We start from the raw sequence: 72,089 nt of genomic DNA, 5'->3' as shown, positions 1-72,089 counted from the left end.
TGCAACAATATTCCGCAAGAACGATTCTTGATAAAGATTCGAAGGTAGTCCGGGCAACATGATCCAAACTGGAACCAATGATGGTTCCTCATCTTCAGTAAAATCTGTAGACCATTGAAAGGGTCTATAAGCAACCCCTTCAATATCATAGCTTTCACGGGACAATGATTTCAAGAAATCATCTTCATCTGAAAATCTCACAAAGACATTTCGAGACTTCCGCATTGCTGAAACGACTGGCTGTTTCTTTAGTCCCCATCTGTTGTGAATAAACCCTCTGATGCGATCCAAAGATGGTCTTTGCCTTAAGAATTTTAAAACCATAGAGAACCGAAAAGGAACTGCAGAACGATCCAACTCCTCCTTAGTAAATTGCACAAAGAACTCACCTTCAACACATTTTGGTGGCCTGAATGGTATCGAGACCTCAGGGAGGGCCTGAGGAACCTGGGAAACCAATTCTGCAAATGTGCGTGTCTTTGCATGCAACGTGAGGGGGGGCTGGCAGCCCCGGTACCATCCATGCATGTAAGAAACTAACTAGTTCTAGGACGAAACTCCAAAAAACATAACTCCGCGTATCTCACACGTGTCGCACCCAAGTACCAGGATCTCTCGATTAACGTGACTGCTGTAAAGCTTATCCCTAGGAATGACGTGCAAATTAATGACTACAAAATACACATACGTGGTGAAGAAGCCGGAGGGGCGCCATTAAATGCGGAAACGTGGCTAATGTTGCGCTTTTATATGAACAAAATACAAACGGTCACTCAGCATGCGGCCAGGTGGGTCGGGAACTTAATCGAGTCTAAAATAAAGGAGATGAAAGCAATTCCTCCCGGACCTATCCCGGATGAATTGACAGGAAAACTGTAAGGGAAATTGCCCAATGAGATTTTTATCCAAGCAATAAGTTAACTGTCAAGTAGGGAGAGGCGTCGTCTGTGGGATAAGATAGCTCGACTTGACATAATGGCGGCCTCCCTTGAGAACATAATATGCACAGGATACATGGGAAACCTAGAGGACCCTCGATTCATCAGCATCAGAGCATCAACGACTCACATAAATAGAATTGAGGCTTAAGGAGCCACCCCACATTAATGACGCTGCAAATCAAGTCACACCCCACAATTATGAAGCCGAGACAGAGCTACGCCACATTTGAAGACTCTGATAAAATGAACAGTAGGACGAACCCGGACTTCATGAGAGCAGACATGATCATCTCTTCAAACCTATAGTATAAATAGCTGATCCCAGGTACGAGAAAACTCTCTCTCTGATCCCTAGACTTCCTTACTTATTTGCTACACTCCGAATGCATTTACTAACTTTGGCATCGGAGGTTCCTCAGCCCCAAGACTGGCTCTCAAAGCCGCATTACATTATTCTCTGTGTAGGGCCCACAATGGAAGACCTGAGTTGTTGGAACTTGGCCCAAGGGTGTGCGAAACACGACATTAATAGGAAGTATAAAGAAGGTGCTGATTTGCTGGTTTGGACTCCAAATTTGAATGGTGAATTCTCTTCAAAAAGTGCTTAGGAGAGTGTGAGAGTTAAAGCTTCAAAAATGAATTGGTAAGATCAGATATGGAACGCTGCTCTCCCAAAAAAATACTCAATGACAATGTGGAAGGCGATGAATGCTTGTCTTAGTGTTGATGATAGAGTAAGTAAGTTGGGTATTTCGATGGTATCAAAATGTGAATGTTGTGCAGGGTGGAATTTGGAAGATCAGGATCAAGTATTAGCTACTAGCAGTGTAGCTAAGGAGCTTTGGTGTAGAATTTATATGCGAGTGGGCATGCCTTATGTCCCGAACAGGCTTTGGAAGGATACAGTGGAGTCTTGGTTTCGACGTGCTGCTCGTTCATCCTAAAAAGGTTGCCTAATTGCCTTATTCTGCCTATTTTAACTTGGTCTCTATGGTTGTGGCGCTGCAAAGTACGAATGGAAGGAAAATCGGTTTCTGTGGAAGCTTTATGGCACTCGATTAAGGTTGTTATTGCTTGGGTTGGGCTGAGGCTAAAAGCTGGGAATACAATGTAGGTGGGCGATGAGAAGGTGTTGGTTGCTTTGTCCATACCACTAAAAGACACCAAGTAAAAAATTGTGCGTATTGTTAAATGGCAAAAGTTGGCCAGTGGATGGTTCAAATTGAATGTCGATAGAAGTTGTCGTGGAAATCCTAACAGCATGGGAGCGGGAGGTGTTATTAGAGATGATGAAGGGAAGTTGAAGTTGGCTTTTTCCACAGGTTTAGGTCATGGTACGAACAATATTGCATAACTTATGGCACTTCTTCATGGCTTGAGACATAGTAGAGAGCTTGGCATAATGAAGGTGGAAGTGGAGTTGGACTCCATGTTAGTTGTACACTGGCTGGAGGAAAAACGTTGTGGGATCTAGTATCTTGAGGAATACTGGGAAGAAATTCAAGAAATTTTTTCTTCTAGGCAGTTTGTGGTATGTCATATTTTTAGGGAATGCAATGCTGGCACTGATTTCCTTGCTCGCATGGCTTCTAGCTTGCCCATATAAGGAATATGCTGATATTCCTTATTTGCTTAAGGGTATTTTGAAGTTAGACAAGTTAGGCATTCCGTTTTTGAGATGCTAGTTCTTCTTTGCTGTTGGTTTTTTGGTAAGTCTAGGTTGTTCATTTGCGTCCTTGTACGTGGATTTCCTATCCGTTATTGAGGACCTTTAATAATACTATTAAGCCCTGGCCTTTAGAAGAGAGAGAGAGAGAGAGAAAAAAAAAAGAACAGGAAAAAGAAAAGCATAGGAAAGAGAAAGGTACTACGTCGGAAAGTGAGGTTGAGTGGGAGCTCCGGTCTCGCTTTACTCCCAGTGGCCGTATTTTTTGGTGGAGGACAGCGGTGTGCTACAATAGAGAGAAAGTGGGTTGACATAGTGCGACACTTTCATGTATTATAAGTTGTTCAAACCAACTATTTTACGAAGTATCATTTCTAAAATATTTTTTGGGTTCATTGTTTTGTCTGTCACCGGTGACGGATCGGAGGTGGGATTGGGTCCAATGGGTTGCTAGGAGGTGGAGGATGATGTGGTGAAGAAATGACGGCTAATGGTAGTGCGACGGCGGCGCGCGAACACAAGAGGTGTTGCGGCTTCAATGGTGCGTGGGGGCCAACGGCTGCACGGTTGGGGCTGAAATCGGAGGGGTGGTGTCGTCGGCGGTTGGGGAGGTTGGGGAGCCAGGCGGTGCGACATGGTGGGGCTGGGTGGACAATGAAACGAACGGAGAGAGAGAGGGAAGGGGCTGGGTCGCGCGGGAGAGAGGCCAAAGAAAGAAAAAGAAAAGAAAGGGAGAAAAGAAAAAAGAAGGAAAAAGAAAAGAGGAAAGAGAAAATGTAGGGAAAGAAATGAGGTCCAATCCTCACATCTTGGATCACAAAAATGATCTAACAGAAACGATTCTAAAACAACAAGTGAAATAAAATAATTCAAATGCAGTGATTAAAATGAAAATAAATAATTAAACCCAACAATAAGTTAATTTAATTCGAGAAGAAATTTAAACACATAACAATAATTAATTTAAGGAAAGCACTTGAAAAATAATTTTCGTAAACTAAAAATCATAAAAATATTCCAATTAAAAATCCAATAATTATAAAACAAGAGAATAAATTCTGAATCAATAAAAATAATTCATTCATTAAAAATACACTAAAATACGGGGTGTTACAGTATTCATTTGCCATAAGTGAGAGAAATTAATAAAATTGGGACACCGTCCTCTTCTAAAAAAAAAGAAAAATCATAAACCTACTAAATAACGCTCTTCAATAAATACTTGTATCAAATGACACTTATTCCTCTATGATCATCAAACTTTGCTAAAAGTTTATACTCTTGACTTCTAACCGAGGTATCAAAATTATCTAAACAATATTGTCAAGATAAGGGGTGAGCTAATTTGTCAATAACTCAGTAAGTAGAGAATCTATACTAGTATGTAAATATGAGCATTTTTAGAATTCAGAATGTAGAACAAAATATTTACTTTTAGAATGCAAAATCAGAAACATTTGCTTTCAAAATACAAAATCAAAACATGTTACTAAAAAATACTAGAGCGAAACTTTCAGAAAACATTCTTTTTCAAAAAAACCTTTGGCATATCAAAATCTGAGATTTCATTTTCATCATATTAGAACATCACATCAGGATAATTACTATGTTTAACTCCGTGGTAAGGTTATAAACCACAATTATAACCTGTGGAAGGGTTGTATGCCACTATTATCCCAAAAAGATTGCCTAATTGGCCTTATTCCATCTATTTTAACTTGGTCTCAATGGTTGTGGCACTGCAAAGCACGAATGGAAGGAAAATCCATTTCTTTGGAAGTTTTATGGCACTCGGTTAAGGCTGCTATTGCTTGGGTTGGGTTGAGGCTAAAAGCTGCAGTAGAGAGAAAGTGGGTTGACATGGTGCGACACTTTCATGTATTATAAGTCGTTCAAACCAACTATTTTATGAAGTATCATTTCTAAAATATTTTTTGGGTTCATTATTTTGTCTGTCATAAGTATGAAAACAAAGCCAAGACTTATTCGAGAGAAATGAAGAGCGAGAATGATGAAAATCTTTATTTCTATTTAGACTCATGACAATTTAATGGTTTAATTTAAAGAACTTTCTTCAATTATAGAATAATATTTATTTCATTTCATATTGTTTTTATCTTATCTAAGTTAAAATTAGGGTACGTTCAAATGGTTCGAGACACAATTATTTATTATAAGATAGTTCATGATTTGGGTTTCTATAACTTCTGATCACATTCATCTAAAATATGGTCATTGTAAAGGATTGTGTCTATCATTTTTCAAAAACTAATATACTGCAATCTAAAATGAAAGAATTGATGGTTAGTGTAACTTCATGGCATGATATGTTTTGCATGCACGTGCTCATGAATAAATCACGTGTACATCATTTAAAAAAAGACAAAAGACCAATAATGCATGCAAATAATTCATCATCTTTTAAAGGATTATTCATCATCAGTACGTCGTTCCAAAGAAACTGTGGGCCTTCTGATGGTATTTTACATATAGAATATTGATCAGAGTGGCATGCTTTATTGATTCGCAGCAGATCATCTCTTACGGTGATTAAGGAAATGTCAAAATGCTTGGGTCCCAAGACTGATTTCGAGAGTCTCTATCGATAGTTTTTTAATTAATTTTTACTTAATGATTAAGTAAATAGTTTTTAATGATTTTTTTAAAAATTTTTAAGGATATAAAAAGAAAATTATGAAAAAAAAATAAAGGGGAGAATTTTTCTTATATTTTTTTTTATATTCTTAAGCAATTTTAAAAATGATTAATTCACAATATTATTAAAAAATGTTTTCTTAATTATTAAAAAATATTATATTAATTTATCACAAACCCATCGAGAGAATCAGCATTATTCATAATGGGTCCTATCACATGATTTATATTTTGGTGACAAATCAAAAGAACATCAAAGATAAGAGTGAAATGACAACATGACATTATATAAGTAGTAGTGGATCGACAATGTCCACTCATGTTTCCAACAAATAAGCTTTTAGGCTACAGTTTTGACTGGATGGTGAAATGATTTGGAACAGTAATGAAAATGTGATAAATAAGTAATAATAAAATATTAAATAATAATAAAAAGTAGAAATTTTTTTTGTAAAAATTAATAATAAAATATTAAAATTTATCACTACCCAAACACAGTATTAATTAATGTGCATGTCTGATGGAACACGTTTAGTTAATTGCCTAATTAGCAATACAATATTAATATTCTAGCTTTATCATATATCTAGATTAACAGCTGGAAACATTAATATATATATATATATATATATATATAGAATATTCAGCAAATGGTGTATATATAAAGCCATGAATGTGAAGTATATGCTCCCAAGTAATTATTGATGATTCAGTCCCATCCAAAACCATATATACTGTGAAGTACAACTTCAACTAATTCTCAATGGCTCTTCACACTCTTAGTTCGCTCCCTGTTAGCATTTTCGCTAGACAATATTTCCCGTCTAAAACTCCCATGATCTCTCACATAACAACCAAAAATGCATCCACAAGTATCACCGTTAATCCGTGTCCTCTCCGGTGCATGGCCAGTAGTCCCGTTACTACTCGCCGAGATGCTAATTATCAACCTGCCTTGTGGAAGGACGACTACATCTTGTCATTGACTAGCGAATATGTGGTAGTACTACATCTGATTATTAATGGTTTATATATATATATATATATATATATATATGTCATTAGTTTCAATAAGGTTATTGTTTTCTTTTTTTTTTTATGAATAGTGGTACTACATATACAATTATTTTTACAACTATATTTTAAAATATAGAAGCTAGGTTTATCTGAAGAATTTGAATTCTATGAAGGCATTAATGTCACATTTTCTGGTCGTAGAACATTTTGTAAAATGGTTGTATTAATCATATCATGCATTATTCTTGTTTAATTAATTAAATTCTCAGTAATGAAAATTTTGAATTTCAAGGGGGAGTCATACACTAGACGAGCTGATCAGCTGAAGGCAGAAGTTAGGAGAATGTTTGAGAAAGTGGTAGATCCATTAGAGAAACTTGAGCTGATCGATGTATTACAAAAACTTGGATTATCTTATCACTTTGAGGATGAAGTAAAGAGGACATTGGAAGCTATATACAACCCAATTCATCGAGCTGGTGATATCTGCAAGAAGGAGAATTTATACGCCACTTCTCTTGAATTTAGACTACTAAGACAGCATCGATATAGTGTCCCTCAAGGTAAACAACCAAATTCTACTCATGCTTTGATAGAAATAAATAATAATAATAGGAAGCTTAGGTTTCATCTATTTTTGCATATGAGATGAGTTGAGATTAAAGTTAAAAATTTGAATAAACTATTGTTAGAATATATTTTTCTAATATTATTTTTATTTTCGGATTAATTTAAAAAGTTGAATTGTTTATTTTTTTTTATGTGAAAATTTGATAAAGTTGTCATGATGAGATGAGATAAGTTGAGATGAACTGTGAAAACAAATGAGGCCTTAATAATTAGTTAACCCATCATTTATAGATTATTATTAATAATAAGTGAGTCTTGTCTATTGCAGAAATTTTCAATATTTTCATGAATGAAAAGGGAAAATTCAAGGCAAGCCTATGTGATGATCCTAAGGGATTGCTGTACTTATTTGAAGCCTCATTCCTTTCTATAGAAGGCGAAACTATCTTGGATGAAGCAAGAGCGTTTGCGAGAAAACAACTCGAGGAGTACGTGGAGCAAAACAAAAGTCAAAATCTTTCTACTTTTGTGGGCCATGCCCTAGAGCTTCCATTGCATTGGAGGATGCTAAGGTTGGAAGCAAGGTGGTTTATTGATACATATAGGAGGGAAGTAGGCATGAACCCTGTCTTGTTAGAACTTGCAGAATTGGATTTCAACATGGTACAAGCAGTCCATCAACAAGATGTAAAACGAGAGGCGAGGTAAAAGTAGCCATGTTTATTTGAAAGGTAATAAAAACACATTGCTACTATTTTTCTAGAACTGATACTCTTCTTTTGTTTATATATATTAAGGTGGTGGAAGAGCACTGGCCTTGGAGAAAAGTTGGGCTTTGCAAGGGATAGGTTGATGGTGAATTTCTTATGGACTGTTGGCAAATCATTTCAGCCTCACTACGGATATGGTAGGAGAATGATAACAAGGCTCAATTGCCTGATAACAACAATAGATGATATCTATGATGTTTATGGATCTTTGGATGAACTTGAGCTCTTCACCGATATCATTGAGAGGTTGGTTATAAATATTAAGAAAAATTCTATTTTATAACAATTTACATTGTCATTCTCTCTAATGTGTTGTCAAATGATTGGTACACAAGTGAAATATAATAAACAGTATTCAATCATTTATTATTACATAATGAGATAGTGGAAAGACGACGACAAAAGAGATGAACAGTATTACTCATATATATTAATGGGCTTTAAATGTCTAGACTTAATGTTCCGTAGAGGACTATTTTTATGGGTACTAAAGTATACTTCTTGTGATTATAGATGGGATGTCAATGCAATCGATCAGCTCCCATATTATATGCAGATCTCTTTCCTTACACTCAATAATTTCGTTCACGAAATGGCTTTTGACATCCTCAAGGAACAAGAATTCAATGTCGTTCAGTACCTTCGAAAAGCGGTATGACCTCAAATTCTTTTTTATATAAAAGTACATATTATAAATATTGAGAAAGGTACAAAATGAGGGGATGATCAAAACTCTAATAAACACCTAGAGATAGTCAACATAGTAAAGAGTAATGTTATATGCAGTCGTGAAGTACGTAAGCGTCGTGCAGTTGCTTACAAAGTTATTATTATTTTTTTATATGGCTCTTATATTTATTCATTTTTTCAAAATGATTGTGTCATACTTGTGCACTCACGATTACAACTATAATTTCTTCATAGTAAATGAAAGCAAAAAAATAAGAAGGCCGGAACAACGTTCAAAATCTGCAAGCTCCAAATATAAAGAGTATGGATTCAGATTTGACGAGCGTGGGTCGTTGAATCTTTCTTGAGGTCTATTGAGTTAGGTAAGTATCAAATTATCTGGACATTGATATGGGTGGTGTTGGTATCAGTACTATAAGTACTAGGCAGCTACAGTGAGGGTATTACAGGAGATCAGAGGTGGTGGGGACAAATAGGATCGGAGAAGCAAAAAAGCAAGAGAGAAAGGATTGTCGGTAAGGTAGATGGAGAGAAAGAAAAAAGAACTTCTCCAAGCTATCCTATGGAGACGTTGAAATGAATATTTGTGATAAATTATTTGTGACAAGAATGATTATTTGAGATGAAAATAAATTCATTTTAGTAAGAAATAGTCATTTTTTACAGGAAATAGCTTATCATAAATAAATAGTTTTCTAATCGAGTGGAAAAGATAAGAGTAAGAGGAAATGGAAGGGGAGAAACCTCTATTAAGACGCTTTCTTCTAGAACTTCTTGAGTGAGGGAGGATGGATCATGGAGTATTGGTATGGGCTTAAAGAGGACGGAGAAGTTACAGAGAAGAGTATCTCTTTTAAGAATTAAAGAGAGATGTAGGCCAGACATCAACTTCAAAATTCATGATAATTATTATATATCCCTTATTTTGTTTGTTTGTTAAGTATGTGAATGTATACTTTTCTAGTTCATTAATATTTTACTCTAAATGTTTCAGTGGATAGATCAATGTAGATCTTACATGGTGGAGGCCAGGTGGTACTACATGGGATATACACCTTCACTTCAAGAATACTCTCAGAATGCATGGATCTCAATATCGGGACCGGTTATTCTTGCACATGCGTATTGTTTTACCACATTTCCAATGACAAAGGAATCATTGGCATCTATGGAAGATAACATGACTAATATAATCTATTGGTCCTCAATGATTTTACGACTTGCAAATGATCTTGGAACATCCTCGGTACGTAAATTGCACATTCCTTAGGGTTTCATAAGAAATTATTTCAATTACATCACTCTAATTTGTTTAGAAAATAATATTCTCGTACACATGATGCTTTGAAACTCAGCTTGAATTAAAGAGAGGTGATATTCCTAAATCAATCCAATGTTATATGAACGAAACTGGTGCCAGTGAAAAAGACGCTCGGGAGCACATAAGATATTTGATTAGCGAAGCATGGAAGAAGATGAACAAAGAACGAGCTACTAGTTCTTCATTCTCACAAGCGTTTATGGAATATGCAATGAATGTGGCAAGGACGGCCCAATGCATATACCAGTACGGGGATGGGCATGGTACACAAGACCGCGAGACTATGGATAACGTATTATCATTACTTATTAATCCCATTCCTTTACATACATGAATTTAGTATGTTTGTATCAGCTAGCTGATGTAATACTATCTAAGCTCCACAAAAATAAATCATGGTAGCTAATAGCTGAGTTTGTGAGGAGCAATGTATGCATCGCTAGCTGATATATAGTACTTGCACTTCAGTCATTGGGAAATGTTTTTTTCCATGCATTTAATAAAGCATTTGAATTAAAATAATTGTAATCTGTCTTTTTAGTCAGTACTTGATCTGTGATACTCCACTGGTGTCATGTATGAGATTTCACATTGTTTGGAATTAAATTAGAAGTTTTGACTCTTTATAAGGTTTCAAATATACTCTAACTGTATCATTGACTAATCATTTTGAAATATAAGTCATGTTGTTTGGCCTTTCCATTAATGGAGTGTTACAACTTCCATTCGTAAGCTGATCATCAGAATTATGGCTAGATAGTATGCCATGTATAGATGCATATATAGCTTGGAAATAGTCTTAACTTTGAGAACAGATTATTTATATATATGTTGCTAGACCATTAATCCTAGAATATTATATGCACTTTAATGAATTTTTCAAGATTTATACATAATTTTTCAAACCGTATGCATGCATTCTTTCGAATGGAAGTCACTAAAAGGAAAAATTACAACTATTTTAATTCAAATGCTTGATTATCGTATGTAGTCTTAAAAGCTGAGGCATTGCTCCTCACAAACTGTGGCATCATCATCATCGAAAAGGCCTTTTTTCTTTTTAAAGCTGCATATGAAGGAAATCCCCATGTATTATATAAATTGCTCTAACGTACTACTTTAACCTGAAAGAAAGATTGATACACCACCACCGTCACTTTCTAAAATGAAACTACAAATCTAAAACATATATTGTAAAAAGAAAATAATAATTTAAATATGGTTAGTACTGCAGCTTCATAGCATTTACTTTGGCACGCGCGTGCTCAATAATTCACATATAGATAATTTGGAGAATATTAAAAGGAAAAAAAAGTGAAGACTAAGGCCGGTAGGTTTGGATAATGAGTTGAAATGAGATAAATTGAGATGAAATTTAAAAGTTGAATAAAATATTATTATAATATATATTTTTAATATTAATTTTACTTTGAAATTTGAAAAAAAAAAATAAAGCGGAATATTTCATTATATCTCTTGACGTGATATAAAATATTTAAAAAAAATGGAGTTATTTGATACTCAAATAATGATAATAAATTAAGGATTATAAAGATCTAAGAAAGGTAGCAATAATAACAGTACTAGTATTAAAGGACTAAGAGTGAAAAAGTGACTTTACAAAGAGGGATATTTATTTTCATAAACATATTTTTGAATTGGATTAAAGGTGCATGCAGGTGCATGGTGCATGCAGGCAGGTGAACCAACCCTATTTTCCTAATCGCCTCCAACATTCCCTATTTGGACATTAGATCGATCTTCCCCTCAGCCTATATATATCCTGATTAATTGGAGGAAGCTTCTTTGGAAGTACTGAAAATATCCTCATTAGAGATATTGGAAAGACGCCTTAAAGATATAAATTTAATTGTTTGAATTATATTATAATAATTTTTATTCTTAATAAGTGTGTTCAAAATTTAATTAAATTAGAGATGAAGTGTATATAATATAGAATTTAAACTCAGAATTTGGCTCTAATATTATATAAAATAATTATAAGTGACTCGCTTTTTATATATGTATATATTTTGATACAATTAATATATACCCGGATTCCTAAAATAAAGTAGATGGAATTTGTACCATAGTGGACGGAAAAATCAATTTGATAACATAGAATATGTGCAATGATCATTAAAGATCAGGAAACTTGAGACTCGGGTTACTTCTATTTAATTTAAAAGGAAAATGGCGGCATAAACTATTGTCTAATTAATGGAATAAATTACGTACTTTCCTACTACTAAAGCCATGGCCAATAAATGAGACTCAGGACGTCACTGCTAGCTATAAAATAGAAATGCTTTTGACCATAAAAGAATTTCACAAAATAAACTCATATATCATGTGGTGGCTTGTGGTGATCTATATACATATTATATTTATAAATATATATATGTATGTCATATTAGTTTGTAAATTTACTTTTGTAAAAAATTTTTATAACTATATCATTTCTCTGAATAAATTAAGTTTATTCAATCCATCGATGTGACTAATTATAAATAGCTCTCTAACATATGCGAGTCTTATATTTACTCACAAAAGAAAAAATATATATATATATATTATATATATAGCTCTCTAACATATATGTACAGTATTAAAAAAAATTGAAACAAGTGATGGTAGCAGAATTTGAAATGATTAGTATGGGTTTGGAGCATCTCTTTCTTCGTCTGTCGGTTCTTTGTTATATATAAATAACTAAAATATAATTATAAGATTAATGCTTAAAAAATTAACATTCCAAATGAGATTGGAATTAGTTTTAGAAGGGAATATTCCACAGCCCTTCCAAAATAAGGTTGGGATGGGAATGCTCAAATTTCTATAGACATCTATGATATATCTAGATTCTCACCAATATATTTAAGCCTATCCAAACGATCGATCGAATTAATCTTTAATAATTCCTTATCTTTAAGGTTTAAAATTTCTTTACTGAGATTATATATTTCAAATATTGGGCATTGTGACTTAGAAAATTCTGACAGTCTGTGTCATGAATTAGTTTCCTTTTTTATAAATTCTGCTTTCGGTCATGATCGATCATATGACCGAAAGCGTAACAGCACTGCATGCATGCATGCACCAGATGATGAATCCAATCCCTTTTGACAACTAGCTAGCTAGCTAGGACCATGCAACTTTTACCAATATTATAGATACATGCAATTTCCCGTCGCAATAGCCTGCATTCCCATCCATTTAGCCATATTCCCTTTCTCTTACCTGTTACTTAGGATATATATAAGAATTTGAACAACTCTCTTGATTTGAAATATTCAAATTGCCAAAAATTGGGATTGTATATATGCTGGCGTTGCTTGTCACAAGTATTGCACCCGCACTTATATATAAGGCTTCAGGCCTAGATCATGGTACTATAATATCCTCTCGAGTAATGTTAGATACAAGTTTTAAATAGACAAGTCTCATATAAACTTTTTGTAAAACAATTTTTTTAACACTTTTTTAAGGTAAGATCCACTTTTTTATAAGAGTTTATATGAGAGTTGTCTATTTGGAGCTTGTACAAATAATTTCTCTATCCCCTTTCTTAACCTCCAAGAAATATTGACCAATATTAGGTAAATCTGTAGTGGACGCAGTTCTTTCATCAGTTCGATCGGGCCAAAATGTTGATGATCATGATTTGTTGATGCTTTTGTCTATTTTTAGGGGATGACATCGTGATATTGAAACTGCCTTTACCTAAAATTGGAACAATATCGTAAATATCTTTCCATGTTATTGTACTTTATTAGGTGGAAATAATCTGTGATGCTGTAATTTTTTAGAACTTGTAAATGAGAAATATATATAGTTTTCAAGCTATACGAAAAAGTACTGCATGATCTACGAAATATATATAGCTCTACAGTAGGGTGGGGGGGAAGAAGGAAAGAAAAAGATGACGCGGAAGGAAGGATACAGAAGGAACAGAATGAGAAGAAATGTGGATCAGAGAGAACATAATTAACGAAAGTGCAGATATATATTTAGAGAAAGTAAGAGAGAAAAAGAATAACTTTACTTTTTCAAAACATATAATATATATATATATATATATATATATATATATATATAATACTAACAAAAGATCATGTGAGACACTGATGTTTGGGGTAGTTGTGTGTTTGCGTGTGAATGATACCAACTCCTTTTAATTTGATATAAAACCCAGAATAGCTGAGGTTTCTCACAATTTCATTGTCCAGTTGTTTGCTGATCTCTTTGTGCTTCAGAGTAAAAGGTTTTAGTCTTTGTGTGTGTTAAGCACTAAGCAGTGATGAACGACCCTAAGTACCCATATGCTTACCCTGCCCAAGGTATGAGGACTTCCTTTTCTTCTTTCTTTCTTTCTTCTTCTTTTTTTTTTTTTTTTTTTTTTTCTCCTAATTTCTGATCATCTTTCCTGTTTTCAACGAGTTTCCTACCTACTACTTCGTTCGTCTCTCTCTTTATTTTCTGCTAGTATTTTCGGATTAAAGCCTTTAATTTTTCTTGTCGAATCACGGGTTGAACTACTAACTAAAAACTAGAATTTAAAAAAGGATTAAACTTTCCTTTGTTTGAGTGGGAAAGGTCTAAAATATAAATTTCTGCGATTAGCATGATCAGGAATAGTACTCTTTAATGTCTTTTTGAAGATATATTCCTTTCGGCACATCATGCTGCTACATCCTTTTCTGCATGAGTCGATATATATGCTTGTCACTTCACTTAATTAGTCTCACATATTTGGTTTCAGTTTTGAAGAATTCTGCATTAATATTGGTAGTCTTAAATATTTTCCTGGCCTCTTAGAATATGATGAAATCAATGATTTTTTCTAAATTAATTTGTTTACATTTTTTGTCAACTTGGTCGGGCGTTAATCTTTACAGGTTATTATCAAGGACCCCCAGTGATGGCACCTCCGCAATATGCTGCTGCACCACCCAGGAGAGCAGAACCAGGTTTCCTTGAGGGATGGTAAATTAATGTCTCACCATCACCATGCTTGTGTCTGCAATATTAGACTTCCATATCTCTCTCTTACAAAATTTAAAAAAAAAAAAAAAAAAAAAAAAAGAACATAGAAGAAACATAGAATCATCTCAATAGTTCCTGAAGGTGCTTTATTTTGTCTTAAATCTTAAAAAAAAATGATTTTGTTTTGGGTGTTTTTTTGCAGTTTAGCGGCTCTCTGTTGCTGTTTCCTAATTGACGAGTGTTGCTGCGACCCATCCATAATCTTTATGTGCTGATCATCATCCTGCATGTAATTTCATGCACGTACGAATATTTCCCGCTTATAAATAGTATCATGCTCGAAGAAGTTGTTATTGCTGATCAGTTAAATTCACGCGTGCGTACATGTATGTAGACTTTGTTTTAAATTCGCAGTTTCTATGTCTATCGATCTTCGTATGGTGTAGTTTCTCAGAGACTATATATAATATTCATCAATTTCTCTTTATAATTTGGTATGCTGGTTTGCATTATTCCTTTTATATATATATATATATATATATATATATATATTAATATCGAGAAGTAGTAATATTGTTGTGAAAGAACAAGTGAAATCAAATACAAGCAAATTAATTACACGGCACAAACTTAACGCGGTCTATCAATGTGCCTATGTCCACAAAGCTGCAGAGGGTTTTATCACAAAATATACTTTGGGACGAAATTTTACTATTCAGAACACTTAGGGCATACTAAACTGTTCATTAAATACATATTATGGTGTCACATGGCGAAAACTCTAATTTTCACTTTTCTGTATTATTTGCTCGACCAAAGTGTCGAGCATGCCTCGACTGAGATCTCTGACTAATGCTCGCTTGAGCTACCTGTCTAACAAGACTTGAGCGAACTCTCTACCTGAGCTTCGCTCGAGCCACCTATCGCGCGAACATCGTGCAAATTTTCTGTATGACACTTTTCCTCACAACAAATAGTGTCAAGAATTTTCCCTATGGACGTTGCCCCTGGACCCACAATTGACTCAACGTGAGGCCCCCAACCTCCACTTGGGATGGAACAGAGACTTAGAGCGTTGAGACATGCAACACAAGATTACATATCCACGTTCATGACAGTTAATATGCAATGCATCATACAAATGCATCTAACAATATGAAATAACCACAGTGGAATAAGGTGAATAAAAACTTATGCCATAATAAACTAAAATATCTCAATATCATTCATAACCTCATAAGTTCATATCATAAGGTAGCATAATCTTAGTATAAATAATTAAGATAAGAAGTCTCTATAGCTAAATCAATTGCTTCATGTGTTCTAATGCACGAAGGGTTAAAGTTTTAAACAACAAAATGAGATCTAATCTTTTGTCGAGGTCCAGCTCCACCTCAATCAATTGGATCCACATGTCTATCTAGTCCATCCTCGCCGAGTCCTAACACAATTTCTATCATTCCAAGTAAATTGATAGTGGATCCAAAATGGGTAAAATTTACTTGAAATCTTAGTAAGTTAAACAACCAACTTGCATAGAGATAAGATGTACATGATTAATGATAAACATGAGATGCATGCAATCATATGTAGAAAAAATAAATCCATAACTGTCTCCCATCTATATTCCTCAACATTTTTAGAAAAAATTTTATCCACATTTTCTTACAGAGAAAATTTCACTTCAAACGTCAAAAATATATATTTCATCAGAAAGTTTCATCATAAATGGCATGTAATTATAACATTAACATCATAACGTATAGTATCGTTACAGTACTCCATGTGCACTATGAGTACCTGTTGGTGATCGTAGTACCACTTACGTTGAGATTACATTGTCCAAACACTCGTTCCCAATGTATTGGTAACATAACATAACTTCATCGTAACATCATAACATATACACTCACCAGTCTTAGGTGTCATAACATTTGACTTCGCTCCGACGTTCTTTAAAAGTAACTCATTCAAAATCGTTGAATGTTCTTCGTTAATCCAGAAGTTATCATTCTATTTTTATTCACTCCAGAGTGAACAAAAGAGTTCCACTAGAATAATTCTCCATCCTAACATTTGGGGTCATGACAAAAATTATTTTCATGCTATACTTGAAAAAATATAGTTCATAACATGTGCATATGTAGCAAGCTTTCATGTGAAAATTACATCTATATGCAATATGTTAAAATGGAGAAAATGTGACATGTCATGTAGGCAAGTAGTCATGTACTCAATATATATCATATAACATGATATTTCATGCTCAAAATGATAATTATAACATAAATGTGGCCATAAATTATATAAGTTAGAAGCCAACTTACAAATTGCCTAAGTTTGGGAAAATCGTAGCGGCTGTAATAAAATTCGTACTATGTTAGAATCTATACTATTAAGATAGATGTATGTTCATAATCAAAAGGTTTCAAAGATGGGTATTTATAAAAATACTTCTAGACTTTTGAAAATTGCCAATAAGACCCTAATTTTTTTATTATATGCATACGAATTTCAAATTTAATCACACTTCATAAACCTAATATTTTCCATATTCCAAAATCATATATACCCTTAGAATTTCAAAAGTCAAAGTGGAACTAGCCCAAACATACTCAATCCGTGGAATGCACTCTAATTGATGTCTAAGTGTAAATTATGCATTTATCTCCTTATCCAAAAATAATGCTCATATTTGAAGCCTAGGTAAAATAAATCAAACTTCACAAGTTAAGCATGATTTAACCAAATCGTGTATGCTTTGATCATCAACATAAGATAGAAATTAAAATCTATCGTGGCGTGCTTTCAACCTCAAATTTAAACCCTAAAAAATCATTCTAAGACATTCATAAATCATATAAAAAAAACTCTAAGACATGCCATAGGTAAAATTCTCACTTAAAAAATAATTTAAACACTTAATCTACCCTTAATGACCCGACTTTGAATTAAGCATGGTAATATTTTCTAAATTCATCTAAAAAATTACTCCAATACTTAAAATCACAAATTGGCATGTAAACTAAGATCTAGGGCAAAAAAACTTACAAATTTCGTGGCAATCTACAGCTCTCAACACAAAAACTCAAGAACTCAAGGAACTTCCAAAAACATTCACTTGGTTTTTACTCTTTTGTACTTTTTTTTTTTTTTTTTGTATAAGAGACGAGGTCACATGTTGATGACCTCCTCCCACAACTATATTAAAAAACCTCACTTGTGGTGGAGGAAAACCTTAACAACCAAACAAACCAAAACATGCTTCAATGAAAATGCCTTAACCCCACAGACAAACCACAATAAACTATCAAATTCTTAATGCTGGTAAGCCAGCCTTTTCTACACGATAAAGCCCTTTTAACTATGTTGGCAGAACTCAATAGGAGCTTAGAGAAGAGGTGTGGAGGAAATTAGGGGTTGAGGGGTGCCGGTCATGGCTTGGAATGGTAACTTGTGATTCATGCAGTGGGGCAGTGGTGATGATGATTGCCTTCCTTCAGCTTGTGTCATGCTTTGCAGGGTTAATAGTCTTCTAAACTGCCATGATCTCATCATGGCAAGTGTTGCAAGGTTGCTAGCGTGGTAGAGCTGCTGTGGTGCAGCAAGGAAGAAGAGAGGAAAAAAAAAAAAACAAGGCATGATGCCTGGCCATGATACTCCGGGTATAGACTTGAAAACTGAGCAGATTTTCATTTTTTTTGTTTGCATCCCTTTGGTTTATCTCCAATCATTGTTTTGTGCAAAAATCAAGTCACTTATTGAAGGCTTTTCTATGTGGAGGGTGCAATGGAGGGTGGTTGTCGAGTAGGGTTTTGCACAAAAGCCATTTGGTTTTGACTTTTCATAGGAGATGACTTGGGTCAAATTTATCATGATGATGTGAGGGGATTCTGGGGATTGGAGGAGGAAGGAGGTGGCCTGTGGTGGTGGCTTAGCCAAGAGCAAAAATGCAACGAAAAAGTAATGCCAATCAACTGTCATCCAACTAGCCTTTAGGTGCAATCGGTTTGGGGTTTTTGATTTGGTTCTTGGAACCAATTTCATCCAAGACTTGATTTGGTTCTAAAGAGGAATTGGTGTGGCTATGGGGTTGTTTTAGTGCAATGCACATGAAAGTACATAAGTGAGCCGATTGGGTGGATTTGTGCAATGTCATGCTTTTGCTCTTAATGACATGTGTGGGATCAGGACTAAACTTCTAATTTAGTCAAAGAATGATTAATAATAATAATAAAAATAATAAAATTCATATAAAAAATATTAAAAAGATTAAGAAAGAAAATTAAGCTCAAATCATGGTTTAAAAATCACTAATCATGTAGAGTTTTGATCAATGATTTTAACCCAAGTTCAAACTTAATTTTTGGTCCAAAGAAAACTCTCAAGAGCTTGGGGCACAATATGGGCTTGAGGAAAATCCATGGTATGGTGTAAGTGGACTCAAATTGGGTGAAAATATTGTAAGACAAGGTGTTGGGCCTTGTTAGGCTTAAAAAGGCCATGAATGGGAGTTACATGGTTTATGGACTTTGGGTGTTGGTTGATGGGAGGCCTTGGGTCCAGATTTTAAGAGGTCGTGAGAGGCCTCAAGATCCAGAAGAATGTGGCTAAAAATGTTTGCTTTAACATAAATGGTCCATGGGCCAATGCTAACACTAAGTTAGGCCTAAAAGGTCTTAAGCCTTCCTCATACTTGGGCCAAACCTTTCTAAGGCTATCCTACCAAAACTTAAACTCTTATAAGGCATGGTTCAAAACTTCTAAATCTTGGCCCATAACATTCTAAAGTTTAAGGGCCTAAAGTTTAAGGGCCCATAACGTTCGAAACTAATGGGCTTGCTCACTAAACCACTAAGGAGTTGTAGAAAAAATAAATAAATCCCAATAAAAATATAATATGGTAGCATAAGTTCATACTAAGGGTTAATCCTAATAGGTAATTAGGGGGTGTTACACCCAAGCCTCCTTGAAAATCTGCCAAAAAATCATAACGCATCATTGTCAAGTCAAATCATCAAATCGGGCCGACACACCAACAAAATCAGGCTCCACAAACCCAACAAATATTGTAATAGTCATCAGTTTCTTTTCTTATTTCCTTCATTTTATTTTACGTAGAAAAAAAAGAAAAAGAAAAAAATTGGATTGAGATACTGCTCAATTATCTAATTGATTTAAAAGAGGAACATTAATTTATTGGTGGGGTACTTCATGATATTGTTGGACATTCATACGAGCATATGTAATAAAGTTCTATTCCTATTCAGATTAAAACTTTCCATTTCGAGAGAGAATCGAGGAGACTCTCTACCCGAAATTATGAGATAACATATCAGCCTGAACATTTTTGGGATCGATCTTATAATTAGAATTTGTTCAAAAAGTTACAAGAGTGGGATCCAATTCATCAAATAGTTGCAGTGTATCGAGCAGCTTTGGCCTAAAAGGGAACTGAAAATTTGCGAGAATAAGACTATCTGATACGAGAATAGACTCATCTTGACAAAAATAATTATTTAGTAGAATATAACTGGTAACAAATAAACAAATTTCTTATGATATTGAAACTATTTGTTAGTCAAATGGAAACTGATTTTTCAATTTTTAATTACATAACAGCCTTCATCTAACTATTTCACAAAGTCTCGATCCTATTAATTAAAACCAATCAATATATATATGATATTAATTAACATTTTATAAAAAAAAAATATTGTAATTTATAAAGCCTTTAATATCGCACCACATATTATACTTTTTCATCCACATAGGTGAAAATCGCACCACATATTGATATATAAATGCATAAGTCCAATTCATTTGTGTCTTTACTCTCTTGATTTTTTTACCTCTGTCAACAACAGCTAGCTAAAGTCTATGATGCGAGGTTGTAAGTAGCCTTCAATGGATTCTAGTTTACGGGCAAGATTCAATGGATCCAAGAGAGTACTGGAATACAAGAGTATAAAAAAGGAGAGATGAAACAGCAATTGTCAGTTTCAAAGAGATATAACCATATAAGAAGAGAGCTTGTGAGAGATTTTTTTCGTTGGAGATTTAGGTTAATTCTGTCAAATGAGAAAATTGATGTATGTTCATAATTTGTGACGATTGATTTTTTCTAAGTGAAGTTACGATTGTGTTTGGATATTAGGATGATTTTAAATAATTTAAATTGATCTGTAAATAATAATATACAATAGATTTCATTGAGATGTATTTTGTAAGTGACGGTTAGTTAAAGTTACAACTTTATACTTTTTTTATTTTGCAATGTTAATGCATTTTCTAGGCTTTTTTATTTTATTGAAATTTGAGATAATTTACCTTTTTTGGTGAATTATTGTCTGTTATAATTGGGCCTATTTTTACTAATCTCTTTTTCTATATGTTATAATTTTTTGTTAGATTTTGTAATATTTTTTGGGGGCCTTATTTAACTAAGGGGTCTCTAAGCAGCCCTATCTTGCCTAGTGGAAAAGCCGGCCTGGACTGAACAATACAGTAAAATTTGATAAATTACATTAAATCACGTTAATTTGTAAGATTATTTTCATATAATTTTTTTTATAGTTAAAATATTTCTCCTTAGATAACAAAAACTGTTGTGTTTGTCCCTGAGGTCGCCAACATACAACGAGAATTTCACTTTCACACTTTATATTCATCTATATATCTTTTAGAATGGTGTAAAGATCAATCGTAATGAATACATGAATTTCACAATTGTCATGTTAAAAATTAGTGTTTATGTAAATCATTTAATGACGTGGCATTTTATGACAAGATAATTAATGTTATTTATCATCAACTATATTATTTTATTATTTTTCAATGTGTCATTCAATGATTAAAAATTTTATTATTATTTTTAACTTATCTTTCAACCATTTGATGTCACGTTAAGAAATGGAAGGATTATATATGATTAAAACGAAAATAAATAACATTTTTCCTGCTCCACTTTCATTACTACTCTAAGCAAAATATATCTCTCTCTCTCTCTCTTGATTTGGTTCATTCACAGCATGGTAGATTTTAATTTTTGGGTCTCCTCAATTTCTTTTGTTGTCCATTTGGAATCCGATTCTAAGTTTTTAAGCTTTGCTTAACCATGTAGGGGCAGGGAAATGTTGTTTGGCTTGGCATATACTAGAAAAAGAAATGTGTTTGGAGGATCAAACCAAGGATTTAATGATTATGAAGATCAAGCTATTTATTCACCAGATACATTATTTAGATTGAACTTGTTGCTGATCTTCCCCTGATACATATAAACATCAAACGGCTACTGCCTTGCTAGAGTAGAAGGTTGCTTCCTTTGAATGTTCTTCAGCGCAGGAGTGATCAGATTTAGTGCCACGCCCACCACAGCCACCACCACTCTTCGATATGTTTTCAAAGCTACCGCCACGCCCACCACAGCCTCCGCTCTTCACTATTTTCCCACACCCGCCACTCTTAACCATGTTTCTACATCCACTACCATCACTGCCACCACTCTTTAAGGCATTTCCACAGCTACTAACACACTTTCCACCGCAACCTCCACCAGACAAATTGACATTCTCAGATATTGCAGCATTTCCCTTATTGATATCCACATTGGCTTCTTCAGCTAGACCTTCCATCTCCAAGTTTTTTAAATTCACAGAAAATCCATCATATCCCCCCTTCTTAAAAACATCAGCAAGTATAAATGCAGATGTAATTCCAGGCACCACCATCCATTCTTCCTTTACCTATTCAATTTAGTAAGTGAAAATCAATAAATAAAAGCCAGCACATCAGACACATTACAACAAACTTGGCACTTGTCACCATCTTACATTGAAAATTCCAGATTTCAAGTCGAGCAGTGCCACTTCCTTGCCATATGGGTCTTCCATAGAGAATTCAACTGCCGTCATAAAGTCCTTTTCACTTCTCTGCTTCTCACAATGATTGGGCTCATACCCCAGCTTTCTTCCAGGGAAAAATTTTACCTGTAGCAACAAAGGAAAGAAAAAAATAAACAGATAAAATAAACAAGCCCCTTCGAATAATCATGTTTAAACTCAGAGAAGCACTTCAATACCTACCCTTCAGGCAATAGCTAGTATCAAACACGTGGTAAATGCTATGCATAATGCTAGAGAAACTCGGCAAATGTGTATAATACAGCACAAGCATTTACATCTATCTATAAAAAAAAATCAATGGAAAATGTTGATATTCCTGCAACGTATCAGGGTATTGCCAAAACCAAAAAGAACAATGCAGATATAGGATCTGCATGCAAACCCAGTGCAGGGTCAAGAAAACAAATTGCAATCTCATTCAAGGAGTTCTGTCACTATGAAAAGCTATTCTACCAAAAGGAAGTAAACTTGGTAAAAATCGTAAAAGATCAAGAAAGATAAGATTATGAGAAATCAGAACTAACGCATACCATTCTATTGCCAGAAAGCTCAAAGAGATGGCCATCATGGCCAGAATTTTTTCGAAAATGAAGGGACCAATGGGAATCCATCAAAAACCACCCAGTCCCAACAAAGTCAGCAAGAGTGCGTGTTTCGCCAGAAGCCATGATACCAATTACCTCCTTACAAAGGATGCAATTTTCTTTTGCCTTGTCCTTTCTTGAGTCCCTGAAGTAGAATACAAACCAGCAAGATCATAATATTCAGAATATTTTATGGCATCTAAAGCTATCAGTGAATTATAGATGAGCAGCATTCTCTGTTGAAAATATATTCTAAATATAATTGACAATTGTACAGATAAAATGACTTGAAGATGTCAATTCCCTCAACGTCAAAGGGTCACTAAATTACAATGGCAAGTTACAACGATGAGCATGTAATATATTAGTTAGTCGAGAATATGTAGAACTCTCTTTCGAGTAAACTAATCCAGATTACTTGTTTCCTTTCAGATAGAATGCCTCCATCTTTATGGGCTTCCAAATGTCTGCATGTGTGCTGGCTCAAGGGTTATTGATAGGAAGCAAAGAATAATAAAATCACCCATTCAAGCTTGCCTGTGCAAATTACAATGTCGCTTGACTAACGCATGCACAACCATGAACTCAATCATGGCATGAAATATTGTCACAGGACAAGGACCACATCATTCATACTCAAGGAATACCTAATAATTTTTCTTTCATAAATCATAAGCTATACAGTCTTGCAAACATTCGTGTGTGCTTCACATAAATGATGAGCTATCAGACCACATATGAAGAATTGGAAGGTAGTGATAACCCATTTTCAACGAGTAATTGTGGACAGAAATGTACCTCATTTGGAGGCTGAGCAACTCTGCACCAGTTTCATCAATGACATGCACCATGCTCTTGGCATGTCGAACCTTTCCGGGAAGGGGCAAGAAACAAGAACTTTTTGGAAACAGTTGAGGACAAACCATGCGAAGCACATGTGGTGCTGGAGATGGAACAGTGAAAGAGACAGCAACTAGAAGGCCAATTGGTTTTGAGATCACACTGCTAGAACTTGGCACCAACTCCAACCATTTTTCAACTGAAAGTTCAGAGACTGGGGCCAGAAAGTCTTGCAGAAAAAGTGAAGTAGAACCCAATACTTTTGGAGCCCTTTTTAGCTGTAAGTTGGAAGTAGAATGGGATTTGAGTTCGAAGAGTAGCTCTCCTGTCGGTTCACATTGAAAAGAAGCAACCTGTTTCTCTCCGGACTCAGACAAAATACTCAGGTTCCGATTCGCTTTAAAGATTGTATCAGGTTGTTTCTTACAAAATGAGACGAAGAGACTTCCTTTGTGCCCTTCTGGTAAGTTCTTAACTGCAACAAACTCCAAAAGCACCTGAAAAAGGATTTAGGAACAAAAAACATGGGAAAAATGAGTGCGGTTTCCACGATAGTGCTCAGGTTGCATATGCACCTGCTTAATACACGGATACAATAGCAGTTAAGTATGCATAATGAATCAATAGTATTGAAAATATAGACAAGCTGCAAAGTACTGTGAACAGAGTTATCTTTAAAAACAGAATCATAATGTTATTTGAAGTGCTATTAATGGATATTAATGGATTTCTTGTCCATAAGCTTTTGAACCCCTAAACATGATTATTAAGTATGCCATGCAACAATGAGATCACCTTTTCAGTAAAATATGAGAAAATTATATTATATTATATTATATTATATATATATATATATATATATATAAGCCACCTCTTGTTCTGGTTATTTTTTATATTAGGACCCAGGATTCGAGATTTTTATTTTGCCACCTCGTGCTAAAGCCCTTGACCAAGCCACAGCCTCCATCCTATTTTCCATCAAATTGATAACAGAGAGAATGGGAAATCAAAATAATACCCAAATATTTAAAAAAAAAAAAAAACAAATTCTCTTTATCAAATGAATGGGCAAGATCGCCACCAATGGTCAAAGCAGAAGGTGGATTTTTTATATTTTCCTGATTCTAAAAAACTCTACCAAGATACTTCATGGCCCTGAGATGGCTTCATTTAAGGTCCAAGAGAGAGAAAAACCAGAGAGTCAAGGACATGAAAGAGGTGATTGGAGACTACCTCCACAACCTTCAGCTGCGGGAGCTGAATTACTTTCTGAAACTCGTTTGATGCAACAACCTCCTTGCCAGTCATGTCGGATAAGCAAGGAGTGGTTGTGAGAGGAGATGGGGCACTGCCCCTGTACATTGCCCCAGCTCTCCAATACCTTCTACCAAATGTCTATTCCCACTGCTTGGTAGTTCCAGAAAACCCAACATCCAGCTTCTTCCCTCTAGTTCTGTCCGAGTCTATAACATCATGCTCCAGAACCTTTCCAAGCACTTCACTGAGATCTTTACAATAATCAACAGGGTGCAACTGGTGAGTGTGCCAGATGAGGTCAATATCGTATGTAGGAACACAAATACGTCGTATGAACTTCTCCTTGTTTCTCTTAATTAGATGCAAAAAGCCTTTATATCTAGCCACAGCTCCTTCAAGAAAGTGATCATTGTTCATATGGGGTCTGGATACCTGTCGTGAAAGAAATGATTAAAAACTTTGAAAAACCTCAGAAACATAGTGTAATGCATGTGAGAGTTCCTGCATGCATCGTTGAAGCAGTGGTTAACAATGTGCAAAATATTTAATTGAGAGGTCTCTCAAAAGTAAGGCATCAAATTAGCCTGTCATAAACTGATAATGCTTATACACTTGACATGTTAAATCCAAGAATCAGCCACCAGAAATTGAAGATATTTCTCATTTTTTAAGTAATTCGGCCAAATATATTGACTACACTTCCAAAAAGTATAGTATAATGTTATTTATAACCATTACCTGGTAAAACCATGGACTGTGTCCTTCAGCTGCTGAAACCAGATCATATCGAGTGTATTTTTCAATGCCAGGAAGTGTCTCAGAGGTATGTTCTGAGAATCCTCTAGTTAGGTTGAAGTTGTAGGGCTCTTCTGGATACAGTGTATTCCATATTTCTTCAGTTTGCCTCTGACAAGTGCCTTGAACAGAAGATAAAACATTAGAGCTGTCGAGGATTCTTCCATAAAGTTTCTCACAGTCCGATTTGTATTGTACCTGAATAACAAAACCATAATAACAAAAGTAAAGAAAAGAAAAAGAGAACTACTACAACCATAAAAAGATTCTACAAAAATAAACCCACAAACTGACATGGGTTCATATGATACGTTAGATCTATTTTACAATAAAAGTAACTTTACAATCTAATGTACCATATCAAGCCACATCAATTTGTGGATTTACTTTTGTATAATTTATTTGTGGCTAAAACATTTCTCAAAGAGAGAAGATCTTAGAAACCCAACTGGATTGAGCAAAGAGAAATTGAATAAATAGGAAATTAAAAATTCTTTTTTTTTTTTCTTAGTTCAGAAGCCTACTGGATTAAGCCTGTGACAATGCCAAACCCATTCACAATCAAGAGGAACAACCAATGGGCCCTCAGAAATCTGGGACTCAGAATGGTTGGCAAGCAAGGGAAGCCAACAAGCATTATACCTGCAACATAATCATAATTCAAAACTTCTATTTCTAAATGCATGTACTAAAAAGTTGAGAGTCGGTACTGAGCATAGATTGCATGTATCATAAGAAAATATTATGCAAAAACCATGGGATGGGAGGAATTCATAATCCTTTACATACTAAAGCTCACAAACTAGATCTCCTTTTGTCCTGAGAAATTAGTAACAGAAAAATCTGAGATTTATGCATACTTACACATGATAATATGGTATGGAAACAAGCAACAACATGCAAAAAAAAAAAATGATTGTCAGATGCTTTACCTGTAGATGGCCCTCTCAAGGGCAGGGCCATCATAGAGGTAACGATTCCTATCAACAGTGGCAAGGAACTGAAGCTGCCGTTTCGCTGCTGATACAAGGTCCACACTTATCTCAATGTTTTGCGCTTCATTCCACTCGAATTCTTGCTCCAACTCCATCCTCTCAATTCTAACCTAATAAATACCACCTTTCAGCAACCACATGATGTCATAAAACTTACAATTCACAATAAGATTCAAGTACATAACTCAAAATTAGCTCCCATGATTTGATTTAGAAGTTCATATTCATAAAATATATATTTCTCTCGTGTATGTATGTATGTGTGTGTATATATATACCTATGTATAATTTTGGAAATATTTAATAAGTAGAAGATTGTTGGTGAAATACACAATAATATAATAAAAATTACAACGAAATTAACATTCAAATGAAACCAGTTTGTGCTGAAGTCCATGTCAAACAGCCTACAATAGCTGTTCAGCACTCAGTAGGTAACTGCATTTGCAGTTACCAATTAAATGCAAATTAAATACATTCATACAGGATCTTTGCCTACATATTGAGGCTTCCAGCAAAAGTCTCAGATACACCTAAGGAAGAAAAGAAAAGAGTGAGAGTCAGGAGAGCTCTAAGAGAAAAATAAAAGAATTGAGTTGAGTGGAGTGTGATCCTCCTCCTCTGTAATATTTTCTTGTGTTTCACTATTTATTAGTGAAGCTCTTTTCTGTAGATGTAGGCAGTTGCCGAATCATGTTAAATTCTTGGTGTCACTGTGTGAGTGAGTGAGCTCTTTTATTTCTGCTTTTATTCATTCTGCTATGTTGATTTTCCCAACAGTTTGGATTGAAGCATGAAAATCTCGCTTTCTTTAAAGAGATTCAAACTATTTACGGTATACAAAATCTCAAATTAAGTGAAAGCGAGCAACGGTAAGAAAAGCAATGGTCAGAAATAAATATTATTAAAAAAATACTAACATAGAACATTGACTAATCAGAGAAATGAAAACAAAAAGAAAAAGGTTCCGAGTTCATATACTTGCATATTGCATGCAAACTACGTGGAACTCAATTGGACTTGGTAAAATTTCGAAATGAAATCCAATTTATATGTGAAACTGACATATCAGAAACAAAAGAATCAATAGAACAGCTAAGGAGTTTTTAACTTCCGAGAAAAAAAAAAAAAATTCCTCTTTACTTACTTGATAGCTGAGAAAACGGAAGAAAAATGAAAGAAAATCACAAACTTCCTATGAAGACGAAAACTACGAATACATAAAGCCAATTAGAATTTTTATCTCAGCTCAGGAGAGGTTTTTGTTCCCCTTTCAACAGGATTGAAAACAAAGAAATCCCAGTGTGAACCTTATACTCGTATCTTTGGTCACATTTTCTCGGCAGTCAAACAGAGCTAAAATCTCTAAACCCCACCAATTGAATTCACAGCAACAACACAAAATACTCAAAAGTAATTGAGAAAAAATGAAAATTTGAATCGAACAAAAGAAACTAAGAATCTTAAACTCAGTCACGACCACCTCTGCTTTGCTTCGAGCACTCTGTTTCTTGCTGTCTTAATCATAATTGAAGCTTCTCGTCGGGTATTTAAGGGGTTTAAGATGAGTTGAAATAAAAATTAAATAAAATATTATTAAAATATTCATTCGAAACGTGTTGAGAAGTGCGGTACTGTTGGTGTCTCACGACATACCACTTGGTTTCCATCTCTTTTCGCGCCATGCCACCTCTTTTCAGACTCACCTTCTCGTTTCACACTTGTACCCTTTCGTTCCCTTATTTTATGGTACGAAGGACAACTCAACAATTGAGAATTTGGCTTTTATATAATTAAATAGATATATATATTATTTTTATAATAGTTATATAAATGAATTATGTAATATTTTCATCTAATGTATCACTGTTGAAAATATAAAATGTTAAATATATAATTATTAATATGTTATCAATTAATTAATATATTATATGAATCATGATAAATCATAAAATCATAATATTATTTGCAAATATACATATTCTAGTATCTACACTTAATTAAAATAATTAAGTAAATTTTTTGTAAAATACCTAAGTTGTAAGTAAGTATGAAGTACCTGGTCAATTACAATTATTCATTAACTATATATAAAAAGTTAAAATTTTAATATAGGTCATTGTGCATTAAAAATCATAATACAATTTACATAATATAAATACCAAGTTAATAATTATTAACATCATAAATATAATTATAATTAATTATCTTTTTAATGAACTAATTACATAATCCACATTAAAAAAACTAACTTAATTTTAATTTTACGAATTTAGCTAATTTTTTATATTAATTTATCTTCTAAATTAATAAAAAAAAATGTTCGTAACTCATATGAACTGAATTGGATCGATAGGTAAAGGTTCAATTCGGTCTATGGAAAATAAAAAATAAAGAACTTCGATTTTTCTAAACTTGTCTGTTGAAAAACTCATCCGAACTCAACATATATTTATTGAGTTCCTCTTTAGAACGGAAATTCCTACGTTGTGGATTTAACGGCAACCAATAATATTTTGACACATTAAACTCCCTTATAATAAACTTCTGCACTGCATTAGAACATATCAAAACAAAACTCCCTCCCACCCATCTATGAAAGTGGATATGCTCATTTTCTTCAATTAATCCATTTCAATCTATTCGAGTTTCCGATGGTGGATTCGATTTTATTATCCTCTCCCCTTTTCATCTCTTGCGTGCTCAGTTTCACTGTCTTTCATGAAAACAAACAGTCCTCTATTTCGGTCTTTTAGCAGTGTGTGAAATGAGATCCTATAATTTTCTCTCATTTTTATCATCTGGATCTTTCCCTTTTCTCTGAGCCAAGCTTTATCGTTAAGTGGATCTCTCGCGCAAAAAATTGCTCTGTTTTCCTCCGATCAAAACCACATGGTCAGGGTTCGAAAATAAGAACTCTTTGATTTCGCATTAAGTCATGTTGAAGTGAGCTTTTGATGGCTCTGGAAATGGGATTTGTCAAATTTTTATTGAAAAGTTAAATCTTAGGCTCATTGTGATTTTATTGATGTGTGTTTTTGTTCTTTTTGGAAGTTGTGTTTGGACTCTGAAAAATCGGATATATTTTTTTGACCTCGCCTCAAAATCGTGGTAAAAATGGGTTGTACGAACTCTATAAAACTAAGAAAAATGAAGTTATCCATCTATGTACAGAACGGAGACTCATCAAGCAGGCCATTGATTCAAGATACTCCCTTGCGGCTTGCAGCTGCTCAACATGGGATGGGATGGACGAAAGTGGGGGATATTTTTTTTTTTTTCCTCTACAGTGCGGTCTACCATTGAGAAAATGTGGGATCTACATGGATGGCCCCCATTGGATGCTGTTATTTGGAGTAAATCGGATGTACCTTTGGAAAGAAATTCTCATATTTTATATGGATAAGAAACCTTACATCTCATCCAAGATTCAAATTAGCAAATTGCCATTTCACATAAAATTACGAAGCTACTATTTTTTTGTGAATTGAATTATCCTTATCATCCATTCCAATGCAAAATGCGGCCAAAACGTCTAGAATCTTAGAACAAGCCGTTCTGAAACCACAAATTTCAATCATTCTGACAGGAATAGAATTCAGAACAAAGCTTACCATATATTAGTCAATCATCAAATGCTAGAGCTTTCTAGAAACCTCTAATAATAACTTTATCACACAAAACATGATTGTCGCCAATGTTTCATCAAGGAGCTCATGGAAAATTCAATTACCCTTATTGGATCAAACCTCGTGAAATAATCAATAATGTAATAGAAGCAGGTCCTGCTAACAGATTGACTACAGATCTCAAGACAAAAAAGGGGCATGGAATAAGCGACTTTTACTGCAAGCTACACTAATCAGGAAAAAACACCAACAATTTGATATTTTTCATTCTCAAGATAATAACAATGTACCTTTGAGGAGCAGCAAAAATGAAATCAAAATTTATTCGACATCCGTCGGGCCAATTTAAGATTGCTTTCCCAATCTTCTCAGTCAATTATAAAATAAAGTCTACTCTAAATTAGGCACACGATCATCGAAAGTTTTTAGAAATGTGTATCTAGTATCATTTAATCTGGCAAAAGAAACCATCTATTTCCTGACCTCCTCATATTCAGCTTCTGGGGGCTGCTGCTCACCGCCCTCAGACCCTCCCGAGGATGATCCATCCGAGCCTTTAGACATGTGTTCTCCAATCTTTGTAACAGATTTATTTGCAACATCAATCTTCGCCTTAATCTCATCAATGTCATCATTAACCATAGCTTTCCTCAGATCTGCCACGGCAGACTCTATTTCTGTCACAACCTCAGCAGGAATCTTGTCCCGATACTCACCCAAGCTTTTTTCGATGCTGTATATGGTTGTATCAGCACTATTTTTAATGTCAACCAAAGCTTTTTTCTCCTGATCTCTTTGAGCATGAAGCTCAGCCTCCTTGACCATCTTTTCAATCTCATCCTCTGAGAGGCCTCCAGAAGATCGGATTGTAATGTTCTGTTCTTTACCTGTTGACTTATCCTTAGCAGAAACGGTAACAATTCCATTTGCATCAATGTCAAAGGTCACCTCAATTTGTGGCATGCCTCTAGGTGCAGGCGGAATACCAACAAGTTCAAACTCCCCCAAAAGCTTGTTGTCAGTTGCCATTTCACGCTCACCTTGAAGAACTTTAATGCCTACCTGAGTTTGGTTCTCAGCAGCAGTAGAGAAGACCTGAAACCCAATTGCACAAAAATAATCTCCTTTCAAACCAAATCTTATCTAAGTGCATCACAACATTTATGCATACTACCAGGTTGATACCAATTATAATGGGGCAAGTAACCACTCAATGCAAATAATAACTTAGAAAATAAAATAGGCAATAAGATAACCTCTTTTTCTAACCATTCAGTCTCCTAGAACAGGCGGTGCAGCATGCCCAGTCAAGGGTTGTGTAATCTTTGAATTTTTATACAACAAATCATCTACGTGTTATAATATAAATTAGATAAATAAATTCACCTCTTCCAATCAGCTTAAACTTTTGAAAGTATTGATGATTTAACATGTTATTATAATAGATGTCCTAAGTTGAAACATTGACTCCATTTTAACCCTTCATTTTAGTTAAATATTTTGCGTGTTAGACCTGCTTAAAGGTAGATCTGACCCACATGTGATGAGTGTTAGAATCAAAATTAATTCTTTAAACTCACCTCCTCACATCAACTCAAGCTTTAGGGACACTTGGTGATTTAATACCACAAGATCTTAAATAATGGCCTACGATGATACTTATATAGCATGTAGTCCTCTCACAGAGCAATGGTATAAAAATGGGATGGAAGACAAACTTGTAGTAAAAAACACTCAGGTGTGTATAGACTTACCAACTGAAAAAATTTTAGAATTTGAATTTAGTTGATAAACTGACCTGTGATTTCTTAGTAGGAATGGTTGTGTTTCTGTTGATCAGTCTGGTGAAGATGCCTCCAAGAGTTTCAATACCAAGTGATAAAGGAGTCACATCTAACAAAAGCAACTCCTTAACATCTCCACGAAGGATACCACCTTGAATTGCGGCTCCCATGGCAACTGCCTCGTCAGGATTCACTCCTTTGCTTGGGCTCTTCCCAAAGATTTCTGCAACTATCTGTTGTACCTTGGGGACCCGGGTCATACCTCCAACAAGCAGAACTTCGTCGACTTCTTTGACTGATATCCCAGCATCCTTTAAACAATTCTTGCATGGATTTACGGTCCTCGAAATCAATTGATCCACCAAACCCTCAAACTTCGATCTGGTGAGGGTTATATTTAAATGTTTAGCACCAGAAGCATCAGCGGTTATAAATGGAAGGTTGATATCAGTCTGACTTGTAGATGAGAGTTCTATCTTAGCCTTTTCAGCTGCTTCCCGAAGCCTCTGCAGGGCAAGCCTGTCCTTCGAGAGATCAATTGCATCAGTTCTCTTAAACTCGCTCACTAAGAATTCCAGGAGTGTATTGTCAAAGTCTTCCCCTCCCAAAAAGGTATCCCCATTTGTGGCTTTGACCTGTTAAAAATACAGTTAGCCAACTACTTTATTACAAAGAAACAACCTAACAAACACAGAACAAAATGCATACCTCAAAAACACCATTTGAGATTTCCAGGATAGAAACATCAAAAGTTCCACCTCCAAGATCGAAAACAGCTACAAGACCTTCTTTGTTGTTTAACCCATAAGACAGGGCAGCAGCAGTTGGTTCATTAATGATTCTCTGAACATCTAGACCAGCAATCTTTCCAGCATCCTTTGTTGCTTGTCGTTGTGCATCATTAAAATAAGCAGGAACAGTGACCACAGCTTTAGACACTGTTTTACCAAGGTACGCCTCTGCAGTTTCTTTCATCTTAGTAAGAACAAATGCCCCAATCTGACTTGGAGAATACTTTTGTCCATTGGCTTCAACCCATGCATCACCATTGGGAGCTCTAACAATCTTATAAGGCACCATCTTCATTTCTTTTTGTGTATGACTGTCATCAAAACGTCTCCCAATCAGACGTTTGGTACCAAAAAATGTGTTTGATGGGTTGGTCACAGCCTGACGTTTGGCTGGGGTTCCCACAACCAACTCCCCCTTTTGGTCAAAGGCAACCACTGATGGAGTGGTTCGAGCACCTTCAGCATTCTCAATAACTTTGGGAGTCTGTGGAGAACATCAACAAAACCTTTTTTAAGATTCCCAATGAAAACTTAAAGAACAAAATTGCCAATAAAACGAAGTTAAAAGGAAGAAAATATGCATTTTAAACATGACCAAAAAAGTTACAAATAGGAATGGACAAACCTTTCCCTCCATCACTGAAACACACGAATTTGTAGTACCCAAATCAATACCAATAACATCATTGCCAATGGGTCTAGAGCTGTATTATCAAAACAAAAACAAATTCGGCAAACAAAATTAAAACACCTAAAAACCTCAGCCAAAAATACTGGCAAAAGAACATATGTACCTAAAAGGTCTTGTCAACGATGCCCATTTGTTAACAAAAGGAGAAGCAGCAAATGGTCTCTTTGCACTGCCACCAATCAACTGCAGGAGTAGCGAGGAACGGGTAAGCTTTTCAATTTACAGTTATGTTTTTCTGATCAAAACAGTTACATAATTAAAGGTACATGAGACTGACCAAAAAATGGCAGGAGTAGCAAGGAACGGGTAAGTTTTAAACATGCAGTTATATTTTGTGATAAAAAAAGGTTACATAATTGAAGATACACGAGACAGACCAAAAAATGACATGAAAACAAACATTATTCCTCAAAAATACTGCTGATAGACTACGAAGGATGCTTTCTTTTCTCATCCTTACTTTTTTCTCCACTTTTGTAAAGTTGAAAAATATAACAAGAATATAAAACAAACTACCGTTCAATCAATGACTGGATGGTTTTGACTGGTGACCCTTTACCCGATTACTTACTAAGAGTTTGATTAACAACCTTGTTTTCATGACATTGATATCATCTGACTAAGGCAACAATCAAAGAGAACTACACCAGAAACAATAATCTACTGCATAATTTTTCCCTCCCCGGGTCCTGTTACAATACAATTAGGAACGGTAGACTTGGAAAGTACAAAAATTTTAGATATTTAAGCAAAACATCACGCCCATACTAAACTTTTCCCTCAAGTATTTCTAGCCACAGGTTGTCTTGATAAAAAAAGTCAAACGGAATGGCAAACGAATATGAGTCTATTTCAAAAAGGTCATCCTCAGATTGAGCAATAATGGAATCCACATATTCTCAGATTGAACTCTACTACGAGCATAAAGAAACAAATCCATCAAGCTTATTACTAGACATTGGTTTTCCTAACCATACCACCAAAGTAACGAAAGCTAAAAAAGGCTAAAATAGAGTTCGACCCAAACCCCAAAAGTACACATACAACACGTCCATCACAGCTTCATTTCAATTTATTGAACTATGCTACACACAATCATTTATATTCGAAAACAACGGAACGGAAAGATAACTTACGGATCCGCAGGCAGCTAAAGAAGAAGCGTGAAGCTTTTGATGCCTTAGCGTCCGAAGAAGCAGAGAAGTAGCCATTACCGATTTCAACCTTAGCTAGATTGAGGGTATATGACTAGGGTTCTGGAGCAAGAAAAATAAGAGACGCAGAATTTGTGCAAGGTGCTTGCTTTAACGAAAGGTATTTAAAGAACAAAAATAGGGTTTTGGATTGGAGGGTTTAACTGAGTCGTAGCTTCCGGACGTAATGACTATTTTAGCCCTAATGGTTTGCAGGAATTAGGTGCTTGTTTTAACTTTGTGCAAGCTTTGTTCGTTTGGGGGGTATGAGGGTAGAGTTGTGAAAGTGCAGACACTGGTAACAATTCGTGGGCTGCAAGGCAGTGCCATTTGTCCAATGGCTGACTTCCACGTTTGGACCATATCGACCTTAGATCATAATACTTGACACTTCGTTCCATGACCGGCAATTTTTTCATTTTTCTTTTTTAAATTCCTAAATTATTTTAATTGAAATGTTAAACGAATAGGTATTTTCATTTAAAGAATTTAAAAATCAAAGAAATAAAAAATATATATATAATTTTAATTAATAAGTATCAACTATAATTTAAAATTAAAAAATTAAAAAAAAATATCAACTATAATTATCGGGTGTTCAATCCGAAAGGACATGTAAGAAGGCTTTTATACGTGTCCTAACAATATTTTATTTGTGAATAGCTTATTTCATCCATTTTGGTCATATTTGGATATAGAAATATTTTTATCTCATCTTATCTTATCATTATAATTTTTTTAAGTTTTTATATAAAATATAATAAATAATTTAATTTTTTCAAATCTCAAAATAATAATAATATTAAAATATAATATTTTAATAATATTTTATTCAATTCATTCAAAACCATCTCATCTCATCTAACTATCTAAACAAGCCATTTATCTCACTTTTTTTTATTCATGATAAACTAATTCTACTCATTATCCAAACCACACGTTTAGTAAAGAAAAAAATTAAAAATTAAAAAATCATATGTGGTATGTGATATAGGGATAATGAGTAGAATTTTTCATCTTCTATATGTTCTCATTGTTTACGGTTTCTTTAAAAAAATCATATTTTAAAAAAAAAAATTCTACTCATCATCCATATATCACACACCACATGATTTTATATCTTTTTATTTTTTTTTCTCAAAGCAAGCATGTGGTGCATTGGTGATGAGTATAAAAACTCAATTAGTTTAGCAAAACTAAAAGTAAAAATAAATAAAATAAGTGTGGTGTGTGGTGTGTGGTGTGGGATGATGAGTAGCAAAACTCATTTTTTAAACTTTAGATATTCTAATTAAAGTAGTATTCTAATCAAATATACATCAACATTCCCCTCAAACTCTAGATAGTGGAGTTAAGTTGAGTTTGAAAATAAGATCATGAAGGCGATTAGGTGGATGAGATTTCGTGAAAATGTTAGCAAGCTAATCTTTAGAGAAGATGGAGCAAAGAAGCAAGGTGGCTTGCCGAATATGTGTCTAATGAAGTGACAATCAATCTTGATTTGTTTGATACACTTATTTTAAGAATCATTATGAGCAATTTGTATGGCACTTCGATTGTCACAATAAAGGAGAGAACAAGTCGTTAGAGGAGCATCCATATGAGTCAAAGCCAACATAACCATAAAAGTTCAGATGTATTGTCAGCAAGAATACAATACTTAGATTTTGTACTAGAGGGAGTAACAACAGACATCAAAAAAGTCCATAGTAAAAAGCAATAATCAGTGGTAGATCAACGATCACGGAGATCTCTAGCCTAGTCAGCATCATAATAAGGCCAAAACTCAATGGATGAGTGTGAAGAAAAATGAAGTCTATGAAACAAAGTTCCCTTAATGTAACCCAAGATACAAAGAACGACAACATAGTGAGTATACCAAGCAGCACTCATAAACTGGCTAACCAAATGTACTACATAGAAAATATCTAGTCGTGTAACGACAGTAAAATACATAAGACTACCAACCAACTGCCTATAGAGAGCGGCATCGGAAGGAGGCTCAACATCGGTGGCAAGAAGCTTGACATTGGTCCCAAGATAGTTGTTGTCAGTCTTGTTGTTAGTCAAACCAACCCGAGAAAGCAAATCTAAAGTATATTTAGATTGAGAAAAGTAAAAACCATATGTACCAAAAGTAACCTCAAGTCCAAGAAAGTAGTTGGATCTATCCAAATCCTTCGTATCAAAATTTTGACTCAAAAAGGTTTTAAGACGTTGTATCTCAGAAATTTCATTCCCGATGATAATCATGTCATCAACATATAGAAAGATGATAATAAGAATACTCGCATTAGTGGTCCATAGAAACAATGCAGAGTCATAAGATCTAGGAACAAAACTTGAGTGATCACAAAACTTAAAAACCATGTACGAGGAGCTTGCTTGAGATTATAAAGTTATAAAGAGCATGACGAGGCAGTAGGCTTTGTGAGGAGGCTGCTCATATCCAGGTGGAGGCTACAACTTGCATATATACTTTTTCAATAAGATCATCATTCAAAAAGACATTATTGACATCCATTTGAAGTAATTACTATCGGTGAACTCCAACAAATATAGGCAAAGATCTAACATAAGTAAATAGTGCAACATATGCAAAAGCTTTCTTGTAATCAATATTATATTCTTGGGCAGAACCTTTAGCAACAAGGCGAAACTTGTATCACTCCACCAATTTATCTGTACGAGCCTTAATTTTGTATACCCACTTGCATTCAACTGCAGATTTTTCAAGAGGCAAATCCGCTAGGTTTAGTTTTGGTGAATGCCTCTACTTTCAGATTAAGGTCAACTAATATATGATTTAAATTTGACTTGACATTCTAACCCAACTTGTGATATTTAAAGTAGAAAATTCTTGTTACGACTAGGGGTGTAAGAATATCGGTTCGGACTAGACCGGAATGATAGTCTTATTGGTAAGTCTCAGGGTGTGGTTTTTTTGGACCAGATTGGACCGAAACCGATCGAGTGTATATATATATATATATGTATTTAAAATATTATATATATAATTTATTGTTTTATATAGTAATTGTATAAATTAATTATTTAATTTTCATTTAATAGATTACCATTGATTATATATACAATAAAAGTATTTATTTTCATTAATCATATATAAAATATTAAAGAGATCACTTAATTTTAATTTTATTAATTTAATTAACTTTTTGTATTAACTTTTTTGTCAAAAAAAAGAAAAAAAAATATTTATGGATTGAAACGAACCGAATAGATCGATAGCTAATGATCCAATCCAGCAAAAATGATAGACCAAAATTTTTGATTCGTAACCACTCCCAAACTGAACCGATTACATCCCTAATAACAACTCACGATGCAAGATTGGCGGGCTGGGTGTTAGGCTTTGACTCATGTATATGACTTGGGTTAACGTTCACCTTATATATAACCTGAACTTCTTAGCCCAACTCAAAACACATTACGAATTGCGAGCCCTACTTTTATCCTTGAATTATCAAGTATCTATACAAGGATATATATATCTATCTATATATATAAAGAGCTTATGAAACGGAATTTTCTTGTTTTAACAGAAATTTCTTGTTTTAACGGAATATGTTGATTTTCATTAACTTTCCATCCATTTGTAATAATTACAGAACACAGGGATACAATTGTATTTTTTTTTACATTCTGTTTATGACTATTTTTATAGTTTATGTTGATTTCTATTCCACTATTAATATCTTTAAATATGCTAATAAAGCATATTTATTATAATAATAATCATGGATTCAATTTTCAATTTAAAAATACGTTATAATAGGAAAACAGATTTATGTAGATTTGTCTTTTCGTATTCATTATAATAGGAAAACATTATAATAATTTATAAATAGCCTATCTTTCAATAACTTTTAAGATATATATTAGTAATAAAATAATAAGATATATGTACTTTATTTTTATTTTAATAAAATATATTAGTACTTTGAACTGCTCATACGTGCCTCAGGCACGTAACATCTTTTAATTTGTAAATTATTATAATGTTTTCCTATTATAATGAATACGAAAAGACAAATCTACATAAATCTGTTTTCCTATTATAACGTATTTTTAAATTGAAAATTGAATCCATAATTATTATTATTATAATAAATCTGCTTTATTAGCATATTTAAATATATTAATAGTGGAATAGAAACCAACAGAAATCATAAAAGTAGCCATAAATAGATTGTAAATGAAAATACAATTGTATTCCTGTGTTTTGTAATTATTATAAACGGATGGAAAGTTAATAAAAACTAGCATATTCCTTTAAAACAAGAAAATTCCGTTTCATAGGCTCTTTATATATATAGAGATATATATATATACACACACATGTCGAAAGAAAAGGGTTAGATATAAAAATAGAAAAAGGGTTAAATGTTATACTGAGGGATCTGACATATTTAATTAAATGAATCGGATTAGTTAACTCATATATAATCTGAAATTGACTTAATATGATCCTAAACCAACATCATGTGACATTGAGTAGAAAATTTTTGTTACACCCCATTAATTCTACACCAAAATTAATTAATGCGTTAGTTTGGATTGAGAGATGAGATGAGATTAAAATGGTTTGTGAATAGAGTAATGTTAGAGAAAAGCCATTATAGCAGTGCATACTTTGCATTCACTGCGTGGCTACTTCTAGTTGATTATTCCCAACACTCACTTGGAGATATGTGTAGTTTAGATGATGCTATATCATGTGTGAAAAACGGATGCTTCCAATAATGACTTCTATCTATATTTATTCTTGTGAATAATAGTGAAATTTATGAGTTGAAATTTGTTAAATTTTTGTTACATCTCTCAATCCAAATCGACTTTAAATGAGTCGAGCAAGATAAGCTTAACTTAAGCATATGCTTCAGTTGACACAACTGATAGAAGTTGAACCCAACCCAAATGTTAGAGCTATTTTGTATCCTTAAATTATCAATAAGCTGTTATAATTTTGTTCACCAAACTACAAAATTAATGTATTGTACATTCAAATTACTCAAAATTAGCAAATAGTACCATTCATTCATATCTGACCGTTAAGATAACAAGCTGTAGACAACTTGACACAATCTTAAATTCTTTATTGTACTTTAGATCTTAGCCGATGCTATTATTTGGTATTCAGCCATGCTTAAATATATATATATATATAGTGTATTAAAGTATAAAATACATAGCTAGAACGCATGCATGGCTAATGTCAACCAGATGATGAAGGAAACAAGAAAACATTTTCTTTCTTATTTTCTATTGAAGAGTCTCAAAACGGATACTCCGATGATCAAAACAGCCTCGAGTACTAGAACTTTGGAACTTCCACCTGAGACCGTCTAACCAGCTGTGTAGATCCCATTCTCACATTTTCTCGTCCTTTTTAATTCTCCTTCAGCCCCAAACACCCAACTTGGAAAACCCCGAAAGAAAAAAGAAGAAGAAGTAAACTCCCTCTAATATATATGTCTCTCTCTTAGCTTCCCCCCTCTCAATCACATAGTTCAAGAGGAGATCAATCGATCAAAAAATGGCTCCTGCCGGTGATGATCATCGTCGTGAGACGGTGATCGACATAGGAAAGCCAGTTAGTTTCACTGGTGGGCTTGAGTTTTCGAGCCTTACATATACAGTGACAAAGAAAATGAATCTTGAAGGAGGGAAGTCGACGAGGCAAGCTGAAGTAGACCTGCTGAACAGGATTACTGGGTATGCACCAAAGGGTTGCATCACCGCAGTGATGGGTCCGAGTGGCGCAGGGAAATCTACCCTCTTGGATGGATTGGCTGGGAGAATAGCTTCTGGGAGTCTTAAGGGTAGGGTGTCCTTGGATGGCATGGAAACGAGCCCCGGGTTGATTAAAAGGACCTCTGCATATATTATGCAGGATGATAAACTGTTCCCAATGCTTACTGTGTATGAGACTTTGATGTATGCGGCTGATTTTCGGCTTGGTCCAATCTCAACTGCCGATAAGCAGCTGCGTGTGGAGAAGCTCATCGAGCAGCTTGGATTATCAGTAAGTAATCAACACTCTTAAAATATTTCTTCAACCTAATTTATATATCTTGCATGTATATATGTCCCACATATTTGATCTGATCTTAACCTTGAAATGACCATTTTTTAAGTTTCAAGCTCGCTCAATGATATATAAATTAATATTTATAAAATAACAACTGCTTGACACCTCCTATATAGCTATTGAATAAATTAATATTTTTCAAAAATTTTATTTTGATTGAGGCCTTTAGAATTTAAACGAGAATTTTTTTAGTCACAAATAGATCATATAAAAATAAATTCACTTAGTTTGACGTAATATGTTAAATTATAAAACTACTTTTATATATTGTAAAGTAGATATAACGTATCATATGAAATCATGTATTCAATTTATAAATTTACTTTTATGAAATTTATTTATAACTGTAACACTTTTCATTTAAAAAATAGTATTTTATTAAGAAGTTGTCGATGCATTTTAGTTGAGTTGTTATTGTATCATCGAGAAATCATAAAGTGACATCGGTTATTTGCTCGTTGTTATTGTAAAAAAATAATAATAATCTTATTATAATCATTGATGACATCGGTTAACATGATATCATGTTTTAAGTAGATTATTCAAATAAAAAGTCACTTAAAATATGATTATGACAAAGCATCATTTCTATTCTTTTTAAAGACAACGGGCCTTCTGATCTCGAATTTTTATGACTGGACATGCATATGTTGTAGTCATGTCGGAACACCTATATAGGTGACGAGGGGACGAGAGGAGTGTCCGGCGGAGAGCGTCGGAGAGTATCAATAGGGGTGGACATCATTCATGGACCATCGTTACTATTCCTGGACGAGCCAACTTCAGGTCTAGACTCAACCAGTGCTCATAGCGTCATAGAAAAGGTGCACCATATTGCACGCTCAGGCAGTACTGTGATCCTCACAATCCACCAGCCCTCATCCAGGATCCAGCTCCTCCTTGACCACCTCATAATCCTTGCTCGCGGCCAGCTCATGTATCAAGGATCCCCTAAAGATGTTGCCCATCATTTAGCACGAATAGGAAGGAAAGTCCCCAAGGGAGAGAACTCCGTCGAGCACTTGATCGATGTGATTCAGCAGTATGATCAATCTGAACTTGGAGTTGAGGTGCTTGCTAAATTTGCGCTTACGGGTCTGAAGCCCCCGCCATTGGCAGGTGAGGATATATCAGTTTCAAGTGTAGCACCAACGTCGACTCCGGCACGACGCAGCAGTCATGATCAGGCTTCAGAAGTGATCAGTGATCGGATGGGAATTAAGGCAGGAAGGAGGCAAACAAATAATGTTGATCAAGCTGACTATTCTTATGATCACAGCTTGAGAAGCTCATATAATAGTAATTCAAAGTCATGGAGTGCTAGCGACCTTGGAGTTCTTCAAGTACTGAGGAATGCTCCTTCCCGGACTAATCAGAAAGTGCCCATCTCCATGAGGTAATTATTCAGACCAGCACTGTTACAGCACCCTTTTTCCTTCATATTTTAGTATTTAAATTTTTAAAAATGACAGTTTCAGTCTTGACATAACAAAGAGTTAACTCAAAAACTCAACTCAGAATCAAATTAACACATGCATCAGCATGCACAATCACTTTTGTAAGACTTTCCGTGAATACAAAGTAATTCTCTTCTGCAATATGTAAGATTTACTCTGACTTACATGTGCTTGATCTCTATGTGTGTTTAATATGGTGGGAAGCAGCTTATCCCCCGGATATAATGATCAATATTCGAGTGAAATGATAGCCAGGACACCTCAAAGCAGCGACTACACTGTCAATGAAAGTGACTATCTCACTCCCGAAGATCATGCTCCAAACTCCATGGCAAACAACCATCTGGGCCCAAAGTTTGCTAATTCATTCTTCTCGGAGACTATGATACTCATGCGCCGCAACTTCAAAAACATCTATCGTACACCTGAGCTTTTCCTCTCAAGACTAGTGGTCCTCACCGTCATGGGTATCATGATGGCCACCATGTTCAAGAACCCTAAACCAGACTTGCAAGGAATTACAAACCGCATCAGCTTCTTCATCTTCACAGTCTGCCTCTTCTTCTTTTCTTCCAACGATGCCGTCCCGGCCTTCATTCAAGAGCGTTTCATTTTCATCCGAGAGACTTCCCACAATGCATATAGAGCCTCGTCTTATACCATTGCAGGTCTCATTACTTACCTTCCTTTCCTTGCTCTTCAGGCTGCTGTCTATGCAGCTATTGTGTGGTTTGCTTTGGAACTCCGGGGACCTTTCATATATTTCTTGATTGTTCTCTACGTCGCCCTTCTCTCAACAAACTCGTTTGTGGTATTTGTGAGCTCGGTGGTGCCCAACTATATCTTGGGTTATGCTGCAGTCATTGCTTTCACTGCCCTTTTCTTCTTGTTCTGTGGGTACTTCTTGAATAGCCATGACATTCCTTCTTACTGGAAGTGGATGAACAAGATTTCCACAATGACATATCCATATGAAGGGCTTTTGATGAACCAGTATCAGACGGATGTTTCTTTTGGAACAAACTCTAATGGAGAGATTGTGTCTGGTCATAAGATTCTGGACAAGCTTAATATTCTAGGCGGTGAACAAGATAAATGGGAGAAAGTGCTCATAATGTTGGGTTGGGCTGTTCTATATAGGGTTTTGTTTTACTTGGTTCTACGTTTTGGGTCGAAGAGCCAGAGGACGTAGAAAAGCAAGGACGAGATAAGAAAGAGGCCACCAGAGTGTGATCTTGAAATTGCTAAATTTGCAGACAGTTTTTCTTAACAACAGATGAGCTGTTGATCTGTATAGCATGCTCATGCTAATTAAGATAAGCTTCCATGGACATGTCAAAAATATTTTCCTTGGCAACAATTGATATGCATGTCTTTATGCTATAAGCAACTGAAATTTACTGTTTCAAAAGTGTAAGTGGGTTTTGGAAGGGAGAATGATGCAATTGAATTAAACAGTCTCAAGAAGTTCATTGTCTTATGCAGGACTGCCATAAATAAAAGACTGATGCTAAGGTTTTTAGCCTCTATCTATAGGTTACCGACCAACCAATTTTAACTGCTTCGAATATGCTAATGATCATTTGTTGTAAGCATCGAGGCTAGCTTTGCTGTGGGAGCTAATGTCATAAAAAAAAAATGATGCATCTTTTTAAGTTTCTTACACACCAGGATTATGTACATACACTAATTAAATTTGTGTGCATGTATAGGCGTAAGTGGTTCTGTTTTCATGTCATGAATGATTTCCTCTACAGTCTACACCACCTTTAACAAAAAAGAAAGAAAAATCATAAGCCACGTATGGCTACTATTACAACCTTAGCAATGGAAGTATTTGGAAGCTTGGAGAGAGGCAAAATCTTATTAGTTGAATGAAACTTGATACGAAGTGCTCTGCTTTTAATACTAAGAAACAGTCTAACAGAGACTTTGAACTAACTGATCTAACAAGTTCACGTGTACAGAAAATATAGAAAATACAAAAATACAAAATGCAATACAATTGTAATGGTCCCCCTCAAGATGGAGTGTAGATATTAGATACACCCATCTTGGACAAAAAATCAGTAAAAAGGACAAAAAGAAAGAGGTTTGGTTAGCAATTTGATGTTCTGAAGCAACATGTAATGTCAAAATGACCCCAGCTTGTATCTTGTCGAGTATGAGATGACAATCAAATTCTATGTGCATTTTAAACTCATTAAGGCCTTGTTTGTTTTTGCAGATGAGATGAGATAAGTTGAGATTAAGTTAAAAGTTGAATAAAATATTATTTGAATATATTTTTTTAATATTATTTTTGTTTTGGGATTTGAAAAAGTTGAATTGTTTATTTTATTTTGTGTGGAAATTTGAAAAAATTGTAATGATTAGATGAGATAAGTTGAGAGGAGTGCTGCCTGGTTATCACCTGATCAAATCAAATCAACAAGTCCCACCATATACTATGGAACAAAATACTACCCCAGTGCTTACACCTTGCTGGATCTATATCGAATGGTTTAAAAGAAAATGCAACCCTTTTTTGCTCTTTAATCAAATGGTCCTATTCTTGTAGTTAGTTTACTTGGGGAAGGTAACAATTCCCATTCCCAGAAAACATGGGTTGAACTAAAGCCCTCCCTACTTGGACGGAAAAGGTACTGCATGACTCACTCAACTATAAGAGCAGGAGCTGGAATTGGTAGCTTTGTTTTTATGAGACATTTTCTTACACGTGATTTAATAAAGAAACCATATATATGGTTATACACGCATGGATATATAAGATAAAGAAGAAACTCTATAAAACATATGAGTAAACAGATTCAGTAACTAAGGGTTGTCCCCATCCACAAATTATATATATTGAGCTGGTAGTTGGGGTTAGACGTCATATGCTATGAACGAACAGTGAATACCCTCTAAGAAGTTAAAAATTACGAAAACTCGAAATTAAAATTTAGATCAGACATGACCATCAACAGGAATGTTTATGTCTAGAAAGAGTTTCATCCCTTAACCATATGGAATTGCTGACAAAATGATGTAGCCACAGCATGGTACTCAGCAGTTGTTCATGATGAAAAGTACTGGTATATGATATTTTATTAGAAGAAAAAGATTAATCAACAATCTGCCAATGTGAAACTTGATGCTTCGTAACAAAAGGCATTTCAAAACCAAGTACAATAAACTCTTAAAACTGAATCAAGATGGACCAAAAAGAATTTATGTATTATTAGCCACAACTTTTCATACAAGAAAACGCCTATACTTATAAAACCAAATGGAAAAACAACAAAGGTCGGACACAATGGCCATATGATGAATAAACTTTAGATGGCGAGGTGGTATTAATTACAGACAAAAGGAGAGATGGGGCTCATGATATAGGAGTTATAAGGACTAGAAGACACAAAAGAGCACAGCTTGGATAAAGTGGCGAATGAGGAACCATAGACAAATCTTAATCATTCGAGAAACCAACAGAAGAAACTGATTTAGCTAAGCTCAATTATAGACGATATACTATTGGGTATCATTGCTATTATTATTGACAAGTCACATAGAATCCAGAACTCATTCTTCATGGCGCTATTCTTACATTAAGAGGATCGGTCATTTGGAGTAGAATTCATTGGCATAATGCTTGAGTTATCATAATATACTCCTATTTTACTATCAAGAAACATCTATATGACCTTGAATTTACTATAAACAAACATCTGCACCATTCAAAGATTCTAAAGGTGGCTTGAAGATCCTAAAGATAGCATTCTGTATTTAAAGCGTATTTATGTACTCAAAGTGGCTACAGCCAAAGAATATAATTTCTAACTACCTCACACATTGATCATGATATAGAAGCATGAAAAAACTCGAGAAAATTAGTCTCAAAGAGTGTTACAACACAAGATAAGGCTAGTCTACAGAGAAGCCGTATTGCAGCAGCAGCTGCAACAACAACATGATCCGATAAACATTATGTAGCGAAGAGAGAGGGATTGGATGATGCAGTATCCACTTGGACTTCAAGCAGTTCAAGACGACGCTCCAGCGTGTGAAGCTTCTCATTCAATGATGCCAACTTGCTCTTCGTTGTAGCCTCTGAAAGAGTACAAGAAGCATAATATGAAATAACACCACACCAACCCCGCAAAACCTGATACTATAACAGGATAGAGCAAAAATCACAAAATGGTTGTGGGCATTCATGTAATGGGGTAATTATGGTGTAAAAATTAATGCAATCCACAATGGAGGGACGTGCTATTCGAATCAATCCCATATCAGCAAATCCGGTACTGCAGAAGAAGGAAAGGAAGGGAATAGAATTGGTTACCAAATTGTACAAGGAAATCGAAGAGGCGTCGAACATTGAGGGAAATGTGAGAGATGAACTCTCGGTTCTCCCAATCTGCTTGCACTGCTATCCCGACGTTCACCGCGTTTATGATCCCTCCTGCCCTGGCCATCCTTCCTTCACTTCTTTTTTCCTCTCTTTCAGAGACACACGAAGAGATCGAGCAGAGGAAATATCCAATCCCTTTTCAAGTTCTCAAAAAAGCAAATCTATAGTAGAACCAGATGATCAGCTGGGTCGGCAGGTAAAGTTAGTTGGTTAGTTTGACTTGCTTTTCCTTGATTTTCTTTGAAGCCAAGCAATCATAATACTGTGGAATTCCTTTTCTTATTTTAGTTAAAATATTAATTGCCTTAATAAATGATATTCTTTTTTTTTTTTGTACTATTAATTAATATAAGACACCGCTTTGTTAAATGAGTTTAAATTTTTAATTTTGCATAACGATCCTTAATTTAAAATAGAATTGTAAGAAAATCCTTACACTCTTTGTTTATTCTGATCCACCCATACAATTTCTTTTTCATTCAAACTATTTTGATGATCCTATCGTTTCAGATCTACAACTTCCATAATTTTTCAAGTCTGTCATCAATACTTCTCCTCTTTTCCATTTCTTTCATTTTACCCTATCCTTCTATTGAGCAAAGGATGCTCCATTCAAGGAAAGGGAAATCCGGTCCAATTTAGACTACACTGAAACAAGAAAATAACGTCCATGATATTGATATTTAACTAAGAAACATGAATTGGCAATTCATTTCAGCCTTTACAATCAATATCATCCCAGTTGGGAGAGGCAATGGCTCCAGAATTTAATGCTGGGAATTTCCTTTGGGGTGGTGTGGTGTAGAAAGATCAAACAAAATCAAGCCTTCATGTTGTTTCTGACAACAATGTCATGCAGAGGCCGAGACCGGCGATAGTCCGTTGTGCCTGAGCAGTGCCTCTGGTGATGGTTCGCGTCCACGGAATTCTACAAATACCTGGATGCAACAAAGTTTTTATGTTATGGTGCATCATATAGACTCTAGAAATGTCAAATTCAGCATTACGACAAAGCCATCTAATGCACCAAAAAACAAATAAGGTTATTTTTCTAACCTCTAGAGGTGCTTTGCCACCTCCAAGCGCAAGGATAGTCTCCCGGAATTTGTTCCCTGTTTCTTTCACAGCCTGTTGCAAGATATATAATCACTCTTGATGTTATGTGATCCATGTTAAGTGACATAAGTGTGCATTCCAAAATGTAATGAACTATGTAACCAAGTCATTAATAGCGCCAAGTATTATAGTAGTCTGGATCCTATAGGGCAGTATTGTAGTCTTTGGGATAATGTACTTCATTTTGGTTCTGTTATAAACATCAAGTTGTAACATGTTTCATTGGAAGGGAACTTGGCCGAGTTAGGTGCAGTAGATTTTTCCCATTAGTTTTTCTTGGCTTCTCAACTCTCTAACCATGTTCTGGGGGATTACAAGATGGATTTACTCGGCATACGCAATCTAGACATTTGCAATTGGTTTTGCATTCATCAGTTTGTGTATTGTCATTTGTAATTTCCATTCTCCTTGATTGATGTTTTTGGTTTTTCCTGATATTCAGTTGTATTCTCATAGTTTCTGCATAACCATATCCCTCTGCCAAAAGTGAGGACTTTAGTAAATTTCGGGTTACCATCCTCTTTCTAAAAGAAAGCCGTCGATGAGATAAGTCAACTACAGGGATCAATTAGGCGCAGTACGGATATGCGTTAGAACTGCAGCTGATATACATAGATGAAACCGTGGTATATAATAAATCAAAGTACGATGCAAAACTATGGAGACCTATCCTTCCAGACAGCTTTCCAACATACCTTGCTGTCCTCCAGTCCAGCATCCTCAAATGAAGAGAAGGCATCTGCTGACAACACCTCAGCCCACTGCCAAATTCATAAATATGTTTTCATTCAAAAGGAGGAAAAAGGTAAAATAGGCAATCAGTAACAAACATGCTCGCAGGCCACAGTTCAATGAGGGCCACAGTAGGAGAAAAATAACGGTGAATATTACAGGGAATTGATAATACCTTGTAACTGTAGTATCCAGCTGCATATCCTCCTAATATTCACAAAAAATATATATAAAGAAAAATATCAAAATGTTAGATTGCAGCTAGAGAAGTAAAAATGATGCCAAGAAAGTCGATGTAAACCAGACGGAGAAAAAACCTGCAAATATATGGGTGAAACCGCAAAGGAACCTGTCTTCAGCTAGCGGAGGGATCACTTGAGTTCGTTCAGAGACCCTCTGATCAACATCGTATATGGATTCTGTCCCACCAGGAACATACTTTGTATGCAGCTCCAAATCCAAGCTTGCAAACCTTATCTGCAAAAATATAATAAAATTGCAAAGAAATCACAACACCGGTGATGTACGCAAACACGTAGAAAATTAATTTATTTCCCTTGGAACCATTACCTAAGTCCTCAAAACATAATCACAGAAAGAGAAACATGGATTTATATTAAAACTTCGATGAGTATGGAATATTACAATCAAGACGACATATCAGGAGAAACAGTAACCTATGTTTTGATCAAAGTAAAAACTTCAGAAAAGAAAGTTTGGGTGCAGTGGGGTGGGTTTTGGGGGAGAAACATAACAGTAACCACAAGAAACAGGCGTTAACATGACAAGCACTAAGCCCCAAAAAGGAAGTATGGGCTAGGGAGCCTAGTTTTTCCCCTTTTCTAGTCCTTTCTACAAACCCCTTATTTCAACATCCACCACGATTTCTATTTCCCCTACCTTTCATAGAGAGTTCATCTCTCTTTATTTCAGCCAATTATACTTCAACCAACATATAAAATATCTACAGACAGATGAATATGCCCAAGCCTGACCAGTCATTAGACTTGAGTTTAAAGAATAACACCGACCAAATGCACTGACCTGACGAAGACTTAGTGAGCCAGCACGAAAAGTCCTAGCCGCAAGGAGCTTTAAATATACTTCTTCAGGAAGACTCTCCCCAGTTTCATAATGCTTTGCAATGCTCATCAAAGTATCCCTACAGGCCCATCAGAAAAAATAAATACTACATAAATATATTAAGACAACTAATTTTCATAAGAATAAATGAGGATGCAACTATAAAGAATTAAAGTGCTAATGACCTTGCATATTGTCAGAGGATATTACTATTACAGGAAAAAATGCTCTACATTTGGGCACTTAAACTAAGATTGTTACGGGAACAGGAATAAAAGGAGAGGTCATGAACATTTTAATGCCCAAGCTGAGGGATCTATGAAGACATATTTACCTGTGGTAACACCAGTTTTCCATGAACTGAGAAGGTAACTCAACAGCATCCCACTCTATCCCCCGGATACCAGAAACTAGACCCTCATCTTGTTTGGTCAGCATATGCTGAAGCGCATGACCAAATTCATGGAAGACAGTCTCAACCTGCAAATTAGTCATCACATAATCTGAAAACAATTTTTTTATGGGTAAGATAAAGATTTTATTATAATGAAAAGAGTTCTTCTAAACTCAAGCCCGGCTACAACCACACCACTTAAGTGGAACATGCACATCAGATTAAAAATAAAACAACACCAGGTCTGCATAACAAACATGATTTCCCCTTAATTTTGAATCCTGATTCTAGCAATTGAACGACCAAAACCCCTAATCTTAACTAAATGGAGTGAGTCAGATATGCCTCTTCCAATTCAGCCATTGCATATACAACAGAACTGAACCATGATCTTTAAGGGGGGCAGCTATTAAATAATGAAACTTTAGCCATCATATACAAAATGACATCACAAAAACCTCTAGGTAATATCATTAAAAAAACGTAAGACAATGACAATGACAATCTTTATAACGCCTACATTGAGATAGGCGAGAAATAAATAAGCTGTGAATCCAGTTAAGCATATAAACATTCATGCATTTAAAAATTCCAAACACACTCGGCCTGAGTCTATCAAACCAGGTCGAGTGTGTCAATGCCATTCTATATCATCATAGTGGCTACAAATTATGGATAATAGAAAGCCAACGTATCCGAGTTTACCTCACGGAAAGTCATTAGGCTTGGTTTTTTCCCCACTGGAGGTGTTTGATTGCACACCATGTGGGCAACAGGCAACCTTGCAGAGGCACCATCACGTGCTAACACACTACTTCGACCAACAACCTCATCCATCCATGCACCTCCTCTTTTCTCAGATGGTCGAGCATACGGATCAAAATAGAAGTATGCAATAGGACTACCTGAAGAGTCTTTGACCCGATAGAATCTAACATCATTGTTCCAAACCTAAAAATAGCAACCATATATCAATGAGATAAAATGAATGGTCCAAGTTACACAAAAGAAAGCACAAAATGGCGAAGATATATATATATATATATATATATATTTGGATAAGTAGGAAGAAAGAAAACATAATACCGGAGCTAGACCGTCAGCTGGCTCGATATCAATTCCAAACAATTTGTTTGCAAGGTTAAAAAGGCCATGCATAACCTTTGGCAAGGAGAAAAAAGGACGTAGTTCTTCCTGTTGAATATCAAAAGGGGAAACACATAAGTAGCAAGAAAGCAAGAATGTTCCAACATTCAAAGACTTATTATTATTTTTTATTGGAACCGGGTGTCCAAGAACAAAGTCCCGACTAATCCCAAGGGTGCACAGGCACTCGACAAGGAGTTTCCCGCAAATACATCTCAGTTAATTCAAGGAAAAGTTCTCCCAATCCGATAGCCCCTAGAATTTGTTTGCACACAAGAGGATTTGAACCTTAGATCTGGAGGGAGTATACCACCAAGACCAAGGCCTTTACCACTTGAGCAAACCCCTAGGGGTTTCCAACATTCAAAGACTTATGCAAGAACACACACGATCCAACCTCATTGATGTCAAACTTTGACTCGCGAAGCCTTTCACTCCAAAAGTTTATGTCCCAATGGTTCAAATTGTCAGCTTCTACTGCACCCTGATTCTTGGAGAAATTTTTTATGTCATCCATATCTGCAAGAATCAAGCATGCAGTCTAGTCCTCAAGCACTTACAGTATAAAGGATATTTGTTGAGAAACATTCCCATTTAGGAAACTCGAGAACATATAAAATTAGGGTTAAAAAACCTTCTCAGATAATAAAACAACAAGGGAAATAATATTTTTACCTATAAAAAGTGCATCAAGCAAAACTTCTATGTATGTATGTAAGTACATATGCTGACCCTATTAAAAAATGTATATAATCATATATAAACAAACACACATTCAAAAGTTAATACTGAGTGAAGTTTTAATGTGCCAATGTGGCCTATGAAGTATATTTTCAATGAAAAATTAAGTAACCGGACCATGTTTCCAAGACTGCAGAAAAGTTTTAACTAGACAATACCATAGCTGAATTAATTTATATTATTTGAAGCAGTAAAGTCTCTCAAGAACTTCTTAGCGAAAAAGTCTCTCAAGAACTAACACAGAGCTTAAAATATAGATCATACATACAGCAACCCATTCACAACCATGAAGAAAGTATATACACTTCACTAACCTTGAACTGCAGCATTCCAGGAAGCAGTACGAAGTTTTTCCAGAAGCTCTTCTGCCTTTTCAACCGTAGCCATTTTAGTTGCCATGCTTACCTGATGAAATATATTTCAGCAAGACTATCACTTTTTTTTAACAAGTAATGCAGCAAGTCTATCATAAGAAAGTGATGTCAATTATATTAAAACATACCTCAGCATAATTATTGTAATTTAGAAGCTTAGCCTTTTCCAACCTAAGCTTCAAAATCTGTTCAATTATCACTGTATTATCCAAATCTCCGCTAGATGCACGAGCTACATAAGCACGGTATACTTCTTCACGCAAAGACCGATTTCGAGCATGTTGCATAACAGACATAAAACTAGGAGCATCCAATGTTATTATCCAAGGCCCATTCTCAGCAGTAGCATTTTCATAACCCTGGTGGCATACACAGATGCATCAGAAATTCTAGATAAGACACAGAAAAACCAATCCAGCAGGATTTAGGAATGGATCATACATTAAATAAGCAAAATAAAATGGATTCCAACAAGGAATACCTTAGACACTGCCTTTTGTGCAGCCAATCCAAGTGCAGTTGCGGGCAATCCTTCAATTTCTTTCTTATCTGTAATTAATTTTTCGAACTTCTTTGTGGCATCCAAAACATTCTCCTCAAATTTTTGAGATAATCTTTTCAATTCCTGAAACGAATTTGAGGTAAAAAGCAAGTGATGCCCAAGCCAAGGGGCAAACTAAACTTTGAGGATGAGAATCATCACCACCAGCCTTATTTGGTCCATGTCATATAGTTAATAACTTGACATCTACTAAGCCAACTTCCAATGAAGGCGGAAGCCAAAGCAATAATCAAGAATTCTTCAGCACGCACATGACCCTTTTCCCATCCTCAGTTTGTAGACGATAACCATTACCTCATTTTGTTATGAGAGAAATAGCAACTTTTATGTGCAGTTTTGCAGAATAACATAAAACTCTATATTTTGCACAAAGAAAAAACTAACTACTGGATGAAAGTTGAAACAGTGAAGTTCAAAATGGAAAAGTAACTTAAAAAAAAAAAACCTGTTCGATTTTGTTAAATTGGTCCCTTTTATCATCTTCGAGAGAAACACCATTAAGAATCGCTTCCTTTATTTGGGCTGCATGGGAAAAACAGGAAAGTAACTGTGAAGTATCAGAGAAATCAAGTTGAACCCAAAACATGTAGAAATGATAAAATTAAGTTAGTAATTACACTGCATGTGATCTAGTTTTAATACAGAACTGGGTTACCAAATAACCTCATTTAAAAAATTAAAGAAAGAAAAAACAAATCATAAAGTGAATCAAGTTTACAATAAGAAATCTAGACAGAACCGGCACACATATATGTAGTCATGGTAAAACAAAAAACAAATAAATATAGTTAAAACAAAAACTATGCCTAGTTACTTTCCAGAATAAAATATATATATATATATATATATATTTTTCAATCAGTTGCATACCCAAAAACCTAATCAGCAACCCAAACCAACAAGTCTTAAAGCCAAACATGGTAGAAAACAGATTTTTTTTTTTTTTTGATAAGTAAGAATCTTTATTGATCGAATGAAACTAGGCAAAGCCTATGTATACAGGAAGTAAAGTAGAAAATATAATATATATATATGTATATAATATTATTATATTATATATTATATAAGTAAAGTATGGAGGCTATTTCCCACAAATTAAAACAGACATATTGCACCCTCAACAGAAAATATCCTGCACGTGATACTTTCTTTCTTTATTTATGGACCAGTGAAAGTGCTCTACCAAATAAGATTAGAACCAAATAGAGTAAAAAGAGACAAAAAGGTATATATCCTCTCCACTAAACATGTTATATAAGATATTTGAGATGCTCACCCTCCACAATACGTTTACGAGCATCGTTCAGTGACTGCCAATCAGGAGATTCTTGGATAGTTTTAAACGCATTGTAAATTGGTTTACTTTGTCCCAATCTCAGCTGAAATTTAACTTTCTCGGGCTGCGAACCACAAGTAAACAATGTTAGCACTAACTAACAAGTATGGTAACAAGGAAAAAGAAGGCACAAATTCATGGACAAGAAACAAATCCAATCAAGTTCAAAGAACTATTAATATCCCTCGATTGGGTGTATCTGCTGCCTTCTCATCTGTTCATCACCTTCCACAACATCTTAAGGGGATTTTTATTTCAGATAATTCTGGTCTCTCTCATTTCAGGCAGCCAAAATTGCATTCTATTGTATAGAATCATTGGAGTTTGTTTCTATTGCCTCAGTCTAAATTGTCTGAGGTTTATACTGTAATGTTTTTCTATTTCATTAATAAAGCTCGAGCATTCCAAGAAAAAGAAACTGCTATAAAGAAACCCTACAGCTAAAAATACGATATGGTGCTTCTTTCTTAGAGTCAAGACTAAGATGATGTATGGCTGGAATAGTTGGATCCTTTCCCAATACCGGAACGAAACAAATTTATGGCTTAGTCACTCACAAATTACAAAGGAGAAATTGAATCCTAAAACATGGATCTCTGCGTTTTAATTCTAGTTTTATGATTTTCTTTCTTAAGGAACAAAAAACCCAGAGTTTTTACACCTAACATGACACAGCAACTGCCAGCATATTCGTAAACGAACATATAGAAACCTGAACTTCTTCAATGGCAGAACGGAGCTCAGGAGAATCCTTTACACTCTTGAGATGATTAACAATCCCCCAGACCAGAGACAACCGGTCTACAATCTTCTCCAATGGCTCAACCAACTTCGGCCATGAAGGCTCCACTCTGCGCTCCAATTCTACCAAATCCTCCTCCTGCAAAACCCAGTTATTAAAAAGAAATTAAATTAAATTAAATTCTCAGTAACCAAACCACGACAAAGCTCAAAACTACCAGGGAAAACCCTGGAAGTGGTCTAAAACATAACAAAATAATCAAAACCAAAAACAAATTTCAGTTGACACTAGAAATTCAGAGAGTTGAACAGAAGGCAGAGAACCCAAAGCCCATAAGCACAACAAAAAGAAAACCAGAAAGACAAAAAAAACTTTTAAAAACCAAGAAATCAAAACATTTTTTATAAGTAAAACCAAAACATAATAGGAAAAACAAGCAAATCAAAATAAAACAAAACATACAAGCTTCTTCAAGATGGCACGGATCCCGGGGCAGACGTGCTTGGCCTCGACGACATCGAACGGGGGGAATTCAAAGTCTTGTAAAAGAGGGTTGACACCGATGGGTGGTGGGTCGACAGCAGCAGCGGCCGCCATCGATGGGGCAGAGAGAGAAGAGCAAGAGTAAGAGAGTGAAGGGGCGGTAGAGGTGGACTTATGGAGGCTACGAGTGCAGAAGGAGAAAGAAGAGGACCAGAGTTGACAGGCACTGGATTTGCTCAGGGATTGTTTGGGAGACGAAAGGGAACGTGGAGTGCGCTTTAGGAGTGAGTGAATTGAGCTGGTGACGGAGATTCGTGTTGCCAACAACATGTTGGGCTCCTACAGTCCTACTGCCTAGTTTGGGTATCACAGACGTCCGCCTTCGTTCCTACTGCCTAAAAAAAAATTCAAATTTGAGCAGATGATGGTATGCTCTGCATATTAAATGATCCAGCCCAATCACTTTCATCTTAAAATAGAGTAAAATATTCATAGTAAGATTAGGAGATGTTTGGATTCGAAAATGACTTGAGATGAGTTGAGATGAGTTGTAAATAGTAATGAGATGAGTTGTGAATAGTAGTGAGATTTGTGAGTTAAAGTTGCTGAATAATAATGAATAGTAGTGAGATGAGTTGAGATGAATTGAGATGAGTTGAGATGAGCTGAGATGATTTGCGAATCCAAACAAGCCCGAGTGCCCTTGCACTTGCAGCACCAATCACGATGACATTTTAAAATGAGAAATTTACAAAAAATTTCAAAGAGACAAATGTACATTTACTCAAATCTATCAACCTCTTTAGTAAAAATTTAATTTTGACAAATGTACAAGCTTAGGCTTCGTTTGGATGACAAACATCTCTTAACTCATCTCAACTCATCATTACAACTTTTTCAAATCTCAACATAAAATATAATAAACAATTCAACTTTTTCAAATTCTAAAATAATAATAATATTAAAAAATAATATTCTAACAATATTTTATCATCTCAACTCAACTCAACTCAACTCACTTTAACATCCAAACGTAACCTTAATCTTTCCTACATCACATGGGCAGAGGAAAAAACAGTTTAGCAAGACCTAACGTCAAAATAGTTAGAATTAAAATTAAATTTCATCTCATCTCATTTAATTATTATAAATTTTTTAAATTTTTATATAAAATAAAATAAATAATTTAATTTTTTTAAATTTTAAAATATAAAATATAAAAAATTATATTATGACTTTATAAAAGCAACGATACAGTAACATGGTAAAATGAGGGTGTTCTACGTGAGGCCACTTTGATTGGTATCCCACGTGTACGACACTGATAAGATAACTATCAAGTGGACGGCATTGATGAGTATTCATGTTTGTGAGGACGGAGAATATGTTTTTATCCTGGAGTTATGCTACGCCAAAGGAATCCCACAAAGGATCCATAAACTGACGTACTAGAGTGCTCGCTAGTTAAGTTTTTTTTTCCTCCTACTCCCCCGCCCCGTTCCCCACCTCCTCAGTCCCGATTGAGAGAAGAGAGAGAGAGATCTCGTACCTGGCGATGAGGAGCGATGACGACGACGTTGATGACGAGGCGATGAAGATGACTGGGCTGCGATGAGGGGCGAGGAAGGTGAGGGGTGCACCAGCGACATCGGCAAGGGGCGAGGAAGGTGCGCGGCGACGTTGGTGAGGGGCTATGGCGGCAACGTCAGTGAAGAGTTGCTCGAGAGTTTGGGAAAGGCAGCGAGGAAGGAGGAGGGGAGAGATACGAAAAAGAAAAAAAAAAAAAACAGATGTGGCACGCTGTAGTTTATGAAATTCGTTAGATTTATTAATTTTTTTAAATAAAGTACACAAAACTTATAACATGCAGAATAACCTTGATAGATCATGGATCCTTTTAAAAACAAATAGAAGAAAGCTGTAACTTTGGTTGAAGGCCGATTATCTCCAATGAATCTGGTAAGGTTCAAGAATTGATGGAGACTATGCTTATGAGTTCGAGAGTAATGTATGACTCGCTGCCATGGGTAAACCAATGGATGATACAATCAGGTACATGGGCTCCAATGATGCTTATTATATTACCTCCATGTAATTACTTCATTAAATTCGTTAACTGCAGGGTGGTAAAGAAAGAATTTACAGGTTTGTTTCGATGATTAGGCCATTTTTCATGTTTGGTGATGGGCTCTGTGCTTCCAGACAAAAATAGAAGAGGACCCAGGTGCATCTAAATTCTAACAAACATAGATGACAATGTTGATGGTGTAGAATTTCTTCTCTGTATCTCATTCAAAGAATCAAAATGACGGACAAGTAGGACTCTTGCTTCTGTCTGCAACATCCATCAGTGAACAGTTACCAATACAAGGAAGAAAGAAAGATCAACAATGATGACTAAATAATAGAATGATAAGGTAATATATTGCTATAAGCTGAGAACCGCTGCAAGTTCTACACTATCTGCATCCCTAGGCTTTGAGTGATCATGAAAGTACACTCCAGCTTGATTAAATAATGCGAGCAAATGCAGTAACTCCTCATTAGACAGCTTTGAAGGCCTCTTATCTTCAAAACTACCTGAATTTAGAACTCCAAGGACCTTCTCCCTGAACATACTCATCCGCGTATCCAAGCAAAAAGATGAATATTCTGTTTCATCAGTGTCCCCTTCATCATCAGTAGCACGAGCAGAATTGTTGCTGTGATCATAATTGTGGTCGCTGGCAGTACTTTCACTGCTTGAGCAAGTCTTTGTGAACAGTTTCAACAAATCCAACAACTTCCTCTTCTGCTTAAATGTAGCACCTAGTGTCTTGTTTTTCTTGCCGAAACAGGTTCGCGTGAAAGCCCACCACTCATCCAGATTTACATCAGGAATTTCAGCTTTGGGACGTATAATAACCACGGATGAGTCAACCTTTGGACATGGAACAAAGTCCCTTTTGCTCACGTCCATGGAGAACTCCACATCAGCAACCAGCTTCACATTTACCGCCAAGCGGTTGAACTCTGAGTCACCAGGATTTGCCAACAGTCTCCGTGCAAACTCTTTCTGGAGGAGAAGAGTGGCGCTCCTAAATGGGTTCGCCCCGTAAACTAATTTAGCCACGAGAGGAGAAGATATTCCATACGGAATGTTGGCTACCACAAGATCAAATTGAGGAAACTCGGTCTTCAATGCGTCATTACATATAACCTGCAAAACCCATTTGCAAGAAAAGCTTACTTTAAGTAGTTGACTGCAAGCGCTCAAAACTTTCAGCTAGGCATTTCGTCGAGCAATTAGAAAACGAGTTAACCTACACTGAGACGATCTTGAAGACCCCGCTCGGCTACGCGTTTGTGGAGAACCTCCACCATTCGTTTATCAATTTCAACAGCGACGACATATTTGGCAGCTTCTAGAAGCCTCAGGGTGAGATTTCCGGTACCGGGTCCGATCTCTAGGACTGTATCGGTGGGCTTTATGTGGGATTTTCGGACAATGGAGTCGAGGACTCTTGGGTTGGTGAGGATGTGTTGGCCCCTGCTTTTGTACAGATGTAAACGAGCCTCTCGATTCTCCCGTCTTCTGAGAATCTTATCCTCATCGTCGCTCTTGGGATGGCTACGACGACTGGACCTCGCATGAAATTGACGGAGCGGAAGCGAACGTTGCCCGGTGACGAACTTGGAAAGAGACTTGGGGAGACGAAGCATGTGTGATTCTTCGATGAATATAGTTTCTTTTAGGGAACTTTTACAGTTTAGATTTGAATTTCAGTTGCTTTCATCTGTGAAACCTACACTACATGTATCCCTCTCGTATTGAAGCTTCCAAGGACGAAAAGGGTCGACTTAACAAGTTTCAGTGAACTATTGGATAAGATTTTCTATAATTGTCCAGTCCAAAGAATTTTTATAACGAGAGACATTTATATCACAATATTTAATTTTTGAGTAATGTTATGGACACTTATACCGTTGTAGAGTGCGTAAACGCCATGCAATCTTTTGAAAATGAGTGAGATTGAGAGAAAAAAAAAATTGGATAAAAATATTATAAAATTAAAAAGTTGGTTGAATATAATTTTTTAAAATTATTTTTATTTTGAAACTTGAAAAAGTTATATTTTTTTTATATTTTGTTTTAGAGTTTGAGAAAATTGTAATGTGACTAAATGGAAAATTGAAAAATTAAAAATTAAAAAGTATTTTACGTTTAAGTGGTATTTGAGAAAGAAATATCTGAGAATACTTGAAAATAGTTCACTTACCAAACAGAAGTAAAACTTGTCCTTTTAAAGCTACTGTCATAAAATAGGGGTGTAATTGGTCTGGGGAGGTCACGGATCGAAAATTTTGGTCTATTTTTGTCAGACCGGACCGTTAACTATTGGTCCAGTCGATCCATTCGGTCCATAAATATTTTTTTCTTCTTTGTTCTTTTTTTTTTAAAGAAAAATTAATACAAAAAACTAATTAGATTAGTCAAATTAAAATTAAGTGATCTCTTTAATATTTTATATATAGTTAATTAATATTAAATAATTTCATTGTATATATGATCAATAGTGATCCATCAGATGAAAATTACATAATTAACTTATACAATTATATACTATATAAAATAATATATTATACATATAAAAATATTTATATATATATATATACACATTCGGTCTGTCTTTGTCCGATCCAATCTAAAAAACCACACTCCGAGATGAACTAATAAGACTATCGGTCCGGTCCAATCCGATCTATTTTTCCGATAGTCTTACAAACCTAACCGTAAATGCAAATTATCTTTTTTTGTTGGAGAGGGGACAACAAACGGGTTTGTAAATTTTATTTGTAATGCATTTCAAACTTTCATGGCTTAAAATACATCTAATTTGTTGTCCTTGGAATTCTCAACATTGAAAGCTAACTTCATTTTCCTTTGCCATGCATGTTCCAAAAGAAGATGTGATTAGAACATAAACCAAAGCCGTACCAAAACAAAACAAGATATTATCTGCCAAATGCTATAGATGTAACGATGGAAATTCTTAGAAGATAACACAAAAGATTTCAACAAGAGTCCAGCTACCCGTAAGCGTGAAAAATGCGCATCTCCTTACGTGTTAATGTGGCGGTGACACATATCACTGGCACGTCACTTTCTTTTATTTTTAAAAAAAATCTAGACATAAGTGTAGAAGCCCAAGCCGATTAAGATTAAATTATTTAAACTTAAGACAGTTTTTGTAGCATTTGAGAAAGATGATTGGAGTTGGTTGCAAAACCAAATAAAATGCCCATAATTCTTAAAAACTTTACATTAGAAAATTATCATGTGTCCTTTCATCAATTTTTCTTTTTAATATTTTGTTGCTTTTATTTTTTTTTTTCAATTAACCTTTGCCTTGGAAGATGAGGTTACAGCATATTATACAAATATGCTAAAATTCAAGAGTTTGGTGTGTCCAAAAAAAGTTCTAGACTGGAGATGATGGAAAATTGAGGTACTTCATACTTGTATGTGTATGTCAAGGTACATCTAAATCAACAACTTATCTTCCTAGGCGAAGACTAATCGAGATTCTAATATAAGGCAAAGAGCAATGCAACTCTTTGTTTCGATCGAAGGTATATAGTTTTTACAGTTGTACTTGACACGCATGTATTGAGTTCAGAAAAAGAGAGATTTTTTAGATACAATAGGAAGATGGATCCAGCCGAAAATTTAAATAAATAAAAAATTAATTAAAAAAAACTGGATGTAGGAGATAGTGCTCATATAAAGGTGTGTAAAAGTTTTAAGTCTTTCGTAGTTCAAGCTGGTGATTATGAGAATCTAACATTTGGAAAAAAAAGAAATTGTCAAAATTATTTTGATAAGGCGAGACAACTACGGCTTGGTGAAGGTGGTGTCGAAACTCTATGAAAGTCTTTTGTCCGAATGCAGCAGAAGAACGATCATTTTTATTATATTATAGATTTGGATGATGAGGGCCGTTTCAAGAATGTCTTTTGGGAAAATGCCCAAAGTAAGGCTGCTTATAAACATCTTAGGAATAATGTGATAACATTCGACACAACTTACTTCACCAACATGTATAAGATGTCATTTGCTCGAAGTGAGTCGCCATGATCAATCAATTATTTTTTGTTGTGGCTTAATATCAAGTGAAAATGAGGACACCTTCGTGTGGTTATTGTAATCCTGATTGAATTGCATGGAAGGTCAAGCTCCTTTAGCAATAATAACAGATCAAGATAAGACAATGCAAATTGCTATTAATACAGTATTTCCAACATCATTGCACCAATTTTGTCTATGGCTCATTCTAAAGAAGTTGTCAGAAAAATTTGGACCACATTCATAGTATGAAGCTATCAAGAGCAAGATACAAACTTCCGTTTAAGACTGTTCATACGGGCCGGGAAAAAACCCGGCCCGGTCCGGAACCCGGATACCCGGGTTCCGGTTCCGGTTCCGGTTTTTGGCCCAGATTTGATCCAGGCCGGAATCCACATTACAAAACCCAGATCTATACGGTCCGGATCTGGGTTTTGAAACTGGGTTTCGGATTGAAAATCCGGTACCCGGTTTTATATATATTTAAAAAAAAACTCTTAAAATCCCAGTCGGCCAGTCCCCCCACCCGTGTATCACGATACTCTTATCTGCTAGGGTTTCGACTTTCTGCCCCCATCTTCTCTATCTCATTCCATGGCTCTCTGTCAAACCCAAAAGCCGCAACTACATCTCTCTCTCTCTCTCTCTCTCTCTCTCTCTCTCTCTCTCTCTCTCTCTCTCTCTCTCTCTCTCTCTCTCTCTCTCTCTCTCCGCTTCGAGTTTCTGAGGCTGCTCTTCTACATTATCGAGATCCATAGAGGTTCTCAATGTGGTGGCTGAGATTGATCTCTCTCTTACTACCGTGTCTGTCTCGCCGGAGACCTTTCGGTAAGTCTCTCTCTCGATCTGTGAACAATGAATGTAAATATGGGTAGATCTGGTGATTTGGTGAACTGGGTCTCTTCTTTGTGCTTGAACTTGTCGAATGGGATTTTATCTCTGTTTTGCCGTTCCCTTTTCTCTTCCATCAAATAATGAATGTAAATATGGGTAGATTTGTTGATTCGATGAACAATGAATGTAAGATCTAGAGATTATTTCAGTGAGTAAGAAGTTTGTCCCATTATATGGGCTTGTCTGCATATCTAATGGGATTGTGGATTAGAAACCTGATACTTATCTCAAGAATATAAAAATATTATAGCTAATGAAGATCATCTCTGCAAGTTTTCCAGAGAAAAATTTGTCAAAACTAGGAGGACAGAAAAAATAGATTTGATCGGTGTATCTTTTACCACAGGTATATATCGTTGATTGGATCCTGTTAAATTCACTGCTAGATTTCTTATTTTGTTCATTGTGTGTCCAAAAACGCACCAGAACTTAAAGTGATTAGTCAATGAGGGTCCCAACATCTCATTATTTCCGGGAATAAAATGGGTACCAAATTTGTTCCTTTGAGTTTGGGTTTATTTAGTTAGAAAGTTATTTATGAACTTTGTGGCTTATGCATCGAAGAATAAACATTTATTCTGCGCATGAAAGTTATTTATCAGGACGTTCATCTTCTTGACCAAGAAGAGAGTGGCCTTCTCTTGATGGGGAGAACAAAAGAAAGCTGCTTGCTGTAAATTTTGAGGTGAGCTTTAACTGTTGCTATAAATTTATCAAGAGATGTTACAAATTTTAGTAAATTAGTAAATTAGTAAGTGTAAATAAAAGTTGTTTCATGAATATAGATATAGATAATATAAATTTTGAGACACAGGCCCTCTCGCTGATCTTGATTTTCCAAACATTTGATACTTTCATTTTGCAGGAAAATTACGATCAGATCCTCTTCTTCAAACAGAACCTTGTGTGCATGTGGGAACTATTGGGCATGCCGATCATGAGAAGACTGCATTTGTTGCTTCTGTGGATGCTTTAGTTTCCCAAATTGTTACCTGTCTTACTTCATGGTTTTCTGAAAGTATTAAAATTTGGACTACTGATCATTTAAGCATGGAATACAAATTGTTTGGAGTTGGGGTTATCGAATGCTGTTCTTGAAGGTGATTCTCTGGTGATAGTTAAGGATACAGATGGTGTAGATGAAATTGGGACAGATTATGGTGTTATAATTGAGGATACAAATGATGAATATTGATTTTTTTTTACATGCATTTAGTTAAAAAGTTAATTAATTGTTTATATGCTTACGTTGTATTAAGAAGTAAGACTAAAAGAGATTTATATTGGTTTTCTATTGAGAATAATAAATAATAAAAAAGCTTTTGTTAAAAGAAAAAAAAAATCCGGGTTCAACCCGGAATCCAAAATCCGGGTTTTGAAAAACCCGGATTCATCAGGGTTCCGGCCAGGATTTGAAATCCGGGTCCGGGTCCAGGTAGACCCGGGTTCCCGGGTTGGAACCCGGATGAACACCTCTACTTCCGTTTATGACTATTTGACTGTGAAAGACTTTGAAGATAGTTGGGAAAAACTACTAGACACTTAGAATTTGCATGATCATGTTTGTATGTAATGGTTGTGTGATGAGAGACATATATGAGTACCTGCATATGTTAAAAATACATTTTGGACTAGGATGTCAACTATATAAAAAAGTGAGAGTATGAATTCTTTTTTTATTGATTACGTTAACTTAAAAAAAAAATTATAATAATAAGATGAGATGAGTTGAGGTGGGTTTTAAATCCAAACCTCTCATTTGAGCAAAAACATTTCAAACGAAGATGCAGCTAGTTTTAGTTCCTTTCATCCACAAGTTCCTTTCGTACATGATGTGGATGTTGATATCTGTGAGATTCTGACACCATTTGATCCATAACAAAAAAGAACAACCACAATAGGGCATTGTACGAGCTGATGTAAATTCTAAACATGGATAACCCTTTTTTTTTTTTTTTTTTTTTTTTTTTTTTTTTTTTTTTTTTTTTTTTTTTTTTTTTTTTATGTTAAGGTCAACCTATTCGAAAAAGCTTGCTGGAAATTCATATTTGTGAATAGAAGCTCATATTTTTGGGCTAACTGAACAACATTCTAGGCTGACCATAGTTAGAGTAAGTAGGAGTGTAATCAATTTGCTTCAGTCTGGGTTTGGACATATTTTGAAATTGAACCGGTTTAAGTCGGTTTAGGAACTCTGACAATCGATACTGATCAAATTATCTAAAAAATTGAAATTTTTAATTCTTTCGGTTTCGGTTTGATTCAGTTATGTTTTACAAGTGTGATTCGGTTTTAGACTTTTTTATTGGGCTAGTTGATTTTTTAGACCCAAATGAGAAAATTATACCAAAAATGTGTAAAAATTTACTAATAAAGAATATATTTATCTTTGATATATATTTATATATATCAAAAGTCTACTTTTATACTTGTACCATATTATATATGTAAAAATATAACTTAATATATAAGAATAAATAATAACATATTAATAACTTATTATTAATATTCATGTTTAAGAGTAAGTTTATATCAACGAATCATAAATGATAAGATTAAAATTTCATATTATATAAATTTTATAATATGTATAATTTATATATCATATAATATATAATATAAAAAATAATATATATATTTTGGTTCGGTTCAATTCAAATTGATTTTCTGAACATGAAAATAATTGAAAAATCAATTTTGATTTTGAAAACTGCTTAACCGGTCAGTTCGATCGATTTTTCAATTTTTTCTTAAACCTCTAAGAATAAGCAAAGTGCAGCAAGCAACCATCTAGCATCCCACACTTAAATACGGTGCATTTCGTAAGAAAACTCCATATTTAATAACCATCTAGCATCCCACACTTAAATACGGTGCATTTCGTAAGAAAACTCCATATTTAATAATGGGCATTTTGCATACAAAAAGACATATTTTGAGATACAAAAAAAAAAAAAAAAAAAAAAAATGTTTGAAATTTTTAAGAGTAGAGAAGAAAAATCTTCCAAGTTGTATTTTGTTGCTTGCATGGGCCGCCCTCTTCTTGGAAAACACATACATCCACCCTTTTGTGAAGAAAAAGCATTACCAAGACAAGAAAAATTCCTTTTGTGAGACGTGGAATGGTTAGGGTTTTGAGAGGATGGAAGAAGATGCGTAAAAGAAAGGAAAGGCTTTTTGTGGTTGCCGTTTCTGCCTTAAAAGAAGCCTCTACCAAACTTTTTGTCATTTTGTTTCGAGTAATGCTATACACTATACTTTCATCTTATTTTAATCATTTTAAATAGTATATGACACATTTATCATCATTAGATAATAAATAAATATATAATAAATGATTATTTAATAATGATAAATATATCACATTATATTTAATGAGATGAAAATGAGATGGTAATATAGTATATATAATTTTTCTTTTTTGAAGATTGTTGTCAAGATAGGACCACCAGACCATGGTTTCAAACAAAGTTAAGCCTCTTTCATTGCCCACGACAGGCCTGGTCCAAAAACAGGGGTTGGCAAATGTTTGGGCTTGGGTTATATTCTTTTGTTATTCTATATATTGTATCTCCATTTCGGGATAGGTACTAATTCTGTCAGATTGTAAATTTTTAAATAATAATAATAACAATAAATAATATTTTATTCAATTCATTTAAAACCATCACAATTAATCTCTAAATCCAAACGAGGCCTTAGTTGTATGCTGTCGAAGCATTTTTTTTCTCTCTCTCTCAAGGTTTTGATGTTAAAATATGGTTTTTAATTTGATAACTTCAAGATCCAAATATACTCATGTTAAAATAAAAAAGATCATGTACTAAAGTCGTTTATGCAAATCTATTGACTGATAAATAATACAAATACTACTGACCGTGAAAAGATAAAAAACCTCGCGAAAACGGAAAAAATTCCTCCCATCCATCCTATATTAATTAAGAGAAAAGTGCGAGCACACACGTACACACATATCAATATATCTTTGTTTGGGCATGTACATCTCTTTAGTTTATATCTTTATAATATAAATTAAATGTTGAGTTGAGATAGGTTGAGTTTTTTATGAATATTAGTGACTTGAGATGGTGAAGTGAGTTTTGTAGGGCTCACCTAAAATAAGTTTAGATGTGTTTGGATATTAAGATGAGTTTATATGTATTTATGAGAAGTTGAAAAAGATTGTGGGTTCTGTGTATAAAATAGTGTTGAATTGAAAAATGTTGTGCGTCCCACGTGTAAAAAGGTGTTGAATTGAAAAAAGTTTTAGGTCCTACGTGTAAAGAAGTTCTGAGTTAAAATGAGTTTAGTGATTTGAGATTTGAATATTAAGATGTTAGACTCAGTTTAAAATTAAACTGAACTAAGTTCAGTCGAAGCTCCAAACATGGCAGACTAAGTTAATTTCATGAAGATGTGGTCATGTGACATTGCTAAAAGATAACAAGTTATTTTAGCTCAAGATGTTGCGTACCATAAACTTGATGCCATAAAGTCCTCAATTATTAAGGAGCTAGCTAGCTGGTAAGAGATGGTTATGGTTAATTATTACTCTTTTGCTCCAAGGCTTAGGATGAAAGGAATCAAAGGTCAGAACAAGATAAGAAGCAAGACATATCTGTAGACACCAAATCCTTATTATTCCTTGGGGGTAAGATTTTTGCATATGCCCATTGCTTTATCTCTTCTTTACAAGATGAGAGATACACGACAAGTAGCAAGTCCCAACATATTTTGGTAGGTGTAAATTATTAAGAATAATTCTACGTATAATTCTGAATTGTGTAATTGCTGCGTAATCGTCTTGAAAATGAATAGGGTCTACTATTAAAAAATTAATTTTTTTTCGTGTAAATCTCATATTTTATTTACTTTTTTCAAAACGATTATGCAGTAGTTATACAATTCACGGTTGCAAATATAAAAGCATTAATTGTTCTCTCAATCAAAAACCATTTTATACTCTACAATTTTACCACCATTAATTGTTTCAAGTTAAAAAATTTTATTTATAAGAGAAATAATATTTACAATCTTGAGTCATGTATAAGTCCTTGTATATTATTTTTGAAAAAAAAAAATAAAAGATTTATATAAAAAAAATTATTTTTTTAATAATAAATCATACTCTTTTTTAAAAAGAATGCACGGATCTGTACACTTTTTATAACTGAAACTTAACATTATTCAAACAATATGGTTACACTCATTTATATAATTTAAATTACAACTGAAAACTCCTATCATTAATCTTCTTCAAGAAGTAACAATCATCGACATTGGAGAGATTCTTGATTTCTCTTTAGGTTATCATAATTAGCTTTTAGGATTCATGCAGGAGATGATCAATGCCTTTTGTATTACACAATATATATAAGTACGAATATGTTAGTTAGTATATTATATATACATATGTATATTAATTTTCTCAGAAAGAAAAGCACATAATAGATCAAGTCAAGGCTGTCATGATTAAAGCCTACTTTGCAGTTGTTTGTCTCCAGATCATGGATCCATTCAGCTGACGAGGTGAAGATTAAAATTAATATCAAAAGCTTCATTATTGTAGTCAATTCATGGGTCCATTCCATTATATTATTTAGGCCTCGAATCAATGATATAAGATAGATAGATATATATATATATATATATATTTATCTACAATTAATGTATGGTAAGTACTAGGTAATTGTTTCTTAAAAAAAAAGGTACTAGGTAATCGGCTTGTCAAGAAAAAGGAATAAATATATTTTATGCATGCACTTCTTTATTTTGATCTTATATATTATCCCTTAACATTTATTGATGTATTAAATTTAAATAAAAATTTATTATTTATAAATCGGTATATAAACACATTATTTATTATGAAACTGATCATTATCTGTATATACTAGTTGAGGTGAGAGGTCTCTCTTAAGAGTGGGCAGTGAGCTACCGCATCTAGCCCGTCCGCCCCCAACCCTTGTCTGGCCCCCCTTGGGGTGAGCAGGGCACCCGTCCACACACGGAGAGCATGTGGGCAGATGCCCACACGAATCTAAGTGCTGGGGGATGGAGCCTGGGCTAGGCCGGAGCCCACTTAGGATTTTCCCCATCCAGTCGGCACAAATTACATATATTAAAAAAATATTTTTTTTAATAAAATGACGTTGTTTTGATGTAGGATTTTATTTTACAAATCCCCCTCCCCCCTTAGTCTCTCTCTCTCTCTCTCTCTCTCTCAGAGTCTCTCTTCCATCTGTCCCTTTCTAGTTGTCGTTGCAGTCTCTCCCTCTCTCTCTTGCCATCAACCCCAAGCCAGGTAGATCTCCCTATCTGGAAGCTCTCTCTCATTGTGGGTGGTGGGTGAACGGCCCTAGGAGCCAATTAGCCCCTACCATCTAGACGGGGCTGGGCTTGAGGGCCCAACTCTCCCTCCCGCCCATGTGGGGTTGGGAGCCACCGCCCGTCCAAGGGTGCAGATAATATTCCTAATTTCTCTATGAGTGATGTATTTAGTATATCAATAAACACATTTACATATAGATATTATTTTAAGTAACTTCATATGTGAATCACTTGCATAGTAATCAATCTTAAATGTACCTACTATGTAATTAATTGATGTGTTATATAATAAATATGAGATGACAAAATTTAGGATAAAAACCGACATTTGTCAATCTTATATTTACCTACTTTGTAATGAATTGATTGTTATAGAGAAGTCCATTAATTTCAACTCCATTTACAGTAGGTACAGGCTAAACTAGTAGCTCACTGATTAATAGATATAGAACAGTTGGTGAAATCTATAATGCTTGTGTAAATGGTAAGAGACATGTAATTTCTGTCAGAAATACATTTTTCTAGTCTTTTTAAACTATAGCAGGGCCTAGATGACAGTTGTGGGTAAAGTCAGAACACATGGAAAAAAAAGGGGGAAACATTGACAAGGCCCACAAAACTAGCTCAAAAAACGATTTACAACTTATGCTTTGCTTGGTACCTATAAGAGAAACACATCCTCTTTCTCACAACCTCATAATTATTGAGAAACCATAAGATCAGAAGCAAAACAGCATAGCAGCAGCAGAATCATCATCAACTATTTCAAAAGGCCTAGTACGTTTGTGTCGAAATGGATAGATCAGATCTCATCCAACGGCAATCCTCATTCGTGAATTCTGGGTGCTGCAGCATGATGTCCCCCTCGTGCTTTCCCGTGCCACAAGATCACATGGACTACTCTCGCATCCATTGCCGCAGCCACAGAAGCAGGGGCTGGAGATGGCGATATCTTCTTAGGAGGCTTCTCAGAGACAGTAAAAAGTTTTATGGGTCAAGACCTTTGTCTTTCCAGTATGATGCTGTTAGCTATTCACAGAATTTTGACGACGGTTGTCACAGGAATGAAGTACCTGGACGCCATTCTATAGTGTTTCAAGATGTCAGATGGGAGTTCAATAAGTGAAGGAGTAGTACTCGTGATGATGATGATGATGGATTTAGTTATTTAGTAACATTGTAATTTTGATCATTGCTGCTACCCTTTTTTTAGATCTATCAATGCATCTAAATAATCATACTTTTTTCTTCTCCATCCTAAATCATTCACTACAGTTCGATCTTGTTGTCTCTTTATTTTTTATTCTCCTTAGCACGTACCATATGCTGGTGGTAGTATTAATTAAGTTAGAAATAATGGATCTACCTACAATTACTGTACAGTTTGCAGAACTGTTTAGAACTGCACAGGTAGAAAAGAAACTAAAATAGTTAGCTGGTTTGGTTTCAATCTATCTAATCTTATCTTATATAATCATAACAAATTTCTTAAATTTCTACATAAAATATAATAAATAATTTAATTTTTTTAAATATTAAAATAAAAATAATATTATAATAATATTTTCAACAAAATATCTCAACTTATCTCGTCATAATCAAACGAGGTCTAGGAAAAAGTGAGAGTTCTGGTGATCTATAAATTATCGGCCTCAGCCTGCTCATCATTCTCATGTGTTGATCATGCATCGAGGACTACAACTTCATTCCCAGCACTATTACATGCATGCAAAATCTCGTCATTAACTAGCAGATTCAGTACTTTTGGTGTAGATTATGGCGTTTTAAAGAGTTTAAATACTCAAACATGCAAGTTTTTATGCTGTTTCCTAGTTGAAGATTCATAAACACGAGAAAGATTAGAGTAACTACGTAGAACAAATTGACAATCTGCAGAAGATAGATTGAGCACAGCATCATGACCAAGCAGATAAACTTGCTAACTATCTAAGCGTAGATCATGTTTGATAGTAAGTTCGAAGAAGAGTGTCCTTTTCTTTGGGTACAAAGCTAGTGGTGGATGTAGGACCGCCCACTTGACATAGCCGGAGAAGAGGCCTACATAAAAGGCCGCAGAAATCGTACTTGTGACAGCGTGGCACTCATGTATGGCTTGCCTTTTTTTTTTCTCCTGTCTTGGTTTTGTTGTTCAGTCTGTTTTTTCCCTGTCTGTCTTTTAAGGTCATCATATCATAACATATCATCATGATACGTCGTTATCATGTGATGGATGTCTCATGTCACCTACACGTCATGAATTTTGGGCAGCGATGCTTCTCACTTCTCACTTCTCACAACATTAGCCCATTAAATTAGTATTTATACTTTATTTTAATTTTTCTTTTTTATTAAAGATTGTTATGAGATTAGGTGGAAAAATCAGTGTTTTAAAGGATGACAAATAAAACTTTTTCTTTACAAAAAATCAGTGTGATTATATGAAATTATTTTTGTTAGGTAGAAAATATTCTTGGACCTTTGTGTTTATAAGATGTTTTTATTTCAGTGGAAAATTTTTTTTTAAAAAGTTTGAAATATATGATTTATACAATTTTAAGTGAGTAAGCCTCGTGTATTTCCTTTTAAAAAAAAGTAAATTTGAGATACATATATTTTTTTTAATAAATATTCTATATTTTCATTTTAAAAAGTGGACTATCTAAATTGCTAAAAAAAGATTTTGGAGCCGTTCTCCTCCTATGGTACAGTATGAGGATGCTCCCGATAAGGTCATTTGATTTTTTTAATTGTTTTTTTATATTCTTAAAAATTTAAAAGAAATTTAAAATATTATTAAAAAATATTTTTTTAATTACTAAATAATTTTATTTTTATTTTTATTTTTTTTTAAAATTTGTATCCGGGATGAATCCTCGACGAGTTTAGCTTTTCTCAAAGTTTTGGTATTGAGTCTGGGCTAAAGCAGACATGACGAATATGACGGGCTTTTAGCCTATCCAATCATGATGTTAAATGGGCCATTTAAAGCCCAATAAAAGGAGAATC

At 34.8% G+C, this 72,089-nt stretch overlaps 6 protein-coding genes, 1 long non-coding RNA gene and 1 pseudogene across 7 annotated transcripts; 3 read left to right on the top strand and 5 right to left on the bottom strand.

Moving 5' to 3' along the window:
* The first annotated feature begins 5,955 nt into the window (after positions 1–5,955).
* Positions 5,956–10,174, top strand: LOC108985540 (myrcene synthase, chloroplastic-like). The gene is made up of 7 exons (XM_018957884.1): positions 5,956–6,262; positions 6,572–6,842; positions 7,178–7,553; positions 7,647–7,865; positions 8,133–8,271; positions 9,304–9,555; positions 9,665–10,174. Exons 1-7 carry the CDS (start codon positions 6,026–6,028, stop codon positions 9,962–9,964), a joined length of 1,794 nt encoding a protein of 597 aa, XP_018813429.1. The 5' UTR covers positions 5,956–6,025; the 3' UTR covers positions 9,965–10,174.
* A 3,667-nt stretch (positions 10,175–13,841) lies between these two features.
* LOC108985541 lies at positions 13,842–15,106 on the top strand. The gene is made up of 3 exons (XR_001995212.2): positions 13,842–13,970; positions 14,529–14,616; positions 14,819–15,106. It is a non-coding gene; the product is annotated as an uncharacterized LOC108985541 (long non-coding RNA).
* A 6,689-nt stretch (positions 15,107–21,795) lies between these two features.
* On the bottom strand, positions 21,796–27,491 carry LOC108985539 (annotated as a pseudogene).
* A 3,328-nt stretch (positions 27,492–30,819) lies between these two features.
* Positions 30,820–35,201, bottom strand: LOC108985551 (heat shock 70 kDa protein, mitochondrial-like). The gene is made up of 6 exons (XM_018957894.2): positions 35,023–35,201; positions 33,990–34,069; positions 33,821–33,899; positions 33,113–33,679; positions 32,419–33,039; positions 30,820–31,715 (listed from the first exon to the last, which is right to left on the bottom strand). The coding sequence occupies exons 1-6, from the start codon at positions 35,095–35,097 to the stop codon at positions 31,092–31,094; spliced, it is 2,046 nt and encodes a 681-aa protein (XP_018813439.1). The 5' UTR covers positions 35,098–35,201; the 3' UTR covers positions 30,820–31,091.
* Positions 35,202–40,286: 5,085 nt separating this feature from the next.
* LOC108985547 (ABC transporter G family member STR2-like) lies at positions 40,287–44,177 on the top strand. Its single transcript, XM_018957890.2, has 3 exons — positions 40,287–41,125; positions 41,848–42,587; positions 42,856–44,177. The coding sequence occupies exons 1-3, from the start codon at positions 40,637–40,639 to the stop codon at positions 43,838–43,840; spliced, it is 2,214 nt and encodes a 737-aa protein (XP_018813435.1). The 5' UTR covers positions 40,287–40,636; the 3' UTR covers positions 43,841–44,177.
* A 2,165-nt stretch (positions 44,178–46,342) lies between these two features.
* LOC108985550 (protein BRICK 1) lies at positions 46,343–47,282 on the bottom strand. The gene is made up of 2 exons (XM_018957893.2): positions 46,976–47,282; positions 46,343–46,740 (listed from the first exon to the last, which is right to left on the bottom strand). The coding sequence occupies exons 1-2, from the start codon at positions 47,106–47,108 to the stop codon at positions 46,616–46,618; spliced, it is 258 nt and encodes an 85-aa protein (XP_018813438.1). The 5' UTR covers positions 47,109–47,282; the 3' UTR covers positions 46,343–46,615.
* A 411-nt stretch (positions 47,283–47,693) lies between these two features.
* LOC108985549 (probable cytosolic oligopeptidase A) lies at positions 47,694–56,083 on the bottom strand. Its single transcript, XM_018957892.2, has 17 exons — positions 55,733–56,083; positions 55,241–55,408; positions 54,469–54,592; positions 53,638–53,714; positions 53,112–53,255; positions 52,759–52,989; positions 52,571–52,661; positions 51,913–52,034; positions 51,456–51,563; positions 51,075–51,320; positions 50,310–50,455; positions 49,937–50,054; positions 49,210–49,369; positions 49,068–49,099; positions 48,856–48,921; positions 48,101–48,172; positions 47,694–47,982 (listed from the first exon to the last, which is right to left on the bottom strand). Exons 1-17 carry the CDS (start codon positions 56,081–56,083, stop codon positions 47,896–47,898), a joined length of 2,343 nt encoding a protein of 780 aa, XP_018813437.1. The 3' UTR covers positions 47,694–47,895.
* A 1,933-nt stretch (positions 56,084–58,016) lies between these two features.
* LOC108985552 (ribosomal RNA small subunit methyltransferase, mitochondrial) lies at positions 58,017–59,628 on the bottom strand. The gene is made up of 2 exons (XM_018957895.1): positions 59,060–59,628; positions 58,017–58,952 (listed from the first exon to the last, which is right to left on the bottom strand). Exons 1-2 carry the CDS (start codon positions 59,453–59,455, stop codon positions 58,182–58,184), a joined length of 1,167 nt encoding a protein of 388 aa, XP_018813440.1. The 5' UTR covers positions 59,456–59,628; the 3' UTR covers positions 58,017–58,181.
* Between the last annotated feature and the right edge of the window lie 12,461 nt (positions 59,629–72,089).

This window comes from Juglans regia, chromosome 8 (assembly GCF_001411555.2).
Source record: "Juglans regia cultivar Chandler chromosome 8, Walnut 2.0, whole genome shotgun sequence".
In the NCBI taxonomy this organism is placed as follows: domain Eukaryota; kingdom Viridiplantae; phylum Streptophyta; class Magnoliopsida; order Fagales; family Juglandaceae; genus Juglans; species Juglans regia.
This window is presented reverse-complemented; position numbering and strand designations above follow the sequence as displayed.

Coding starts and splice junctions, on each gene's coding strand:
- LOC108985540 (XM_018957884.1), top strand. CDS start 6,026: ATGGCTCTTCACACTCTTAGTTCGCTCCCTGTTAGCATTTTCGCTAGA. Junction 7,554..7,646: donor GATGTAAAACGAGAGGCGAG/GTAAAAGTAGCC, acceptor ATATATATTAAG/GTGGTGGAAGAGCACTGGCC. Junction 8,272..9,303: donor TTCAGTACCTTCGAAAAGCG/GTATGACCTCAA, acceptor TAAATGTTTCAG/TGGATAGATCAATGTAGATC.
- LOC108985551 (XM_018957894.2), bottom strand. CDS start 35,097: ATGGCTACTTCTCTGCTTCTTCGGACGCTAAGGCATCAAAAGCTTCAC. Junction 33,900..33,989: donor TCGTTGACAAGACCTTTTAG/GTACATATGTTC, acceptor TTGATAATACAG/CTCTAGACCCATTGGCAATG. Junction 33,680..33,820: donor TTTCAGTGATGGAGGGAAAG/GTTTGTCCATTC, acceptor TGTTCTCCACAG/ACTCCCAAAGTTATTGAGAA.
- LOC108985547 (XM_018957890.2), top strand. CDS start 40,637: ATGGCTCCTGCCGGTGATGATCATCGTCGTGAGACGGTGATCGACATA. Junction 41,126..41,847: donor TCGAGCAGCTTGGATTATCA/GTAAGTAATCAA, acceptor CATATGTTGTAG/TCATGTCGGAACACCTATAT. Junction 42,588..42,855: donor AAAGTGCCCATCTCCATGAG/GTAATTATTCAG, acceptor GGTGGGAAGCAG/CTTATCCCCCGGATATAATG.
- LOC108985550 (XM_018957893.2), bottom strand. CDS start 47,108: ATGGCCAGGGCAGGAGGGATCATAAACGCGGTGAACGTCGGGATAGCA. Junction 46,741..46,975: donor CGATTTCCTTGTACAATTTG/GTAACCAATTCT, acceptor GTACTCTTTCAG/AGGCTACAACGAAGAGCAAG.
- LOC108985549 (XM_018957892.2), bottom strand. CDS start 56,083: ATGTTGTTGGCAACACGAATCTCCGTCACCAGCTCAATTCACTCACTC. Junction 49,370..49,936: donor GCTCACTAAGTCTTCGTCAG/GTCAGTGCATTT, acceptor ATATTTTTGCAG/ATAAGGTTTGCAAGCTTGGA. Junction 48,922..49,067: donor CTGGATACTACAGTTACAAG/GTATTATCAATT, acceptor TGAATTTGGCAG/TGGGCTGAGGTGTTGTCAGC.
- LOC108985552 (XM_018957895.1), bottom strand. CDS start 59,455: ATGCTTCGTCTCCCCAAGTCTCTTTCCAAGTTCGTCACCGGGCAACGT. Junction 58,953..59,059: donor GTCTTCAAGATCGTCTCAGT/GTAGGTTAACTC, acceptor TGGGTTTTGCAG/GTTATATGTAATGACGCATT.